Source organism: Epinephelus lanceolatus, chromosome 14 (genome assembly GCF_041903045.1).
Source record: "Epinephelus lanceolatus isolate andai-2023 chromosome 14, ASM4190304v1, whole genome shotgun sequence".
In the NCBI taxonomy this organism is placed as follows: domain Eukaryota; kingdom Metazoa; phylum Chordata; class Actinopteri; order Perciformes; family Serranidae; genus Epinephelus; species Epinephelus lanceolatus.
Window position 1 is genome coordinate 22,614,711 of NC_135747.1, and position 71,321 is coordinate 22,686,031.

Genomic DNA, 71,321 nt, shown 5'->3' on the forward strand with positions numbered 1-71,321 from the left:
CTGGCTGGATGGAAATATGTTTCCACTGTACATGGTAAACTATAAAGATGCGTTAATAGGTGTCAATTTGCACCAAATGTGTTGTCGGGTTATATAGTTTCTATTAGCCTACACATAAACAAAAATAGGAGAAGTTGTTGACATCAACTTTCAATGTATTTCTGAGGAGGTTAAACACTGTAGCTCTGGTAAACAAGCCCTGTGGTCACATAATCCAAACTCACTGAGTGTAACCCAAGCCACTGAGCTCCCTGAAACAATTTCCATATATTCAAAGTAGATTTAACCTGCTTTGACATGCAATATTTTTTTCTGCATGTTGCTTCAAGTTGTTTGACTTTCTATTTTGTGTTACATGGCTCATGGTAAAATCCAACAATTAGTTCATATAAAGGCGATAAACACTCCTACACTTCCTACCACCATCCGAATTATCATTATCATTGGTACATTATTATTAGTAGTAATGGTGGTGGTGGTAGTAGTAGTAGTAGTAGTAGTAGTAGTTGTAGTACTGTAGCAGCTGGTGGTAGTAGTAATTTTAATAGTATCTCATTTTATAAAGGGATGAGTACGCCACCTAGAGATACAATGGCGACACTAGCGCGTCTATATTATAGAGATGGCGGTTTTTGTGTTTTATATTCCCTAAATTTCGTCTTTCAGGCTCGCCACCAGGCTAAGAGACTGACACTTTTCACAAACCATTGCCCAAACGAACCTTACCAAGTAAATATTAAAGGATACAGAAACAAACTAACGAATAATCATTAAGAAAGATATCAATTATATGTCAATATACTAAACGAGGCAGGGTGTACAATCAGATAGCGAGGAAGCGGTGCCTGACAGGAAAATCTCAGGGTTTAAGAACACTCTGTGACGTAGGGGTTACTAAGTTACCGGGCAACGCTTAGGGACTCGATGCAAGATGGCGAAAACACAACGAAAACTGCTATAATATCGTTGTTATGCTAAAGTACAATGCAAAGGGAGTTGATGGTCATTTATTATAACGCCATTTAACTTACCGTTTAACCACAAAGCGTCTCAGCCAAGATGGAGGATGAAGAGACAACGCTGGTAAGCTAACGTGTTCTAGTAATTTAACTTAGCAACTGAAGGCTCCAGATAAAACGCTAAAGCAGTCCGGGTTGTGGCAAAATGATACAGAGAAGTAACCTAGTTAGCTATAAATAAGAGAGGAACTTTCGTCAGACCTTTCGAAATGATTAAAAATCATAATAGCTATGGTAGTGCCGAAGAAATGATAGCGGCTAACGTTAACATCGATGACGTTAAGTTAGCTAACCTACTGAAGCTAAACGCAGGGTTCCTGTTTTAACTTTGACGTTACATTACTTTGTTCTGTACTGACACAACATTGATTGCAGCAGCGTATTTATCAAACCTTTTTTGTTGCTGTTAGCTATCACTACCTCTAAACTACAAATGCTGTGTCTTCTTTCTGTTTTCCCACAGGCTCTGATCAGGTATTACTGCTATGACAAGTATTTCAACCACGCTGCAAACGCTGCAGAAGCTGCACAGAGAAAATTCGGCAATGATCCCATCTACAGTTTTTTCCATGCATATGGCACCCTTATGCAAAGTAAGCTTGAGTGAATGAAATAGAAATAATGATATATGCCATTTCTGGTTAGACTACTGTCTCTTTGCCATCTGTCATACATACACTCGTTTTATTTCTTACTTCAGATCAAATTCAAGAAGCCACAGCAGAGTTGGACACAATAAGAGATAGCCGAGATGTGTCTCTCTGCACATTAATGGCACTTGTCTATGCTGAGAGAAAAAAGGCACACCCAGGTAAATCAGCATAGATAATCCTATTTATTCATGTCTCATATATTTGCACAGCGTCTTTTACAGGATTGGACACACCTGTTGGTAATACAGTAATAATTGTCTTTGTATTTACAGACCGAGAAGTCATACAAGAACTAGATGCCAAGGTCAAAGAAGATCGTAAAAGTGCATCTCCCAAGAGTCTGTACTATGCTGGGATGTTTCTCTGGCTATTGGGGCGTAATGATAAAGCAAGGGAGTACATTGAGAGAATGATCAAACTCTCCAACAACTCTAGAGAGGTAAGAATGACATTTTTGTTATACATTTGAGAGATGCATCAGTATTACTTGCATCAGTCTTGAAGTGTATTAATTATAACAGGGGCATTCTGGCTTCTCAACTATTTTCACTCTACATTTGGGCTGATATTTGTTGTCCAGGGGATAATCCTAAAAGCCTGGATAGATGTGACATCTGGTAAAGACGCCTACGCCAGAAAGGCTGGAAAGTACTTCGATGAGGGACTGAAGGAGAGAGCAGATGTTTTTGCCCTGATGGGAAAGGTGAGATGGGGATTAGAAACCCATATTGAATAGTCTTCCTCAGTCACAGCTGAATATGTTAAGATGCTATCTTTTCTTATTTTTCCTATGCCTCTTTTAGTACTTGCTGCATTTCTAATTTTTTTCTTTTATTTGATGTGTCCCTTGCCAACACTGTGATTGGTGTATTTTTACAGTGTAGTTCAGCTATTCCATTCAGCATATGAAATATGTTCTTTTCAACTCTTTTGGACACAACGGTTTGGATTATGCCTCCGTAACTTTTGAAATACTGCTTCAATTGATGTTCTTGTTAGGTTTATTACCTTAAGACTTGGTACTGGTTTTTAAAGTAACAGTGATATTTTGTACTAGCATGGATGTATTATACACCCTAAGTAACATTTTTTCTGTTCTAGGCACAATACTATGAATATCGTCAGAACTATTCCGGAGCGCTGGAGATGGTTAACCAGGTCATCGTTAGTTTCCCTGGGTTCTTGCCTGCTCTCATCAAGAAGATGAACCTGCTGCTCAGCCTTCAAGACTGGGAGCAAACCATAGATGCAGCACACAGGTAACTGATAAGGTGGTTAGGAGGTTTCTCCCAAATCATACACAGGCCATGTCTTTCTCAGTGCAAGCTAACACGAGGGTTACAGTGTCTCTGCTGAGATCACAAAGCGCAAAAAAACATTTGTAATCTCTGCCAGGGATGTATAAGAAACACAGTCTGCCTTTACAAACAGCTCAGCATTCAAGTGCAAATGAAACACTAGCATGATGCCTCAAACCAGTGCATACTGATTAAGCCATTGTTTGTGCTTGCCCCTTTGGACCTTGGCCAGTGTCAGACAGCATAAAAAGGCCTTTGAGCCAAAGTGCAGAAGTCTAACACAATTCCAAGGATTTCACTGCTGCAAGTTTGTTGAGCAGGAAGAAAGGTGATTACTCAAGTTGCGCCAAGCTTAGGGTCGCTGTGGTGCCCTGACTGGGATGTTGTGAAGTGGGAGGGGTGCAGGCAGCATACAGTATACATCCTTCACAGTTCCTTTTAGTTTTAATGTTATTTGTCAAGGTGCTCAACACAGTACTGCAGCAGTATCATATATTCTATTACTATTAATCAAGGAAATCCAAGTGTGTTAAGTGTAGGAGATGGACTCATTCACGGCACCTTGTGTCATATTTCAGGCTTTTACAGAAGGATAAAAATAACCTGGAGGCACTGCGGATGCTAGCTCTACATTCTTTATGTAGAGATGGAGATATTCCTGAGGTAAAGCTCACTATTTCACATGTTCATACTTTGAATGCAAATCAGTAGGCATTAAAATAACATACTGGCATTCATGATGGAGCTGATCAGTTTACAGAAGCTGTTTTTTTTTTTTACCCTCCTTGGCAGTCGGTAAAGCAGCTTTCAAACCTCACCAGCAGCTTGGAGATTCTGGAACCACGCAACCCAGAGCTTTTCTATAGGATGTCTCTAGCCTTCACCCGTGTTGTAAGACAATTTTCAGTGTTCTTTTTTTCTTAATGCAACAGTTTTGATTATCTTTACTTTTGTAGAGTTGTTTGATTTGCATGGAATTTCAGCATTTAGAGTTTTCTTTTTGTTACAGTGTGGGCGAAATGAGAAATTGATCGAGCAGACGTTTAGGATGGTGGAACGAGCCTTTTCTGTGGCATCAGGGGATTCGGATTTAGCCACAGAGTTAGGCTACCAGATGGTGCTTCAGGGCAGAACCAAGGAGGCTATGAAGTGGTACAAGACAGCCATGAGTTTGGACGAGACAAGTGTTTCTGCTTTGACTGGTAACGTGTTACAAATATTAATCTACTGTCTACATGATGTTCAAGGACCATACGTGCATTTTTCAGTTGTGAAGATATATCTATGTTTTCATTTTCATTACGCAGGTATAATTCGTTGCCAGCTGATGGAGGGCCACCTTGAAGACGCAGAGCAACAGTTGGAATTTCTCACAGAGATCCAACAATCTATTGGAAAGTCAGGGGTAATGTCTCTTTATAAAAGCTAACTCTATGACATGTCTTTCCCCCTAGAAAGAGTATCCCAGAGAATTACGCTTATCATGTTTTAGACTAATTTATTATGCTTTTTTTTACCCCCAGGAGTTACTATACCTACGTGCCGTTCTGGCAGTGAAAAAGCGTCGGCCTCAGGAAGAGGTGACCAACCTGTTGAATGATGCAGTGGATACACACTTCTCCACCCTGCAGGGTCTGCCTCTGGGAGTGGAGTACTTTGAGAAGCTCAACCCCGACTTCCTGTTGGACATTGTCAAAGAATACCTTGCACTGTGTCCTGCTACGGTACGACTGGGAGACTCATTAGTGACAGGGTGTCTGTTGATCCTTAAAATTTCTATGTAAATGCCTTAAATTTCAGCAGTGCAGGAGAGCCTCAGTCAGTTATGAATTTATTTTGCCACTTATGATCATGTTTTTAACTTAAAAGATTTTGGGAATGTATGTTAGGGATATGTTTTCTGTTGTAGTGAGACTCATCGTAAAAAAGTCTGTGGATCTCTGCAGTTAATAAAACTTTAACGGTTCATGTTTTAGCCTCCAGCCCAAGGCCAGCCTCCAGCTCCTCAGCTCCAGCACTGTGCCACATTGTTGGATACTGTGGTCAAGATTGTACCAGGTCTCCCCCAAGGGGTCTTCCTGCTAGCCAAAGTCAGATACCAGTCTGGTGAGCACTGTATTCAAAATATGTTTTGGGTTCTTTTCTGCAAATGCTGTTTTAAACTACATCACCTCTGTGTTCATTTAGGTGACATTGATGCTGCTCAGAGCAGTCTACAACACTGCCTGGACCAGTGTCCTTCTCATGCTGATGCTCATCTGCTGATGGCACAGATCCATCTATTGCAGGGTAACTTCACGTTGTGTTCCCAGTCTCTTGAACTCTGCCTCAGCCATAACTTTGAGGTAAGATCCCCATCATCATGGGCAGTGTTATTAGCTGCTAAATCTTTACAAGGCAGAATGTGTTCAGGCTCTTATTTGACTCACAGAAAATGTGAAATACACTGCAGCTTGGCCACCATGTTCTGTAACAATTAAGGGCACTGATCCAGTGCCCGTTTAAACATGCCTGTTCAGAATGGGCTGATTTCTTTGGCTCTGGTATTGATGCATTCAGCCTTCTTGAAAATTGATTGTACAAACAAAAGTTTGCCACGTCCAATACCAGCATTCCCAGTTGGAAAAAGGGTGAAAAAGTAAAGCAAGACAGCATTTGCCCGGGGCCTCCAAATCACTAAACAGCCCCTGGAAAACACACCCAAGTTGCAGCTACTCATGGTCAGAAATACAGCTGAAATACACCTAGCAGAGATCATAATTTCCAATTAAGCATATTAATCACTTGCTTTGACATAACCACTGCATTATAGAGTAGAACACGGATTTACTTAGCAGAAGTGTTTTGTGTGTGGTTTAATTTAGTATGTCAAACTTATGCAGTTTGAGTTGCAGTTGCATTGTGGCACTCCGTCTGTATGCTCATGCTTGTTGACTCCAGGGAAGTGAAAAGAGTTTGATTTTAATGTTAGTATCCAGCATTCAGCAGTAAAGTGAACTCAGTCTACAGAGCCCTGAAGCCCCGCCCCATCTCTGCACAGCAGTGTTCACTTGTTTATTGAAAGTTTATTAATATTATATGTGTGGCGTGTCCTAATTGCACCAAATTTGCCAGCAATACACCCGCCAAGTGTGAAGTAGATCAGATTAACGACTCCCACGATATGTGAAGGACACACAAACAGAGATTGCTTGATTTATAGTTAGTTACAGAAGTATAGTAATACAGAAAACGATGTCGGAGTCACATCTGGTAAACAAAAAAACCCTTGGCGTCAACAGAAGGGAATTTTCAGGATATTTTTTTAGCAGTGTGTATTAAATGCCAGCAGTTAAGAATTGTTTACTTAGTCAGGTTTGGCCTCTTAAAAGCTGCAGTAGTTTGAGAGTAAGTCAAATTAATTCAGAATCAATGTCAGTGACAGTTTAAGTGGATAAGGATGATCAAAAAGACTTCTGTGGTCAATGCTGCTACAATCAGGAACTCAACAACAGAATTTTCACACATCCTGATATTAGTTAATAAAATAGGTCATGACTTCTTGTCCATTCCAGATTCGAGAGCATCCGTTGTACCACCTGATCCAGGCTCAGGCTAAGAAGAAGATGGGTGAGCTGACAGAGGCAATTAAGACACTGCAGATGGCCATGAGTCTTCCAGGTGTTCGCAGAGCTGGATCCTCGTCCAAGTCCAAAAGCAAGAAGATTGAGCTGAGTCCTGCTGACTGTCTCTCTGTGTTTTTGGAGTTAGCTGAGGCCCTGTGGCTCAACGGAGAGCAGGTAACATTACGAGTTTTGATGTAAGAAGGCTTGTATATGATACTGTCCTGTTTCATTTAAAGTAGTCTTTATTAAAGCTCAGTGTAGACAATTTAATTTCGGATTCATTGACTTATAAATGGGTTTAATATTTCAGCATGAAGCAACAAAGGTGATGCAGGATGCCATCAATGAGTTCTCAGGAACCCCGGAGGAACTACGTGTCACTATTGCCAATGCGGACCTGGCCCTGCTGCGTGGTGACACGGAGCTGGCACTAAGTATGCTCAGAAACATTACCCCTGAGCAGCCCTACTACATCCAAGCCAAGGAGAAAATGGCAGAAATATATCTGAACCACAGAAAAGAGAAACGTCTGTATGCGAGCTGTTATAGGTGAGCCGTAAATTTGGATCCAAATGACGAAAAAAAAGCATGAACTGAAATCTTGATGTGAGATAGTAGCTGAACATATGAGCGACTATACTCTCTGAAACCTAATGCATTGTAAATGTTTGTCTGAACGGTAATGGCTGAAACTTAATTAAATATGTGACTCTAGTATATCCAGCCGTAGTGCGCCAACATTTCATCCAGCTGCGTCTGTAGTAGGATTTAGACGACCACAAGCATAAAGTAAATTCAATAAAAATTTAACCCAAGCCATTCATCCAGTAAAGGTGAAATGTGCACAGTTGCCTCCAGTCCTCTGCTGGTCTCTGATGCTACATGTATTAACAGCTGAGACCTAGTAAAGCATGACTGAACCTCAGACCAGCAGAGACATACAGTATGCCTGCATAATGAAGCACACCATATGTGATGTGATGTCTCTGTCTTTTCTCCAGAGAAATGGTGGAGAAGCTGCCCAGCCCTCACACATATCTCTTACTAGGTGATGCCTACATGAACATTCAAGAGGTAAGTGGGAGATGTGATGTGATTCATTCATGTGAGATCTTTTGTGTCACATATAACAACTGATTTGTATGGATATTGACTTACTGACTTAAAATGGCTTTGAAGGTGCTACATGATTTGAATAAGCATATTTTTTTGTAATGAGTTGTCGAATCCCAGTTTTATCTCAGCTAAGCCTTTTTATACCTTTTCCAAAAAGTCAGAAGTGTAACGAACAGGGTTCCCACAGATCCTTAAAAGGTCTTAAAGGGCATTGAATTTATTAATATATAATAAGGCTTGATTGGTGTGATAAAATGTCTTAAATCAATCTTTCAAAAGCCTTAAATATGCTTAGAAATGCAAAGTATGATTTTTGAATTTTATTTTTAAGATGTTGCATTTTAAAATCTCAAAATAACTGGTAACATCTGTTTTTCTTAGATAATTTACAGTATGCCTCTCACATTAACATCACACAGATCGGGCAGTGGAACCAACATCACTTATATTTTGTTTACAGTTCCGAGCAGAGGATCCACTGTCTGCTAGCTAGCCGTCACTCTACCCTATGCGTCATGTCAAAGTGCAAATTCAACAAAAATTGGCTATTTTATCAAGATTTTGCGGCATGGCTGAAACCATGGCACAGCAAGGCGGTGCATTTGAGCCTCTGTGTGTTTTGACCAAAAAGTTTTTCAAACTCACGATAGGAAACAAGGCAGTTGAATCCAATATGCAGAGTGAGAAACACAAAATTGCCAAGTTTTACCAACAAATGTCAGGTATCCCCCCCCCCCAAAAAATGTTAAAACAAAAGTGCAAAATTTTCCCTAACCCTACATAATTGATGTCAGTTAATGTGTTGTGTTCAGTTTTGGTTAATGTAAAATTCGCTTAAATATATAAAACCGAGAGGCATTGAAAAGGTCTTAAAAAGTCTTAAATCTCACTTCTCTTAAACCATATGAACCTGAAAAGCTGTCCTTGATAGAGAGATTATAAATAGAGTTATGCACGTGCAGCCCTCATGCAATGTTATCACTACTGTTCCGAGTTTCATTATGCTTCTACATTCCTGTTTTTACCGTACATGTAAGGGAGCCTTCCTGTTTTCTGATCTTTATCATTCTGCTGTAATGAGGCTCATCACCAAGGTCTTACCTTAGATGATGAGAATATAGGAGCACACAACGTCCCGTTTCTAATCCTTGCCTTTTGAGAGCAGTATGATGAAACTCCAAAGTTTTGGGTGAGGCTTTTCTGTAAAATAAAGAAAATGCACAAGGAACGCTCCAGAACGTTACTGCACATATTCCTCAAAGAGGAGCCCATTGGGGCGTCGGTGGCTTAGTGGTAGAGCAGGCGCCCCATGTACAAGGCTGTTGCCGCAGCAGCCCGGGCTCGAATCTGGCTCATGGCCCCCTGCTGCATGTCATCCCCCCTCTCTCTCCCCCCCTCATACTTACCTGTCCTGTGCATTAAAGGCAAAAATGCCCCAAAAAATATTTAAAAAAAAAGAAGAGGAGCCCATTTATGGCAGGTCAGGAATCGACCACAGTGATGGGGGAGTGAGCTATCAAACTTCTGTCATTTGCTACACAGAGTTAAAATGCATTTATCTGAATAGTTGGGCCTTTTGTCAGTTGTCCATGTGTCCTGGAAAACCTGGAAGATTGTACACTAGTTTTCAAGATGACATCTCAAATATCAGAGAAGAAGTTAAATGTTCTGGAAAATAATGTGTTGAGAATAAGAAAGATGAAGAAGTTATGTTTACAGCTATGTTTAGGACTAGATAAGAATCAAGTATTTGAAATACACCCACAGCATGGTAGTTTACAGGGGATCATTGTGACACGGTATTTTATTTACAGTATACAAAGGAGGAAAGAGGTTAAAGGGAAAGAAGCATATACATCAACTAGGTAATACCGCAGAAATAATTGAAGAAAACAGTTTTCTCATTAGTGAGCTAATCCCTATAATCGTAAATAACAACAAAATTCTCCTCAGAAAGTTGAAATAGTGCTTAACAACGAAAAGGGACACATTGTGCCTGCATGTAGGTGAGTAACGTTTGTTTGAATGAATCAGGACGTCAAAGAGCAGGAAGTACGGTCACCTACATGATTATAAGGGAGGTCAGGCATGTTGACACATACTGTGGTTGTGGTGATAGGTAAGATGTTGCCATTCAAGGCTAAAAATAGATTTTACAGCCCCGATTATCAGAAAATGTCCTAACCTTAAGGTGTTTACTGCACGTTCTGAACTATTTGTAATCAATGAAATGTATTAGACTTCCTGAATAATATTTATAAAAACTTCAAACCAACAACAACTTGCGACACCACTTCACCATGTCATGTGTTTATCCTCAGCCTGAGAAAGCCATTGAGGTCTATGAACATGCTCTGAAGAAAAACCCCAAAGATGGTGCTTTAGCAAGCAAGATTGGGAAAGCCCTGGTCAAGACTCATCACTACGTCAAGGTTTGTGTTGCACACTCATGTAAAGACAAACACGATCAACTCACAGCGGAAAAAAACAGTGTTGACTCAAGGTTGCTGTTACACAGGCAATAAATTACTATGAAGCGGCCCTGAAGACGGAGCAACAGAACTTCCTGCGCTATGACCTCGCTGAACTGCTGATGAAGATGAAGCAATATCAGCGCTGTGAGAGAGTCCTGCAAGAAGCTCTGGCCCATGAGCCAGGTACTTACGACATCACTATATTGCACACACAGTAAACTCCTGGCGTCAAAAGTACCACAAGGGAATCTAGTCATGATGATAAATTGTGCACTTGAAAATAATGCGTCAGTAGAAAAAACATGGTGCAAAGACACAAAGATACAAAGAAAATATCAGCAAAGATTGTTTACCGCAATGCCAAAGTGGTCTCTTTTTTCAGAGTTCCCATGGACCCTTAAAGTCTTAAAGGCATTGAATTCATTATTCTAAAAATAAGACCTTAATTGTGTATTAAAATGTATTAAATATATCTTTCGAAAGTCGTAAAGACATTGAAAGTAATATTGTTTTTTTATCTGACGTTGCATTGTAAGATCTCAGTCTAATTGGTTAATAGCCATTAAAAATGCCCAGAGCAGTGGATCCACTGTCTGCTAGCTAGCCGTCACTGTACCCTGGACAACATGCAGAAGTGCAAATTTAACCACAGTTGGCTACTTAAAGTAACACTTACCTTTCTGGAAATTGTACATTTTTCTTTGTTTAGGTTAAAATGCTATTAATAAGCTGATGGCACACTAAAATATAAGTGAATTCCACCAGAAATAAAAACTCATAATTATACCATTCTCATATGGTTCAAAGAAAACTCTGACCAATCATTGCATTCAGGCCGAATGCAATGATTGGTCAGAGTTTTCTCCTGTCCTGTCTGTCTTCCCCAAGTGGAGGCCTCTGACTGACGTAACCGCTCGTGTAGCATTAAAGGACAAATAAAGAAGTTCAGTTCGTTAGTAACGTTATACATGACAACACACCATCCAGTTGCTAATGGCTAACGTTAGCCTACTGTAGCGTAGCCTCTGAAACATTAACATTATCTTCCTAGTAATGTTAACTCAACTATCTAATGTTAGTACTGTAACCTTATTCTAAAACTCATCAGTCATCACTGACTCCGGTTGAGTTTTAAAACCCCGGGGTTGCGTTTGATTGTCTTGGTTGTAACGTTACACTTGCTCTCCTCTTCTGTGTATCTAACGTTACCATGCCAGCGCCTACGTCTATCATAGACGTAATGAGGACGTAATGGAGGAGGGGGGAGTAGGCCGTTGGAGGGTGGTGGAGTTGCAGTAGGAGAGGGATGGGACTTTGGAGGGAGGCGGGAGTTGTGGAAATTTTTTCTAAGTGTTGTGTGAAATGCAAGAAAGGTAAGAGTTCCTTTAACCAAGAAACCAAAGAAACCAGTACAAGGCAATGCACACAAGGCTTGGAATCTGTGCATTTAATGCAAAAGGTTTTTCAATCAAGGCAGTGGAATCCCACATGCAGAGTGAGAAACATGAAGCCGCCAAAAAAACTTGCCAACAAATGCCAGGTATTTCCCAGTTCTGTTCCACCTTCGTCTCCAGCACATGACAAAAAGTAATGTTTTATGCTACAATAAACATTTGGCCAAAACTGTAAAGCTGTTCTTAAATTTCAATCCAATTGGCATTGAAAAGGTCTGAAAAACTTCTTAAATCTAACTTGCTTTAAGCTGTAGGAACCCTGAATTTGTAAAGCAAGTCAAACGATCTCTATGTTTAGCTGATTGTTTTTTGTTTGTTGTTTTGCTGCGTCTTTGACTCCTCTTTTTTTCTGACTTCCTCAGTGAATGAACTGCCTGCACTCTCAGATGATTGCCGTTATCTGGTCCTGTTGGCAAAGATCCAGAATAAGGTTGACAAGAATGAGGAAGCTTTACTTTCCCTACAAAGAGTAAGTGTTTGCAGCTATCTTTACACAGTTTGTATGAAATATCCTCCTGGTCTGCCTAAAAAGACAGTCATAGAGTAACATGATCAAGACAGTGTTATTGTTTTCAAAGTGAGGTTGTGTTTTTGCCATGTATAGGCTCGGGACGTGCAGGCCAAGGTGCTGAAGCGGGTGCAGTTGGAGCAGCCTGACGCCGTCGCCGTGCAGAAGCAGCTTGCTGCCGAGATATGCGCTGAGATCGCTAAACACTACACAAGTCAGAGGGGCTATGAGAGAGCAGTCAAATTCTACAAAGAAGCTCTTGTGTATTGTGAGACTGATCGCAAGGTCAGTGCAGCTGAATCAAAAACCTTCTGTGTACTCACTGCAGCTGTGGTCAACAAGCACTGGCATCTTTTAGAGTCGGGCGCTCGTGTTTGTGAAATTTGGTGATCTTAGTTGTTTATGGTTTGTTTTAAGGCAAAGGTCTGATTTATCTGGAGGACATTATTCTACTAGGAATGTTGTCACATGAATCCCAAGGCATGCACTCCTTTTTCCTAGGTGATGCTGGAGTTGGCACGGTTATTCCTTACTTTAGACGAGGCTGATGCGTGCCAGGAGCAGTGCAGCATCATTTTGAAGAATGACCAGTTTAATGAAGATGCAACTCTGGTTTGTTTCTTCGGTCTTTGACCACACTTTTAACCATAAGCTTTTTTGGAGGTAGTTCATACAAGTTTTTTCTTGCATATTTTTGTCCTTAGATGATGGCTGACATTATGTTTAGGAAGCAGGACTACGAACAGGCAGTTTTCCACTTTCAACAACTCCTGGAGCGTAAACCAGGTGCAACAGAGTCACATTTCAAAAAAACTGCAGTGGATGTAAATGTGAATTGATGATTTGACCTTCTATAAATGGAAAGCATAACAACTTACATCTGTTGCTCTCAGACAACTACCCAACACTGTCACGTCTCATTGACTTGTTGAGGAGGGCCGGGAAATTGGAAGAAGTTCCCAGATTTCTTGATATGGCAGAAAAACATTCTTCCAGGACTAAGTTTGACCCCGGGTTCAACTACTGCAAAGGACTTTATCTTTGGTAAGTTTGGGGGAGTGTTTCCTTGGAATATGGCGACATCTGTTTTAAGATTAGTGACTAAACGTGTTCTTCTTCCTGCTCAGGTACACAGGAGAAGCTAATGATGCTCTGCGGCACTTCAACAAAGCACGGAAAGACAACGATTGGGGTCAAAATGCCGTGTATAACATGATTGAAATCTACCTAAACCCTGACAATGACACCATGGGAGGAGAAGTGTTTGAGAATTTAGATGGTGAAATTGGGTGAGTGGCAGTAGAAGCATGCTAAGACTCAAGACTCAAAGCTAGGGCAGGCAGTTTTCTAGAAAAAGCATACCATAATTTGAAAATACAGCCCTCCTCCTGCAGCTCTTCTCTCTCTGTCTGAAGCCCGCCAGATTAGCAGTGGCACATACACACACTTTATACAGTCACCTGCGCGAGTACCAGTCATTCATTTCCATCTTCCAGAACATAATTGTTGTCCTGTTGCACATACATGGTGGCAGGTCTTTGAGAATTACTGTTGTTTTTCCTTTGCAAACGTGGGTCTGTAAAGCCCCTTGGGGTGACATACTGTGAAGGTACCAGTCCCCAAGATGGCGCCTATTCAGTCCTGGTGCATACGCCAAAAAAAGTTTCTAGCTTTCAGGCTTACTTCCTCAGTATGTGGCCCGCTGAATATGGGCAGAAGTGTTTCTCCCAGTGGCTCTGCCCGTGAGTTCCCGCTGGGCACATAGACTTTACATTGCGTTGACGTCACAGATTTTTAAATCGCTTTTTTCAGCTCAAGAAATATAACCACCACGGATTAAAAGTTCTTAATAGAAAGAGTCATATTGGTCTAGTTTGCGGTTCGAGATGTCCTGTCAGCAGTTTAAGATGTCTCATTTATACTCATTTATACTGGGGAAAATACTTCAGGAATTTTCAGGGAATTTTTTGTTGCTATACTGCGAGTGGCCACTGGGAAAAATTGGAAGCAAGGCTGAGCAGCGTTCCTGGAGGCCTGCTATGAACTTGAGTAAGCCACAACTGTGAGCCTTTGACTCTCAGAAGGCTAAATTATAAGAATCATTTTCTCTCCATCTCTAAAACAAGTGGCAATATTGGCATTTTATTTTGTTTATTGTCAGACCTTCATTTAGACTTTCTTTTTAAAAATCTGTCTTTTTGGGTTGCTTTGCAGTGTAGCCAGTTGTTACCAATGCTTCAATAGCAATTTTGTGTGCAGAATTTTCTGTAATGGAGTCAGGTTTCACCATCAAAAGGAACGTGCACGCACATCTGCATTTGTAGAACAGCCAATAAGAATGCCCTGTTCATGGTACGGCCTGTGATTGGTCAAAGTCTCCCGTCACAAGCTTGTTTTTCTAGAGCCTGAAAACAGAGCCAAAAGGAGGTGCAGAAATCTAGCGTTCTCTTAGTCCACTTGAATTACAATATGCTCTAAGGTTACCAAAAATTTTTTTCCCAATGAGGGTTTAAAAAAACTGCCTACCCTACCTTAATACAGCTTATATTATTTTGTTGGACTTCATAGCCTGGTAAGATCATCCTGATGACATGAGCTCATTCTGTTTCGCTCTTGCAATCAGTCTGGACTCGGTGTTGACCCTAACACTTCCAGTGGATGGGAATACTTGCCTTGACAGACAAACTCCTTCGGCCAATTAGCGTAACAAAACACTGGGGAACATCATCATCACCAGCGGATAAATCAAGATTTTGCCAAATCCAGTCAAAAGAATGGCAAAACCTTTCCTCCAAGAAACTCAGCATGTGCATACTCATGCTTAATTGTTGTTACTGACTCTATTTCTGCAGTAACTTCACCTATTTCTGTGTTCACTTTACTCATGTTAGAGTTAGCGCTTGTTGCATTGGGAGCCACCGTTACTGTTCCGCAAGCTGTGGCCTGCATTTTACATCATCAACTATAATGTGGTCCGTGATTGGCTGCTTACGTTGTGAACTCAGGTGGATCCCTGATTGGCCCCGATTGGATTTTAATTTCTGAATACAAGGCAGGTTGGCACCAATTCCAGACTGATACACGGAGCAAAACAGAATGTTGAGCTCACGTCATCGGGATGGTCTTACCAAGCTACAGACTTCCCTCTAATGCTGACTTTGTCTCTCACCAGGAACTCCACAGAGAAGCAGGAGTCGGAGCAGCTTGCCGTGAGAACAGCCGAGAAGCTGCTGAAGGAGTTAAAGCCTCAGACACCGGGAGGACACATACAGCTCCGCATCCTGGAGAACTACTGCATTCTGGCCACAAAACAGAAGGCCAATATAGAGAAAGCCCTCAGTGTTTTCACAGAGATCGCAAACAATGAGGTAAGTAAACCCCAGATGGTGTAGCAGAGTTACATCACTCTCTCTTGTGTAAATATACTCACACCAGGAGCTGTGCATTTATTCAGGCTCCCCCTTTTAATGTCAGTCATTCCATCTGGTTGTAAACTGAACACTACACTGTATCAGGCCGAATTTTAATGGAGCATGGACAGTATATGGCATCGCTTGTGCAGTTGTAGTTAAGTTATGTGAATTGTATTTGTTAAAGAGACTCTTTATGTACTTAAGTAAAGCTGAGTGTAAACAAATGGAAGTGGGATAGTGGGGGAGGTGCTGTCAGATCCATCCTGTCTAACCAGGATCCTTTGGTTAACTTCAGAAGGACCATGTGCCAGCACTGTTGGCCATGGCGACAGCTTATATGATGCTGAAACAGACTCCAAGAGCCAGGAACCAGCTCAAACGCATAGCTAAGATGAACTGGAGCATTGTTGACGCCGATGAGTTTGAGAAGAGCTGGCTGCTCTTGGCAGACATTTACATCCATTCGGGGAAGTATGACATGGCCGGGGACCTCTTGAAGAGATGCCACAATCATAACAAGGTCAGCCTGGAAGCACTGTCACTGCTCGAATGTTACACACAGTCCAAAACCTTTTCCCGGTATTTTAGTGATTTGCGTTACACTGTTACATAGAGGCTGTCTTCTGTGTACATTTCTTAGTGATAATAATTGCACTTTTTTTCCACAGTCATGCTATAAAGCTTATGAATATCTGGGCTACATTATGGAAAAAGAGCAAGCATTCCGTGATGCAGCACTCAACTATGAACTGGCTTGGAAATATGGCAATCGGACGAACCCAACTATTGGTATGTCAACCAAAATCACATGTCCAGCTCTATTTATAAGGACTAAAAGGATTAAATCAATTAAATTCCTAACATGTCATGTCTGTTTTTATTTCAGGGTACAAGCTTGCTTTCAACTACTTAAAAGCAAAGAGGCATGTTGACGCCATAGATGTGTGTCATAAGGTGAGACACCTGTGGTTGTTTACGGTTTGAGAGATTAGATCAGTATTTATACCGTGAATCATCTTTGCTTCCGTCCACAGGTTCTGGCTGCTCATCCAAATTACCCGAGAATGAGAAAGGACATCCTGGACAAAGCTCGTGCTGCTCTCAGATCTTAGTGTTTGAACTTTGTGTGACAGAGAGAGAGATAAGACGCCAATGTTTCTGTAATAAAATAAATTGCTTTGATTGAAGCTGCTTTTATTGTTTGGCTTTGGGTGACAAGAATGTGCAGTTATGTGTATTATTTCTGTGGGGAAAATCCCCTTGAACACACTGCTATGTAAATTTGAGTATATGAATAGCTGGTTGCTGGCAATCCTGAGGGGAAACAGTGCAGAGGGGTTCAGGCACATACCCAGCTGAAAGCATTTTTCTTTCTTTATTTTGGAACATGAAAACAAGTCAGTCTTTAACATTTACATTTAAGCTTTATTCATCAAAAATCAAAGTGTGGTCACCCTATTTTAAGATTTGATACATGATATATTCATATTGCCTTTGAAATGATGTCAAAAATATGAAATATTGTCATGTTTTATCTTGTGATGAATATTCATGGGATGTTGTTAATGTGGATGTGTTACTGTTAAGCTTTTATATGATAAATATTTAATAAAACAATTTAGATATATGACTGTTGCTTTTTGACCTGTTTTTTTTAATACTAATTATTTAAGTGTTAACAAACATGTGCACCCCTTTCCATCAAACAGTTGCCACATAGACAAACATTTACAATCGTGAGTGGGGAAAAAAGTAGGACACTGAACATTTTAATGGACATAATAAACTGGATGCCTGCCGTGGATAGGAAGTGCTGGGGAACACAGTCACTACAGATGGAGTCACTGTGCGAGTCAAAGGCAGAAAGAAGTCAAACTGGGCACCAGAGCAGGCTCCCTGCGGCTGGAATCCGCGTCCAAGCATCCAGCTCTTTATGAAGACCATCCGCCGTGGGGAACCTGGGAAATTCAAGGATCAGATAAACTAGACTCCGCTGGTGAGTGTCAGCTTTTACAACTTTTTTTTTTTTTTATCAGCAGTAATAGAAGCTCAGATCAGATGTGATTAATAATCTGGGCAGACTCGCCTCCGTGCGAGAAGACGCGTAACTTTTCCAAATGCACGCTTGGACCATGTGCGTTTTTTAGTCTGTGTTAATAAATTTAAGCTGTGTGTGCAAGATGTGGTGTTTCTCAGAGATCCTGATTGGATGCGGTGGGCTGTGTGTGGGGTATAGCGCGTTCCTCCGTTATCTGTAACCCAGCAACTGTCCCAATGAATGACCAGTTGAACAAATCCTATTAATGGCACCATTATTGCATGTGAGGAACTCCGTGGAGATCACAGTCTGCAATATTCCTGAAGTCAAAGTGGCTGCAGACCACTCGGTCGCATTTATGAAGAGGTTCAGTCCCGAGATATGTTTGATCCAGTTGTGATTTTGTCTATAGGCTATATTTTTGCAAAAGTTAAAAGAGGAAATCAGACTGCAGAGCAAACAGTGCCATAGGCAAACTTGTTAAACGGGATCGTCTCATGGTTTCTCATGTACCAGGTATGGACTGTGACACCCAGAAGTTCGCTCTGCGCAAGCGCGCCACCACGTCCCCTCCCTCTACCTGAGAGGAGCTCACCTGGATCCAGCGAGACGGAAGTTTTGTGGAGGAACAGCTCAGAAAATCTTTTTGTCTCCGCGAAAAGTTTCTTTGGAGTTCAAGCAGCACACACTGGATCTCCAGTCGAAGCAGGATGCCATTGGGTGACATTTTAAAGAACAATTTTAAGGACTTTTCTTACCTGAGTCTGCTCAGCGACCTGTGGTAAGTGGTCTTTTTCTTCTCAGGGAATCCAGAGCAGTGTTTGCTGATTTCACAAGACGATTTTAAATATCATTTGTGATGTGTAGATTGCAGAAGACTACTTCTAGCTTTAATAGGAACTGCTACACACTTGATATGTATTATTTCAGAGACAGAAATGGGGGAAATACTTTAAGTGGGCTTCTAAGATGTTAATGGCAAGTAATGTGTCACTGCTTTGTATTTACAATACTGGCTAATCATTATAAAACATTTGAATATATTTATTGATTACAGCTGAATTTCAGTCCAAAGCCAGCTTGCTCTCCATTTAAGAAGAATGACAGCTCTCCGCAGAGTGCTCCGAAGGCGATTGCACCCAGTCAAACTGGTGATAGTGGCCCTTGTTTTTGTCACATTTGTGTTCTTCATACAATGGGAAGTTGGGAGCCAAAGCCAACAGGAGGACCCCTGGCTGAAAGAGATGGCAGTGAAGGGGGATGCCATGCTGGGCATGGTGATGGGAGCTGTCAATAACTTCAGGGACGTGATTCCAAAGATGCAGATCAGGGCCCCTGTACGTCAGCTGGACAAGGCGGGCAGCGCGTCCTGTCTGCCGGGTCACTACACTGCCGCTGAGCTCAGGCCAGCTCTGGAGAGGCCACCTCAGAACCCTATTGCTCCTGGAGCAGCTGGTAAACCTTTTAACACAGACTCACTGAGCCCTGAGGAGCAGAAGGAGAAGGATAGGGGTGAAGAGAAACACTGCTTCAACCTGTATGCCAGTGACCGCATCTCCCTGAGCAGAGACCTGGGTGCAGACACAAGACCGCCAGAGTATGTCAGTTTGTACAATCTTTACACTTTTGATAAAGCTGTGCACAATCCCTCACCTTTATCTCATTTTACCTTATTAAATGTGCAAGAAACCTCAAGAACATCATTGAGTTAGTGAGCATAGCAGACTAAATAATGGTAATTTCCTTTTCTACATGGTTTAGATTTAGAAACAACATATAATTGCACCACCTAGTGGGAGTAAATGCAGCTTTGGTGCTGTACAAGAAGTATTCTTCCTTTTCTCATACTGTTCCATGGACTGATGTATTGGCCCAGACTGTAAGTTAAAGTCACACACTGAAAACCGCCCTAACAGATCAGTGTAACGTAGATGGGGTCTAACCCACACACATTCATCATATTTGCTTTTTGCAACTGGAGGAAAACTCAGGCAGAAACCACAGAAATAATTGTTCTGACTGGGACTTTGTTTCAGCACTCCTGCCCAGTTACTGTGGCCAGTTCTGAGAGAAGCTCAGTTGTGTTTGGCAAATTACAGCACATCCAAGTGTGTCTAGGTCCAAGTACGTGTCAGTAGATAGTCGGTACATGACACAGACATAAAGTCTATCCGTGTACTGGCCATCTTATTAGGGCAAATTACAAAGGTTCTCCCATTCTGATATGGCAGGTATTTCAAAGGCTGCCACACATGCAGTGTCATGGCTGAAATGGACACCCCACTGGGGAGAGTCTGCAGATGTAATAACTAGACTATTGTGCCACTCAGGAACTGTACAGGACAGTCAGATCTTTGTGCTCTTTCTCCTTCTTGCTGCAGATGTATTGAGCAAACCTTCAAGCGGTGCCCCTCCTTGCCGACCACCAGCGTGATAATTGTGTTTCACAATGAGGCTTGGAGCACCCTGCTAAGGACGGTATACAGTGTCCTCCACACCTCCCCTGCCATTCTCCTCAAGGAGATCATCCTGGTGGACGACGCCAGCGTGGACGGTAAAATTCAATAGGGGCCCTTCAGGACCGCCCTGCTCTCTTTTGGGTTCGATTTCATGCAGCATGTTGGGTGGGCAGCTCTTTGGTGTGCCGTGAAACGTGTAGAGAGGAGCTCCCTGCTCCTTCTGTGGCCCATGAACTGGGTTACAACAGGAAGCCAGGGGCTGCTCGTGAATACTTTCCTAAGAGGACTTAACAGTGGTTGTGCTAAAAAAGTGAGTCAGCATTAATTCTTGTAAACAGGTCTGATGTAGGAAGGAAACAAATGCTGGAGAGGAGAAAGGGTTCAGGAAATGCACTCCATCTGAGTATCTAAGCTCAGTTATTTGTCGTGAGCAGGCCACAGATGGAGGCCTGCTGTACAGCAGCTCTCCTGACAGCCAGCCATGTTGAAAACAAAAGGAGGACAGCTTTGTACTTTTTCATTTGTTTGAGTCTTACCTTCCAAGATGGGGACTGTGAATATTATGTCTTTATCACTTAAAGTGACAGTTCACCCCAACATCAAAATACATATTTTCCCTCTTACCTGTAGCGCTATTTATTTTTCTTGATTATTTTGGGGTGAGTAGCCGAGTGTTGGAGATATTGACCACAGAGATGTCTGACTTCTCTTGAATATATTTGAGCTAGATGGCACTCGGCCTGTGGTGCTCCAAGCGCCAAAAATTACATTGGAAAACCTCAACAGCAATGTCTCTTTCAGAAATTAAGACCAGGTTCCTCCAGACAATCCACAGACCTTGTTAGCACTAGAGAGCGACAGAAGGGAGGAAAAATCTGCATCTCTGATTTTGGGGTGAACTGTTAGTTTAAGCAATAAGGCGTTATGATGCTGTTTATATAAGACTGTGCACAAGATTCAAATTTTTCTTTTTGCTACTCTCAGCATACTTTACTCTGTGTCTAATGGACATCCCATATTTTCAGATGCGTTGAAGGACAGGCTGGATGAGTATTTAAAGCAGCTGAACATTGTTCGAGTTGTCCGCCAGCGGGAAAGGAAAGGACTCATCACTGCTCGCCTGCTGGGTGCCTCCGTCGCCACCGGTGACACTCTCACCTTTCTGGATGCCCACTGTTAGTCAACACTGCCGACATTACTCACACATTAAAACCAGTTGCATGCCAGACACACCCTGACACACCCCTGGCTCAACCACCTAATGTTTGCTCGTCTTGAAAGATGTTGTGATGTAATGTCTGATTTGCGTGTGTTAACAGGTGAATGCTTTAATGGATGGCTGGAGCCCCTGCTGGCCAGGATAGCAGAGAATAACACTGTAGTTGTGAGCCCTGATATAACTACCATTGATCTCAATACTTTTGAGTTCATGAAACCGTCCCCGTATGGCCAGAACCACAACCGGGGGAACTTTGACTGGAGCCTTTCCTTCGGCTGGGAGAGTCTACCGGATTATGAGAAACAGAGGAGGAAGGATGAAACATACCCTATCAAGTAAGCAAAACTTGTGCAAGAATATACAGCTTTATATAAACTCTTGTTTCTTGTTAGAAATCATTAAAATGTTAAATTAAATTTTGCTGTAGGACTCCCACATTTGCTGGTGGGCTCTTCTCCATCTCAAAAGAATACTTCTACCGTGTTGGAAGCTATGATGAAGAAATGGAAATCTGGGGTGGGGAGAATATTGAAATGTCCTTTAGGGTAAGACGTCGCTGAGCTGTCATTCTGGATGTGCATGTTGATTTTTATTTGTACAAATCATTACAGTATCCGGCTTTACAGGCGTGTCTACCTGTATGTCGTCAAACATCTCTTTGTTCCGTCACCCATAAAACTGCAGGTGTGGCAGTGTGGCGGACAGCTGGAGATCATCCCTTGCTCCATTGTTGGTCATGTTTTCCGCACCAAGAGCCCCCACACCTTTCCCAAGGGAACACAAGTGATTGCTCGTAACCAGGTTCGACTGGCGGAGGTCTGGATGGACGACTACAAGGAGATCTTTTACCGCCGTAACCAGCAGGCTGCGCAGATGGCAAAAGATGTACGTAGTGCTTCTGACACTAGTGCGCCGTTAAAATCCTGCACACCTTTCCCGTGATCTTTTCAAATGCAGCAAATACTCTGCAGCATTATCTTTCACTTCTGCTTCTTATGGTCATAAGTGTTTTTTAAGACCACTCATTATACACCCCCTTAAGACACGTTTGAGCAAATCCAACTCCTGTCTGTGAATTACAACCTGCATTAAGCCTGATCATGATGTAACATCCTCTGTGGGGAAAAGCATAGAATTACACATGCTAGCATTCACTCTTGTTATACTCAATGCATAAATTATGTTGAATTGAAACACATTCTTTGAAAGATAGATTAGCTATTAGGGCCTGAAAGCTGCTAGCCGACAGAGAAAAAGGGGGCCTGAAGGAAGTCAGCTCTGGTAAATGACACTGGCTCTCAGCGTTTCCCAACATGTGGTCTCGTAGGTGCCATAAACAGTTCCCTCAGGGCTGTACCTCACAGAGCGGGCCAGCCCTCTCCCGCTGGCTTCAAACAGACACGCCGGCCTCAACGGCTTCAAGGAATCCACTGTAGTAGCTATCAGTGCGCACTAGTGTGAGCAGCATCCTCGTCATTATAGTAAGTGCTCTCATTATTCAAGAGCGTGAGGTGCCTGCAAATCCTTTTAAATGTGCTGCTACGCTTCCGTTTAAAAGGAGCAGTGATCTTATACTTGTCTGTTGTTAATTTGTACAACAAAGGAGTTGTTCGAGCACTGGAACACAGTCATTGACTTTAGAAAAGTCAAGTGATGATGACAGAGTAAAATTTTAAAAAAAGAAATCCAACATTGAATATTATTATTTTCTTTTATTAGTTTTTTGTGATGGTATCACATGTCTTATTTTTTAATCTGGTGATATTTCAAAGTATTCTCTATGGATATCAATGTCAGTCGGTCCAACACAGACTATTGGATAGATTGCAGTGAAATCTGGTACAGGTAGCCATCGTGCCCAACGGGTGAGTCCTAATGACTTTGGTGATCCGTTGACACTTTATTTTCACAGTATGACAGTATGACAGTATACCAGGGTATTTAGAAATCTCAAAGTTTTGATATTCAATGCTGGCAAAAACACAGACGCTCCTGTTGTATTAAACTGATATGGAGATGCTGTATTGAGGCGATGTAGTGCACAGACTGCACCACCAGAGGTCAGTCTCTACTGATGGAACAGGCAGCTGAACTGAGAAAGATGGCGACTGCGGATGGTGTGGATAACAGGACTAGTAAAAAGCCGTCTAGCAACAGCAGACACAGCAGGAGAAAACAGTAGTAGAACCAACATATTTTCGTCGGGTGTTCATACAAACCCCATCATATATCATATGCCCTGGTAAAATGTTAGGACGGTGTGAAGTTATTTAAAAAAAAATTGATTCTGTACAAGGCCTATCTCAACACTTATCTGATGAATTGCAACAAAATTTATTACATACATGCACATCACCCTCGGGATGAATTCTAATAACCCTCAACTTTGCTTTAGCACTGCCATCCAATCAGAGTTAATAATACTGCATACGTTGGTTTATGATCAAATACCTGCAAAACAAATGTCATTCCCATCAGCCTCAGCTGTACAGTACTTTGAGTTTAGTGCTAATTAGCAGATGTTAGCATGGTAGAGTGCTCAACTAGATGATAAACATGGTAAACTTTAAACCTCCTATCAGCATTCTGATATTGGCATTTAGTGCAGCTGGGATACTCAGCTTGCTTTGCCTGGGGGACACTTTTGCAAAATGGCTGGCAGCCAGGGGCCAGTTAATAAACAAACATTAATAATATTTATCAGATAAACATGAATAAACATTGAAAGGCTTTTAATTCATCTTTTTTTGAAATTCTTTATTTTTAAATTAATTGACTTGTTAACTTATTAACTACAAAATGGCACAACGACTGACACTAGGTCTTTATCAAAGATAAATCAGATACTTTACCGCATTTAATAGCTGCGACCACATTTTGATAAATGCTTTGGTTACTCTATCTCTATTTTGATACTTTTACTCTGACACCTTATTTTTAAGGTGTCAGTACTGCACAAAAAACCCACTTACACCTGCTAACGTCTGGCGTTTGTATGTTATGGGAAACGTTACAATCGGCATTCACACCTGGGTCAAATGACCCTGCAGTAGACTTGGGTATTTATGCGCTTATTTTAGCCCCTTAACTGGCAAGATGCCAATGACGCACCACTGCTAAATACCTTCCATCTCTGTCCAAGCAGCACTCTGACATCAACAGAGTTTGAAAGAGAGACAGAATAAGTACTCCATGCTGCTTTCTGCTGTTTACTAACCTGTTTCTGGCCTGTCTGTGACATCTAACATGACACACCAGTTAAAATCAAAAAGGCATGCTCATCTGCAGCAGAACCGTGTTCACAGCTCTAGTCTGTAGGCAATGGGAACAGAGTGTACAGCCTATTATTAGCGGGTTTTCCTGTGTTTAAACAACCTGTACACATGCACTAATTGAGGAGGAAAAGGGGTAAAATACAGCTTTACAGGGCCAGTAGCTTAGCTGTGGGCTCTTGTTGGTTTAATAGCAACTCACATGACATTATAGTTCTGAAGGCTTTGTTTTTGTGTGTTTGTGTTGTCTTACTTTGAGCTCTCTTTAATTTTTAGTTTCAGTATGGATTGCAACCTTTAGAGAAATATTTGAGAAAACACTGACCTTCTCAACATGTACACAGCACCTCCAGACTTATCTGGGAAGCAGCTTCACAGCATTTGTTAAGTGATCTTATTCTATACCTGACACTTTTTCAGAGATCTCATAATAGTGGTAAAGAGTAAAAAGACTACATCTGAAGTCTAGACGGAGCATCCGTGCTTTGTAGTTCAGCCTTGCAAGCTGAGCCCTGTTAGTATCCAGCATGCCTGCGGTGTGTTAATGATCAATGTAAAGAAACTGCTTTGCTCTCCTGCCTGCCGTTGTTTGAACAGAGGGCCTTTGGAGACACCTCAAAACGCGTGGACCTCCGTGCGCGGCTTCAGTGCAAGAGCTTCTCGTGGTATTTGAAGAACGTTTATCCAGAAGCCTTCATCCCTGATCTCAACCCACTCCACTTTGGCTCAGTAAGATCACACACCCCACCACCAGCTCTCCCCTTTCCAAACCTCAGAGCTCTGTCTAGCCACTGTGGGTTTCCACTTGGGATCTTCAGAGGGTACTGAGCAGTTCCAATTTGACACCACTGAAAGCACTCCAGAGACTAAAGTTGTTTGAACAGCTTGCACTGGATGTTAGTTTTTCATTTTGTTTCCTCTCACTGCTCTCGCCTTCCCTCCTCTTTCTGTGTAGGTGAAAAATGTCGGCAAAGACTCATGTCTGGATGTTGGAGAGAACAATGAGGGTGGGAAACAGCTGATCATGTACCCTTGTCATGGACTAGGAGGAAACCAGGTCAGTCTGAGAATGTACCTTTTATCTCTGAGGAAAAAAAATCTGATTCTCTTTAATTACAGAGGTTGATTGCATTTTTTTTTTTTCTGTTTCCTTTGCTGTAGTATTTTGAGTACTCCACACATCACGAGATTAGACACAACATTCAGAAGGAGCTGTGTTTGCACGGGGCAGAGGGGACTGTGAAGCTGGAGGACTGCCAGTATAAAGGCGGGAACACGTTTGTGGGAGTGGAGCAAAAATGGGAACTGAAAGATGTGAGTTTGGTTCTTTTGGATTTTCTGTTCACTGAGTTTGCAATTTCAGATACTTGGGTTGTCTTTTAGGGAAGTAATTTTGTTTTCTCTTTGTATAGAGCCAGTTTTTCTACATGCCAGGATTGAACTTGTGTCTGAGTGCCCGTCATGAGCATCCCTCTCTGACCCTCTGCAACCCCTTGGACAGATACCAGCTCTGGTCCTTCGTCTGAGAGTGCAAACTACCACTTTACAAAATAGCCACTATGTATGCAACGGCATACTAGAACATGAGTATACTACACTGCGTGCAGTTAACATGCAGTGTTTTTTTAGATTACTGACATTGAGTTTTAATTTATTTTTATACATAGAAGAACTGAACTGCTGCTGCTGCTGCCGGGAAGTTTGGACTTTGGTAGAAACCAGTGTGCCACTGCTGGAGGGAAGCATTGAAACAATGCTCCCAATCAGACTGTGAACTGAGATTCTTGGAACAGTGACGATGCACTGTGCCGACAAGTGCCTCTTCTGTGCTTGTATTCACTACTCCAAGTCATTACAACCAACACATGCAGTGTTAGGTTTATAAAGCGAAAACACTGAGCATTTTCCAGTCAGACACATGGATCAAAAAATAAATGACAGTAGGGGATTAATATTATAAATAAGGGGTTCAAGCTGGACACACAGAAATCCCAAATGTTATGCACCAAAGAGAAGTGAAAACTTGAAACACACAAACACGATGTGCATTGTCCCCCTTTTTAAAAGAACTTTTTTCTACTGATGCAAAACCGTCCAGTGCCTTAGATGTAATTTTATACTGGGTGGGTGGAGTGGTGGAGGGATGGGTGGTGGTGTGGTGGGGTTGTTACAGTTTTCTGTGGATGCAGATAATGGCTTCTGATCAAAGGGCTCCTCAGATCAGGATTAGAATCAATACACTTTAATTCAGTTGTTTCCTGAGATACTTTTTTTTTTTTTAAGATAAAAAAAAAATGTTGCAAAACAAATATTTTATAATTTCTATCTGCTCAGTTTATTAGGTCCACCTAGTTAACGCAAATACAGTTCAATGCGACAACCCTGCAATAAATCCTTGCCTCACTAAGGTTGTATATGTTACATCATACTGAAGTGTTTCTTATGTAAGGTCAAACCCATTTCTATCAGTGAGGCTAGTGTAAATAATAGAGACACCTCTCAGTACAGTGCATTACAACAAAATGATAATAAAGTTGAATTAAAGCCTCTTAAACAGTTTCAAACACAAACTGAACATTATAACCTTCATGTTGGCAGGATTTACTGCAGAGCTGCTGTATTAGACTGCATTAGTTTTAGCAAGGTGTACCTAATAAACTGACTACTGAGTGCAGAGGTATCAAGAATGAAGAATGATTATTTGAATGCCATTGTAAATGAGTGAGCTGGCCCTAAACATGAATTATATACAGTTAGTTTGCCCCCCAGGTGTTCATTTCAAGTGCTCCCAACAAAAGTTCTATTTATTTTTTTATTTATGATTGAAATGCATTTTTATCTGGACTATAGTCAATGCTTTATTCCCAAAATACATGTCAAATGCCACGACTTATTTTTGAGATTAATCATACTTTTGTAAATTTCAGCAATGTTTACCTTTTTTTATTTCAAATTCAACGCTTGGGTGTTCATCAAAGGGACATGTGAAATGAATGCACCGAAGGGATTCTGTTCACCCTCTACATTGAAACTGGAGTCCACTCATGAATGTCTGGTGCAGGCACTAGTGTTAAGATGGAATATTGTAAATAATTTTGAGTTTGAGACCAGGGTGAGGAACAGAGTCTCAGATGGAAATTGCCTAGTGTTGTCTTGGTATTAGGAGGTCTTATTTTTAGGTCAATAAATTCAGTTGGTTAGTACTGAGAGCTGCTTTGTCTCATTTCTCCCTGCAGAGGGCGCCTCGCGCTAAGAAATTACTGAACTGTACAATGTTGGCTAGCAATTTTAGCAATTTTAATTAAATTATTTCAAAACCATGTTCAAAATGAAACAACTGAAAATGAACTTTGCTCTATCTACAGTTGAAAAAAACAAAAACACATTGGGAAAAAAAACAAACGGTACCATTTTGTGCAAAACGTTTGCATTTCACAGAATAAGAAATAGAATTAAATAAATCAGGCACATGAAAGCTTTACAACTCACAACCAGCATGAAACAAAAAAACAATTTTAAGATAGTGAAGCAATTTACTCAATACAGACTTTTAGTAAACCACAATAAATACACATTTCAATATATCATTCATAATAAATACTGGAAAATAAAAACCCAACACAGGATTCTCAAGTGGATGCAGCGTCATTGTATCTAGCCTCCTCACACTGTATGCTTTGGCACGATTACTCTGCACTATAGGCTGTGTTGATGATTGCCTGAAAGCAGTCTGTACACTTCTTTTGTACCACCGAGGTGGCAGGAGAGGTCCCAGCTACTCAGTCGCACAGAACCACCAAAACTCCAGTCCTGACCCTTGTGATTATAAAGAATGGGCAGATATTTGCAAGCCTGGAAGAGGGACAAATATCTGTATTCATGCAGGAGCAGAGAGCTCAAGGTAAACAATGTTTTACAGTATTCACTCAATTATTGCAGTCCCCCAATTGTTGAGCAGTCACGCCAATTTCCCTTTTTGTCAGTGATTTTATAAAGACGTGTTGAAGGTTATTTACAGATTTATTTATTTTTTTGGTAAACTTATTTTTCTCAGTCATTTTCAATGGCTCGTGGGACTCATTGTGTAGCTGTTAATTACCCATATGAATCATGTTTCATAATAAGCTTTGATTGTCAACCTTGAACATTTGCTTCCCCCGTATACAATTATCAAAACTGTGGCACATTTTTCATTAAACAAATGTCGCTTTAAGTACAATATCAAGTGCCGTGACGGTCAATTAAAAGAAATATCCGTCCCCTTTTACAGAGGATCCTCTCTAAAAGGGAATGCCTATTAAAAACCCTCAAACTATTGCACTTAACACTTCAATAGAGCAAATCAGCATCATTACTGGATCCACATAAATAAACATCTCAGTTATTAGACAGAGGAATGTAGCTTATACAGCGTTCAAGAGCAGAAATCCAATAAGCAGTTAATTTGTGAAATACTGACACATTATCTCGGGTCAATAGTTCGTCTGCAGAACTGTGATGGAGACTGGTTACTGATGCTTTTCAAATGGAGCCTATTATGATAAAGATTCTGTCTGTGATGAATCATAGAGCTTGTCATACTTTTGGAGATATGTCAAAGTGCTGCTTCGTTATTATCCCTGTACTGATGAAATGCTTCAAAGAATAAGTCTCCATTTGTTCAACCGTGCTATTCTAAGAGAACAGAGGAGAGTAAAGAAAACAAGTGAGGGGCCATATTTTGACACCGTTCAAGTATTCATCAGTTAAAACCAACTGCATGCCACTGGACCCCCACACGTAAGTGCAAAAGGCTGGGAAATTTAATTTAATTTCTTGACGTTTTATGCTATTGATATTGTATTCCAAAACATACAAATAAGAATTCAGGCTTTTTCATGCTTTTCAAAAACCATAGAAAAGCATATTAATGGCAACAAAAAGAAGAGGAGAAATGTACATTATGTACACAACACATTTTTATATAAAACAATGGCATTTTTTCCCCTAAATGTCACTGAGTTTTCCCAAAACAGCATGCGTATTGTTATCAAAACATTTACAATATATAAGTTTACACATAATTCAGAAACAATAAATAAACTGACATTATTTTTTTGTTGTTTTGCGCACATTTGACACATACAGTAGACATAGAAAAGTTCCATCTACAGTACAATATCTGCTTAAAACTAGAACTTTACATCTGAAATTACAAGATACATTGCACGGCATGACATAAGTGATGTTTTTAAAATGCTCCTTGATCTGTTCCGTCTTGCAGTAAAGCACGCACTGTAGCGGAGAAACCCTCAGGAGCGAATCATTCCTCAAAAACATTGCCACCACGACCCTATGGCTTTATAGTTACAGATGAAAATGTACTACGGTGCTGGAGATTGCTTTGAAATTTAAGGTCAGATAATGCAAAAAAAAAAAGGCCATGATTATGTTCCCTTAAAATACCACTTGGTCAAGTAAAGATGCAATAATGAAAGAACACTTGGAAAGGTGAGGCCCACTAAATGGCTGTGACCTCAGGGCAATGGTCTGGTAAAGGGAGGTTCTTAGTGTTGGTTCCTAGTAAGGTCAGGTCAGAGTGGCCGTTAACGCCGGACTCTTGCTGCGGCTGCTCAGCTGTCATACATGAGCTGCTGTAAGAGCCCTGGGTGTTATTGTTCAGGTATTTTTGAAATGGCGTCTGGCTCTGGTTGTCAGGCTGCTCCACGAACGCTGCTTTGGACAGCACCTTCTTCTCCTGATCAGGTGTGTAGCAGGTCAAGGGGGCGGCAGGAGCACCGTTGGTCAGGGTGAAATGGTGACTGGCTGTGTATTGTTCCTCGGCCTGATTAGAGTAGTCTGTGTACTGCTCTGCAGACATGTTGAATGGCCCTTGGGCCGCGCTGCCATTGGTAGCGCTGACCGGATCTTGGAATGCTAAGGCTTCCCCGTAGGGTTCACTGGGTCGGCTGGTTTGGCCATTAGAGACAGCACTGGAGCTCCCCAGCTGATAGTACTCAGCTGAAGAGGAGTTCATCAAATAAGTGTTTCCATTCATGTGGTTTTCATGTGCCACTGAGCCGTCGCTGTAACACAGCACAGAGGACAAGGGGACCACCTCGCTGTGAGACACAGACGGGGTCGTCATGTCGCTCTGAAAGTTCTCAGACTTCTCCTCATCCTCATCATCCTCCTCCTCGTCCTCAGAGTCACTGTTGGCTAAGCTCTGGGTGCTGGAGTCAGACAGTCCGCTGCAAACACTGCTGCTGTCCTCCTCGTCCTCATCGTCCTCTTCGTTCTCCTCTTCCTCCTCCTCCTCGTCTTCCTCGTCTTCGTCGTCTTCCTCCTCGTCTTCGTCATCCAGCGGCTCCTCCATCTCGTCGGCAGCCTGCAGGTGCATGCCGGCCGCCTGTGGAACGGCGTCTGACAGGGAGTACTCCAACCTGTGCTGGGACTGAACCAGAGGGTTTCCGCCTCCCAGGTCGTTAGTTTCGCTATGGTAACCGTTGGTGGGGGACGCCTGCTGCTGCTCGCGGCTCTTCTCCAGCTCCAGCTTCATTATGGTGTGCAAGAAATGGGTCCGAACACGAATGGGATTAAATTCCACTCTCCCGGTTGAGTTGCTGCAGCCCTCTTTTGTGCAGCCACATGGAAATGACATACGGTCCACCTACGGGAAACACAACATTTACTGTGTTTTTCATTTTGTTTTAAACAGATGACCTGTGTAATGTGATAATGATTGTGCCAAATAATTCATGGGCTTCCTTCAAGTGCACCCTCTCCCTCAATGACTCTTCCCACTCTGCACATCATTTGTTTGATCTGATGCCCTCAGGCAGGAACTATGGGTCACTGGAAGCCCGCACCTCCAGACTAATGAACAGTTTATTTCCCTGGGCTGTGAGAACACTAAACAAACAATAATCATGTCCACTGTCTTGTATTGTTTTTATTTATTTTACCATTTGCTATTATAGCTCTTATATAGCTGTGTGTATGTCATGTTTTATCTGTTTTTAAAAGCACCAATAGTGGCACCTGTAATCTCATATGTAATATATAATGAAAATAAAGCTTTCTATTTTAGTATGTGCTTCTGTTTACAAGGGCGAAGATAAAACTGGAGAAATGCATGTCATGGGATTTACCTGGCACTTGATCCCTGCGATGCTGCAGGCACAGGTCTCTGGGTCGCAGAAGACTCTGCAATCACAGCCGCAGTCCTCTCTGGACATTCGGATCGCCCGCAGTTCATGTTTCTCTTCCACGTCAATCTTCTTTACCCCCGAGGAGCGCAGCAGTGCCCGGCGCTTTTTAGTGGTGAGAGGCTGCAGGAAGAAGTACTCGTCTACCTCTGTGTTATCCAGATCGATGTCATCGTCAGAGATGTCCTCTGCCGTGAGCGTGTTGGCCTCTTCAGACTCCACTGTGCCATTCTTAGTCAGCTGTAAACAAGAGGGAATCACATTCAAATGAAAGTGAAGCAACAAAAACAAAAGACTACACTCACAGATTTCATACTGATATCTGCTGAATAATTCTTAGAAAGTCCTTTGTGCATAAATCTTCCTGAGACACAGATTACAAAGCATTTACCTTGAGTTTGATTGAATTCAGTTTCTCCTCCTTCAGGTGATCTCTGAGCATGTCTCTGTGGATCCTCTCCTGCTCCACAGCAAATTCGCCCAGGGAGTACTGCCTGATCCAGCTGTGCCTGTTGGACATGCCCAGCGTGCTGCCTCCCTGGCTGGGCACGCTGGTGAAGCCCTGCCGCCGGCTGAAGTAGTACACTGTCACATTCTCGAAATGCACTCTCCTCGTCCGCAGGCGCTTCTCTCTCTTCAGTATCGAGTCAGCTGCAAGGGAAGACAGGGACGTCAGGAAAGCGGTCCATTGCGTGTCCTTGTCATCTTGGTTGTAAACTGTTCCTGACAATTTATTAATCCAAAGTGGAGAGAATTAAAGCTCCACACTGAAAATCACTGCGTCAAGAACACTTTGAGCACAGTTGATTTTTTTATCACTTCTTTCATGTCAGAGTAGAACAGTTTCATAGCCATGTAAAGCCTGTTAACATAAGTGACATTTTTATGGCAAAATGTGGGACACACATGCTGAGCGTATTGTCCTTAAATGCCTGAAATATGAGGATTTCTTTCTTGCCAGCTTTACAGCAAGCTTCTACGTATCTTAGCGCAGCTTTGCAGGGAAGGATTTCATCACATCTCTGTGCTTCCGCTTGGCATGCGTGTCTTCAGTGTGTCTTTTTAAGGAGAGCTCTACAAGAGGGGAGAGGCAGGGAGGAGGGCAACGGTGGAGCATAAATAATCCCCTGCCTGGCCCAGAGATGAAGAGCGCTGGTTCACAGAAGCAGTGTTCCCAGCGTTCACCCCATATCAGACAGACAGGACAAATAGAAACCATCTGGTTCCAACAGCTCTCCACCCCACGCAAGAGGGACAATGCATTTCATTACAGATGCAGAGCTGTCAGACTGAGAAGAGTCGAGTTTCATTATCTGCATGCAGACAGCTATCGGCTTGTTTTAGGTGTAAAAACCTGAACAGATGTTAAGGTCTTTATAATCAGCTTTTCTGAGGATGTAAAACCTGCAAGAAAAAAACATCTCGCAGGTATTTTTCACAATCTTGCAAGCTGCAATCAGCAAGGGTTCCTTTGCCCTTTAAAGACTTCTCTGTTCTCAGTCTCTCCAAACAAACACACTACAGATGTTTTTTTCCTCCGCTCCCTAACACAACAGCATGGAGATGTAAAACCACTTAGGATATAATTGTCTCATCTCTCTGCCAAGGCAGTCAATCACTGCCCATGCATGTCACTTCACAGGAGTGAAGCCTTCACAGTGCGCAGCTCCCTTGTTGCTGTCAGCTGACCTTCTCCCCAGCTACCAGCAGCTGCAGCTGACACAGAGGCCACGCTCAGCCTCTAGGGACGCAGCACCCTACTTATGTCTTGCTACAGGGAGGGGGCCCTGTCACCCATCTGCATGTCATTCACACAGACAAAAAAAAAAACAGTGCACCATCAAAACACAAATTTAGCATTGACTTTGCCTTCAATTAAAGTAAAAAGTGTCTTTGTTTACTTGGCAAAAATATTTTTATTTTGGAAAATGAAATACTAAGTAGCCAAATTGTGCACAGGCATCCTTTCCAACTGTGACTCCTTTCTTTTGTTCTTCATGAATTGCATTATTAAGCTTTTGGTGAAGTTCTTGGATGCTTTCAAAATCCCCCCGAAAAAGGATGAATAAACTGAAAGTGTGTTATCCATTTTACTCGCATTCTGTCTCATCTCTTAGACATTAAGATTCATACATGCACTGTGTTACGATGTGTTCGGTGTCCTTTTGAACCTGCCGAGGAGACATGTCTTTTGTGGTCGGTTTATCTTCGATTAAGAGTGCATTCTTTAATACAAAGCCAGTTCAAGCCAGGAATAAGTGTGAAATCTCTCAGCAGCAGACCTCTATTAGCACTGGTGAGCCTCACAGAATTTAGCTGTGACATTATCTGCGCAAACCAAAACAAGCTTTGCAGATCTGCAGCTGTTTTATTGCAAACTGAATATTTTGGGGGCTTGGCATGTTGGTCGGCCAAAACAAGACATTTGAAGTTGTCACATTAGGCTTGAAGAAAAAGTCACCACTGCATTTTATAGACCAAACAGGTATTGGATTAATCACAAGTAATTGGCTGATCAATCCATAATGAAAATAATAAAGACCTAAGCTTTACCCATCATGCATCATGTCTAGTTATCATATATCTACTTGCTGGTCTTTCTGTTTGTGCAAAAATGAAAACATACTCCCCGCATCTTAAAAAAGGGCTATTGCATCCAAAATATGATTTACATAAGCGGGAAATTAAGACAATAATTTACTGTTCTTAGAAAGTGGTACATTTACATGTACGGTAACAGTGTTGCACACACACACAGCTTGAGACTGCATCACCTCATTTATCTGGCTGGGCCTGTACACTGATGCTGTTCCTAATGAGGGAGGCTGTCTGTGCATCCTTTCCCTTTATTACAGCATCAGACTCTTAGCATCACTCAGTCTCCTCTCCTCTCCTCTCCTCTCCTCTCTTCTCCTCTCCTCTCCACATGGAGATTTCTTCTCTGACCTGCATCCTGCATCGATTGCGAGCCACAAAATCAGGTTGTATCTGAGTGTTATTCGCTTCTTGATTAAAAATCCCTTTCAGTGCTTTGGCTTCTCTTTTTTTCCTTGAGATGAAATTATGACATTAATCTTACTGTCAACAGCGCATGTTAGCCACCCTGAGCTCAATGCATGAATTTAAAAGACACAGTCACTCACGGGTGAAAGGGCCCGAGGCAGAGGGGTTGACACTGTCACTGCTATCCCCACTCTCACTGCAGGAGACCTCATCATCAGACTCCCGCAAGGAAGAGCACGGGGAGGAGGAGGCTTCCACCTCCTCAAATTTCCTCTTCAGTATTCCACTCATGGCCCGCCGCATCTGCACCTGAAACCGAAAGACAGCAGAGGGGCCACGCATTATTTAATATCCAGTTTAGGGCCTTCATAATCCTCAACACACTCAATTAGCAATGAGACCCAGACTCCCCCCCCCCCCCCCCCCCCCCCCCCCCACTTCCCTTCACACACACACGCACACAAAATCTCTCCTGCCGCTATCCCAGCTCCCAGGCGTTCCCTGGGCGATTGATCACCTTGGCACAAAGGAGCTGAGATGGAAGGAGAAAGCTGCTAATTACATACTACGTCTGCCTTACAGGAAGTTCATTCCACTGTCTTTGATTGAGAGGCTGGAGAAAAAAAGAGACTGGACCAACTTGTCTTGCTGCTACCAGCCACTGTGGAATTATGCACTAAATACATGTATTATGTACAGTATTATGTGGATTTAATTGTTGATGCTATAATATAACTGGCTTAACATGTATTACACTGCATCTCATAGCAAATCATATAACAAATAATGCAACAAATTCAAACATGCATTCACAGTACTGGTGAGATGGCTATTTATGCAGGTGCACACACATGCTGATGTGCACTTCCGTGTAGCTATTGAGTATGGCAACACAAAGTGATATGTACATATATCACGCATCAGGCAGCACTTAAGGAGGAAAAGGTGAAGCTGTTGCTGACAGGATAATGAGTGACATCCTGTACGTCTGTAATGAGCTTCTGTTAAATCAGATGCTTCCTCCAGAAAAAAGGAAAGGCCTCAGGTGGATGCAGCTATAGTCACTGCAGAGACGAGTGAAAAAAGCAGTACGGTGACAGGCCTTAAAATCTGCAACAAAGTCAATAATGGCAAAGTGATAACAGCAAAAATAGACCACTATTATCCCTGCTACAGACCTTTAAGTGATAACTAGCATTAAAGAGCGCCATGATAATATCTATAACAGTGCTGTTAAATCAGGCACAGCAGTGTTATGCACAGTTTTTAAACCTATCTTTGTATGGCTGTGGAGGTGCAGCTAAATGTTTGTGGTTACTGCACTTACAGACGCTGTTGTAACAGAAGTGTTACAGACCACTTCAATGCCAATAGAGAGGGGCCATTAACTCCCTCTGACTGATGATGCAATTAGACAAATAAACAAGAACAAGCTCATCAGTCAACTGCACTAAAACCAATCACCATTACAGTGGACCTACTGCATTGTAACTGACAAACAATACGTTATCATAATAACTTCTTTTCCCCTTTGAATAACATTCAGCCATTATTCCTCGATGTGTAATGTCTGTAATGTTGCAGGACTTATTTAAACACTATTCATGAGACAAGATGTAGTCCTGTAATGTATTTAGCCCTCTGTCCCTTGTTTAAACAGCAGCAGCTGGAACGTCATGTCACAGTTTAAAATAAACCCAACAACACAACAGTGCTGCTGTAGCACAGCGAGGCTTGCTATGACTGGCAGCTTTTCCCTCACTGCTTTCTCTCTTGGAAACTGGAATCAGTAAAGACAGCATGCATCTTCACCCAGTCCCACTTTGTCTGTCTGCCAGAGCAGCTTGTGGGGGAGTTCCATTCACAGGCAGCCACAGTGTTTCATCTGGGCTCTGCTATCGAGTCATTACAGATGCAAATGCTGCCTGAGAGAAAGAGGTGCAACCCAGCGAGGATTAGCACTGCCAGCAAGAGGGGTCATTGTTCCCAGGAGGCTGTGCTTGTTCAGCGCGGTGACATGGCACCGCCAGCATTTGGAGAACCTCCAGAGTCAACAACTCTACCTACAACTAAGGAATGTGAGGCATCCTCCATCTGGGAGAACATGGAGGACAAAGGAGTCTGTCAGGGTAACCTCACTGAGAAGATTTCTTTTCAGAGAGAACTGATATTAATTTGGAAGCAAAATCTGTAAGAGCAGGAGCATCTTTTAGATTCTACAAAACCAACAACTGAGCCGGCTGACAAGAAACCACCAATCTACTTTGTCTTCTGAATGATCATGACAGGACAAAATGACAATAATTAACACGCTGATCCTGAAATATATTAAATTGTGAGATTTAAAAGGTTAGAGCTGTTGATCTCACATCAAAACAAAACAAGAAACACATCTTTTTTCCACAGTCCATTTCATTTGTTGGCCAACAGGAGTGGAAATTTCCACCAGAAATGACCTGTGCAATTTTAGTCCATTTCCTAGCAAGGGTCCTAATTAGATACCATTGTTGGAAACCCATTCGTATGCTTAGCCCTCAGCTGATGCTGCACTAGGCTTTGATACCAAAAGTGGTTTCCATGGAGATTCTAATGTACTCTCACAACTAGTGCTTTCCCATAAGACAGTGTTTCCAGTATACTGTGGATAAAGGTTCCTCTTACTAAAGCACCAGTGTTAGTTCATATCTAAGCAAATGATGCAGCTACTTTCTCACATTAATTCATTATTAGTTCATTTACATTCAGCATGAAATGAGAGTGAAAATCTTGACACAGGATGGGCATGACATCATAAGCCACAGCTCTGTGGGTAATCTAGGGTGAACCCCTTTCATCATAGCTAAATAAAAACCAGAGATTGTTGCTCCTCTCCAACAGCTCTTTCTTTGTCTTCACTGTTGCCTTACCACTAATCATGGCTGGGCAGCATACACTATGATACAAGAGAGAAAATCCCAGAGAAAATAATGCAGCAAAAGCCAGCTTGGAAAGCCCCTCCCTGTGTTTGCCTCTCTGTGCACACACATCAACTGTGGAAACCAACTCCTGTCCTTAATCAACAGCGCTCCCGGCGCTGTAGCACACTTGCATTCTGAATGCAATTATTTTTTCCCCCCTCGTCATTCACAAGGTTCCCACAGTCAAAATAGAACCGATGTGACAACACAAGGCTCAAAACACTCATCCCAAGTGATGCCAACAAGCCTATGGCATCTGGTGCAAGTCATGACACATCAGTCCTAGGATGACCAGATTACACTTCTCTGTGCGCGCTGGCCCTCACAGGAACAACTGACCTGTATCCACTGGCAGACTGTGACTCCTTTCACCTCTTCTCACAGCAGCACAGCCACACAACCATAAATGTGGCTATTCAAAAAAGGTGAAACATGATGAGTGAAGAGGTTCCCATTTTGTTTCAGTCCACTGACTTGCACCGACCCCTGAGCTCCACGGGCATGAGAAAAAAGGGTGCAGGAGTGGGAGAGAGACTTGTAATTTTCCAGCTCTGACTGCACTGTCGGTACCATATGCTTTATTGTTGCAAGACGGCAGTCTTTCTCACTTTAACTCGCTGTCTGTCACTGTGTTCCTCTCTTTCTCTCCCTCTCTCTCTCTCTTTGGCCACACAAAGGCTCATTAGCTGCAGCCGGCTGAAAGGCAGGAGCCTGACTGGAGCAGAGTGGAGCAAAGCAGAGGCAGCCTGTGAGATCACATGGGTGGGATGTCTGAGAGAGAGAGAGAGAGAGTCAGGCGTGCCTCTGCTCCTGCTGTCTGCAGATATTTTTACCAACATGAGCTGGGGAAGGGGAGGGGAGCGAGTAGGGGGGTGAGGAGGAGGAGGCAGAGGTATGGGGGGGTCAGCAAGAGAGAGAGACAGAATGTTGGAGAAATGGATAAGGGGTGGGGTGAGGTAGGGGGGTTTGGGAGATGCAGGGCGATGGGAAACGAGCCAGCAGGGGAGGTGGGGGGGTATAACAGAGATGCAGAGAGGAGGGGATTCAGAGGGGAATAGTAAAGGGGAGGGGGAGAATGAGGAAGAGGTGGAGTGAGATAGAGTAGGCAGGTGAAAAGGATACAGAACGAGGCAAAGAAATGGAAAAAGGGAAACATCTGATGCCAAGAACAACACAATGGGACCGGCAAGAGAGCACACAACAACAAATAATAACTTAAATGACTTTTAAAGAAAAAAGAAATCCAGGATAAATTGAGTAGAACAGCAGAACATTACACAATGTTTATATAAAAGTGTTGGCATATTATTGCATCCAGCTGCAATAACCAGCATATGAAATCTGAACATCTAACTGGAAGAGGTTGACAAGAATATATCAACACCTCACCCGTGAAAAAAAAAAGAAGATTTTTCAGCACTGTGGTGGATGTGATCCCAACACTTCCTATGCCAGGAAGTTCTGCAGAAGAGTTAGCGGGGCCTCGGCTTGTGCAGTCAGAGAGCCATTATATCATTCTTGCACTCAGTTGGACCGTATGTCAACATAAAAGATCCTGCACTTCCCCATACAGGATGGCTTGAAGCCTAGAGGCTTTTTTATACAGCCAGTGCAGCATTACAGTCTTTACAAACAAACGATCAGTTCTGAGCACAAACAGCATACAATGCAGAAGGTAATAATAGCATAGTTGCTGTTATGCATTCACTCAAAACCTCCTATTAGCGTGATTTACATCCATTGTGGGTTTATACAATGTCTATGAAAGTCAACATTTATTGACGATGTCATGTGAAAGGATTTCTGTTGTTTCCTTGATGCAACTTTGAGGAAACAATTGTCATTCGACTCTGCGATGTTCTGCATCCTCACCAGTGTCCTCCCTTGAACCTCGCCTCGACAAAACTGCACTCCTCCTCCATCCCTGTTGTCTCTTCCTTACACTGCACATACCGCCTCTCTTGTATACTATATAACATCAACCAGCCACAGTCACAGACACATTAGCTGGCAGCAATATGTTCATTTGGACTTGTACCTTCAGAGTCAAGATCATCATGATCTAAATTACAGCTTTAAATTACAGCTGAAATTGTCCTATACTGTGTAGTATTTATTATGGAAAATGTAAGTAATGCCACTACTATAAAGCAATCTGAACTGTATTTCTACATGACATGCTACACTGATAAATGTATTCGTAGCAGTGGTCAAGGTGGTAGTAGTGGAGACATTATACTGTATTATTTAAGGGTTTGTATCCCCTCTAAGAGCAACGGTAGCGATTGAAATAGCTCCTTTCAAACATGCGGTTTGCACACAGGAAGCCAGTGGAAGTGTACTGACGGTACTTTGACAGACTGCTGAGCACTCAGAGATTACAGTTGGCTATTATGGCTAAATCAGAAGGACCAAAGAACAAACAAGCAGCGTCAAAATACAACTGCAGCAGCAACAAGATACACAAACTATACCTAGAAGGGGGTGGATGCAATAAAAGGGACAGAAAGTTAGTTCTCCAATTACAAAATGCAATATTTCTGATTTATGCTGTCCCACTGCCGTTGTTATTGTGTCCACCCTCTTCAGATAAATGCTACTCTGATCTAACTGATCACACTAATGAGAGGGCTGATGTCCCTATCACCATATTTTTAATCTAAAAATGATGGATCTGTTCATGTAACAGATGATATGTGTGTCTCTCTCGCACTACTAACAGACCCTGTAACAGATTGGAACATGAGTTATAGTGATTTGTGCATCATTGGGGTCTAGCTCTAGGCTACCTGGCAAGATTGTAAAGCAGAGCTACTATCTCTATCTTAATTTGAATAACATCTCTGTTAACAATTCTATAGTAAAAATAGCTAGGCATAAACCAATGCCTGCTTTTCTGTCTTTTAAACTGTTAGCTATTTTTATACTTAAAGGTCCAGAGTGTAGGAATTAGTGACATCTAGTGGTGAAGTTGTGGAACTGAAATTTCATTTGTTTGCCAATTGTGAAGGAGAACTAGGGTGGCTGACATGAAAATGGCCCTATCTTGAGCCAGTGTTTGATTTGTCCATTCTGGGCTACTGTAGAAACAACATGGCAGACTCCATGGAAGAGGACCCGCTCCATATGTAGATACAAATGGCTCATTCTAAGGTAATGTAAGCACAATGATTCTCAGTTTGAGGTGATTATGTTACATTTCTGCCAATGTATCCTCCTAAATCCTGCACACTGGGCCTTTAATGTGAATTTTAATGACACATCTATTAATACATCCTGATTTTATCTTTTTTTTGCGTGCTTCTACATTAAGTGTCTATTAGGTGTCAAATCTGGATGTCTTATTAGCTGTTAAGTTAAAACAGGAGCAAGAACAACTTGACAAAACTCTGCCCTACTGTCCTTTTCTCTGCAAATGCCACAGTTCTTCTGACTGTTGTTAATTAATCTGATTTCAGTCATTACAGTACAAGTTAAAATTTCACTGTGAAAATAACTATGAGAAGATTGAACGATGATAAAGCATACCAAATATATTCCCTTTTTTCTGTCTGGTTGTTCTTATCATTTTGGTGAAATGTGTTCTTGGATGACCTCATCTGCATTTCTTTAATGATTCATCCATAAGCATCACACATATATGCTGCCCTATTACATGAAAATGCAAAACATAAGCTGGTGAGATGGCATTTGTTACACCATCGCACCAGTGATGGTGACCTATATTTGCTCTGACTTTCAAGAGGCTTTCTTATTTCAGTGGAGGGACTTGAAGACAGCAGGCAAAAACCAACAAAGAACAGGTTTAGAATGAATCATTTGTGTACCCTTACAGTGATTGAGGTCATGAGCAAGTTCTCCCAGCACAGTCAGAGATGAATGGTAAATTCCAAAATATATTTTTAATGATATCTCTGAACAGAGTCCTGTTGTTAAGCAAAGAGAGGAGTGCTTGTTATTTCTCACAGCAAATGCTGTATACATTATTCTGAAAAGAACATGAAGTATAGGTTAATTTACCTTCTTTGTTTTCTGTTTTACAGAACATAAACAACGTTGAAGTGGGAGAAGCAGGGAGCTTGTCTTTTGTCTGTGCTCTGACACATGAACTGCCTCGTCAAAAGTGTTCCTGCAAAAGCTATTTCCAGGGTCCTTTGCTCAAGATCAGTGACACAGAACCTTTGGAGGTTGTGCATGTGCTGAGTTAAAATGCAAATTGTAAAAGCAATCATTATATAAACCCTTCAGTGATCCTGCCAAAACATTTGACTCTGAACTGTCTGGCTTCATGACAACATATCAGCAACTGTTTAGCAGGAGTGGCCACAAATCAGAACCTTTAATGGAGGAAACCGGGGTGAACCAAGGATGAATCACCGCACCCACTCTGCTTATCACCTTCATCACAGCCATTATCCATCTCAACACTTAACACAGCTATCTCACACAACAGATGGCAGGTTCTTCAGCCTATACAGATTCAAGTCCAAGGTCAAGGGTCTCCATCGGGTCGCCATCAGCTGCATACTGCAGCTCCAATATGAGGCTGCTACAGATCATAATGCCATCTGCCATCATTCAGAGCATGATGTGCAGTGCACCCATGGTGCATTTCCAGAGGCATAAAAGATACTTGGACTGGCCATAAACAGTAAGTACACAGAAGTTCATCTGGACTTTGCCACATTCCCACGTGTACCATAGATTATTCTGCCTGCTTTTGCAGTTTGTCTTTCCTCAGACACAGAAATTCACGATCACGTCAGTTACACAAGCAGGCTTTTGCCAAACTCTGTTGCCTACTCTGCTGTGTGGTGCAGGAGCCTGGAACACTAACAGTGCAGTACAGTATCTCAGAACTCCGAAAAATTCATACTAGAGCTATGTCCTGAAAATCATGGACATCGACTGGGAAACAGATCCACAAATGTTAGTATGTAAGAGAAAACAACTATTTTTCAGATTTCTATGACAATCATAAAATACCAGCTCTGACAGATTGTCAATGTAGTTACAATGTCTGACTTGTGTTAAAGCAGACACTCCACTCTCATCTACATACTGGCAAGCTGGCACCTAGATATTAAAGAGAGAGGTACAAGGACAACGTCAGGACCAACCACAAAATGTGAATGGGCACTGCAGAGGCAGACCTTTGCTGAATAGGAAAGTTCATGGAGCAGCCACACTCCATGAAATATAGTTCCAACAGGTCACACGAGCCAAAGGAGAGGCTTACAACAAAGACAGCAGATCCATGTTCGATTACTGTCGCTGTACGCTCACTGCAGTAAAATCTGTTGTGCAAGAAACAGTAAGGACCGTTGTAGTAAGGTCATGTGAAACTACAGTATTTCATGTGAGCAAGCTACATTTGGTAGAACATATTTCTACTACCTTGCGGCATGTCATGCAGCAAGTCACAGCTAACAGAAATCCTCCCTGTTTTCCGCAAATATCAGTCTAAAGGAAATAAAGAGAAGTTGATCATTTTATCGCAGGGCTACCCAGAGCTTTTCTGTCCCACAGACAATATTTTAGGCCTAATACACACTTAAAAACCAATGCCCAGAAAATGATCAGCTCTGAAATCAGGGTTTCTGGTAAGTTGGCTATGATACGGTGCTGATTATGGTCGCTTAGCAACGTCAGGCACAAACTGCCTCTACGTCCTTGAAAGTTAGCACAGAGTAGGCACAAAAGTAGCATCCAGCACCTGACCTTGCCTTTTCCAGGCAAGAAGACACGACATGGGTCCCAGCCCTTAAGCTCCTTATTTAGGTTCACAGTCTGAGCTCAGACTGTATGGTTGAGTCTCAGGGTTCTCATGATCTCACACCTATACGACTTCAGGCAGCGATCTCTAGCTAACAAGCTCAGATTATGTATGTATTTGGTAAAACTGGATACCACATCCCAAATTTACACTCCATTCAGGCCAATGAAAGCTGTTCACTGGGAGAATATGGCAGGCTTCCATGTTTTTGGCTATACACCGCACACTACTCCATGCCACAAAAGTTTAATAGAGACAATGTTTTGATCCTACTTGGATCTTCATCAGGGTAAAATGACAGAATGCCCAAATGTTTTTGGGTCCACAGAGCATGGGCGCTAGGGCACTTTTCAAACCGAGCCAGTCAAGAGCTTACTTGTTGAAGACTTCCTCTACCTGAGCCAACCAAGTCCCAACAAATTGCTAATGAAGAAAGTCAGGCATTTAGCAAGCTAAAGGTCCACCAGTTGACGGAGCACATTAGAATTATATTGGTCAGGCTATCAGAAACATGACTTTAGATACCAGGGTAGATCTGTGTTTGTAGGTTATGTAATTAAGTGTTTGATAGCACATTACCTACATAAAATCAACTAGCCGATAGTATTGATGGTTGTGTTTCGGCTGAGTTTTGTTTGAGTTTGCTGAATATTTCTGCCCCCTGGTGGTCGATTATTGTAGCTTTAAATGTTTTTAATAGCAATACTGACATTCAGTCGGTGCCAAATTCAACCCCCCTCCACACTTTCATCTTCCATGCATACATAAACATCCCATCTGTATTGGTATAAAATGTTGCAGATAAATCTACGTAAATCGCTAATTAGTCAGTTACATATGTATACACTAATTATTTGCATATAAATATATTTTTAAAGAGAAGCAGTTCCTCAAGGAGGACCATCAGACTCCTCTTTGATTGACTGCCAAATGTATATGTGTGGGGGGGACAGGAGTGGGGTTGTGTGGGTATAGATTGATATAGATTGCAAATTTGCTTCCTTGCTCTGTATCTGCGTCTGCCAAATGCCTATGCCATTCAATATGGCTGGTCGCATCGCAGACTACTAGTGTTTCCACAGTGATGAAGCACACATTCATACAGCCCAGATGGCTTGGCAGATCTTTTTTTATTCTTCTTCTTTTTTTTTATGTGAGAAACATTTTTTTTCATAGCAGGAGACCCTGTCTGAGTGACTGAGGGTGCACTCCAGTAGAACCAACTGATGGGATCACGGAGCAAAGACAAACCCTGAAACCATGAAAGATCCTGGGCCACGCAGCCAGTCTGAGGTTTTGTTCGAACTCATCCATCACCGGTGTCACACTCAGGCGTACACGGCAACCTTGACAGAGAGGGAGAGAAAGCTAGGCAGAGGGCGATAACTAGATAGAAATAAAGAGAGAGAGAGAGGGGAGGCTAGGTCTCAGCTGGACTCCCCTGAGGAGAGGCTGTGGCCTGGATGATTATACAGCTACAGATGATGTCAGTGGAGGATCCCTGTCTCAGAGAGAACACAAACACACTGCTCATATATTCATTGACACTGTTTTGCAGAAGGGGTTTGATAGATTCCTAAATTATACATGAAAAAGGCCACAGTTGAATGTGTTTTGCGATAGGTCAGGGGGCAGCTGCTTCTGTCTGTATGTGCTAGCATCTTTTTCCAGGAATAAAACAATAAACATTCATTTGCATCCTGTCCCTGGAGAACACAGGGACCACACACCAAAAATAAATGTATGCAAAGGATGTATAAAATCAAAGGGTAACAGCTTGTGTATAAAATTTTGCAGAAAACTCTTATAGCTCATTCAGTTATTTTCAAAAACAATCAATGTGCAAATGCTGCAGTTAAGCTACACTATCTACAAATCTTTTATCCATACACAGTCCCTTCCTGTATTCTAAACAGGCCTGCCATTACTCCTGTTAGGTACCCAGCACTGGAAAACACCTGCCAGTTTGCTCAGCGACAGTGACAATAAACATTTGCTTGGGCTGTTTTTTCCCATTGTACCACAATAAAGGTCAGATGGACAAATTATGCAAATAAATAACAATAATTGTCAAACACAGTCATCCTCAGTCTCCATCAGCCTTTAAAGAATCCCTCACGAGCAAGGAAAGAAAAAAAAACATTCAGCAATTAAACACAAAGGAATCCATTTAAGGAAATGTAGCGACATCTACAGATTTATGCAAATGAGACTTCACATGCGCTCTGTACATTTGTTAACTTGCACTTGCCTGAGGCTGCAGACAGATCTGCTCCACACACATGAAAGGAGGGAAGGGGGGGTAGCAGGAGAGAGAGAGGGGAAGGGAGGAGAGAGTGCAGCCCACTGCTCAGCACTCAGCACACGGAGGAGCCTGGTGATGCCTGCTGCAGCCTCCCTCCTGCAGCTACAGTACAGCCGAGTGCTGGGAATCATTGATCTGTTCTTCCTCCTCATAGAACAATAGAGGAAGCACGGCTCCTTATTAACCACATGGGTCCAGAGCAAAGGGTGACTCCATATTTAATCCTACATATCTGGCTGCACCAGTTTGATATCAACATTGTGTTATAGCATAAAGAGTTGGGAATAACTAGATGTGTTATGAGTGGCCAGTGTACAAATGACTTGAATGAGAATATTCTGGCAAGAACTTGTTGAGAGCTCCTCAACTCATTTAACTCCTGGCGTAATGTGTGGTTTCTTTTTCAGTCTTCCACACCGAACAGCATTAGGCAGTGTTTTAATGAAACAGAGCTCCATGCCTAAATTGAAGTGTAATCTCTGAGACGACATTTCATCCACCATCTCAACCGTCTTTGTTTTTACAAGCAGTGATCAAAATACGCCGAAGCAGACAAGCGCGAACGAACGAGCCCCACATTCAAACTAATGTTTTGATTTGCTGTAATTCAAGTCACACAGTGCGGAGGCATAATCAGGTACCCTCACCCTCATGTCAATCACAATGCTCGCCTAAATTATTCATGGCTCTATATTTTATTTATGACTATATTTTCCCATGCCACCTGAAAGTTCGCAAAAGCCGGTTTTGCTGGCAGAAACAGAGCTGCCAAAGCATTTCATAGAGACAGGGCTGCTTTCATCTCTCACACAGGCTGGGAAAGCTGTGGGATGTGGAGTTCATATTCTGCAGACAAGCCTTATCATTTATATATAGCCAGTATCATGTTGAGATCTTGAATCATTTTTTATATGCAAAACATTTGCACTGTTATCTGAGAAAATTCGCGAAGTAGGCCAGCTCTGCATGTGATTACAGTATATGGTGAATTAGAGTGATAGGGAAAAAAGGAAGTGGCACAAAACACTTCCTGAGAAAAATCAATGTGAATTGTTCTACAGGATACACACTTAATTTAAAGGGTGTTACTGGATGTGTTGCTGGTTCGGCTCTTAATTGAGACTGTAGGTGTGTGAAATAGGTTATATCATCAGGTTAATGTTCTCCTGCAGATCATGGATATATGCTTGAAGAGTAGGTACATTTCTGCTTTACTCATTTCTATATCACATTTTGTAACAGTAATTCAAATATACACAATAAAACACTACGAGTACCAGTTATTTCCTTTTTATTTCTACTTCTTATTCAGAATTCTGAAAAATGATGTTCTTTTAATTACAGCGCTGGTGCTTTTTTCTTTGTGATTACTTTTTGAAAAACTATCACGGCTTTCTTTCTACAAGGCTTTTTGATGATTAGATGAGCCTATGAGATATTAAATAATCAGACATTTGGTTAAGCTGTGCTAAAATGAAAAACAAATAAAAACATCTGCACACTTCTCTCCATTCTGCAAAATGTAATACCTAAGCTTTGGTCACTAAGACATTTATGAGACATCACAAACTGTGTCAATGTCTGCTTAACGTTTTTGTACCTGTAAAACACTGGAAAAATGAACTTATTATGATTAATTAACATGCAATGGTCATGACTAAACTAAGACTAAGCATCAGTCAAATTTAAAGCTAGCTTACTAAGGACTGTGTGGGTGTGGTTTGATCAGATTTAACTGACAGTGATCACACTAACCCACTGAGTGTCATCAGATTCTGACTCAAATCCTGATTGGTGCATGAAAGTATAGGGCATCCAACTAAGCCCCACCCACATTAAAAAAACATAAACCAATGAAGAAGAACAGAGAGCAAACTAGAGATACAACAATCTAATAATATGTTTATGTAGGACCCATCACTCATAGGAAGATGATTCAAAAAAAAAAAGGTTTTCAACGCATAAAAAAAGCATCTAATCCAATTTTAAAAGCTTAAATCAGACCTTATATATAAATACACTGAATGTACTTCATCTATTTTGCTTATACAACCAGGAAGTCTCTTGACATACATTACCTCAAACAAGACCTGGTCAAAATGGTGTCAAAATGGCAGCACTGACACAGATAACACCATGTAAAATTAATTTACATTTACAGCAACAAAACAGAACACGAGAAGCACTGAAGAGCTGTTACAAAAATTTCTCATCAAACATGTTATCAGTGTGTTTTTTGAATGCCTGATATGAAGACAAATGAAGTTAATATTGTATATTATCACAGGCCCAGGGTGCATACTGCAATATACATGCAAATGAGACTAAATAAATGGACATAACCTCATCTTATCTAAAATTATTTGATCTTAAATTCATAATGTTACTTCACCAGAGGTTTCCTGAGTTTGAACCTACTCCAGTGATGTGTGTGTCAATGCTGTAGCCAGAGAAGTATCACTGAATGAGAATATGAATTGTCAATAATAAAACTGAAACACATAATCTTTACTAATTGTAGAATATTTGCAAAAAACCCAGAATAATTACATCATCACTTCAGATGTTGATGTCTGTATATATACACACACACACATTTATGTGGCTGCGCTCTGTGCGCTGACAAATAAAACTCATTAAAGGCAGAGAAATATGTATTTTTTTTCTTTAATTAGCTGGCAACAGACGAAAGATTCCAAATAGGTGTCATGGCAACATCTCAAGAGAGCACAGTCCTGAACCGTGAAAGCTCAGAGCTCAGCCAGGAAGGAGCCAGAGACACAAAAAGAGTCACATCAAAAGCTACTAAATTGGAACCATGAACCCTGCTGAGACACACAAAGCTGCTCTGTAATCTAAAAGGTTGATATTAGTTCACACCGCAATCCTATACCTCGCTGATGCCGTGATTTTAATTAGGTGTTTGGGACGAGGAATAAAACATGCACAGTGACAATTAATGAAAAACAGATAGGGCCAATTGTTTTGAAAGAACATAAATTGTGTGTATCACACCACATCTCAAATGATCAAAAGGACATATAGCCTATCCACATAAAATCAGAGAATGTTTTATACAGTGTTTCTGCATTAACCTGCCCGTTAGCTTGTTGTCTTATCCTAATTAAGTGGATAAGTCTCTTTGAAGATGTTTCTTTTAAAGGTCCAGTGTGTAGGAGTTAGGGCGATCTATTGGCAGTTATGGTATATAATGATAATAACTATGTTTTTATAAGTTTGCAATGACCTGAAAATAAGACCTGTGTTTGAGTTACCTTAGAATGAGCCATTTCTATTAACATATGGAGCAGATTCTTTTCCACATATTCCGACATCTTGTTTCTACAGTAGCGCAGAACAGTCAGACCAGACACTGGCTCTGGATAGGGTCATTCATTTTTTTTGCTAAGTGCTAGCTAAGTGCTTAATTTTTATCATTCTGTGGATGATTTTTTTAAATTATAAGCAGACACCCTCACAACAAAATTATTCCATCATTCTCGTAAAGCATATATTCAACACTGTATTCATGAGTTAATGTTGTCTTGTCACAATTTAATGAACCTGCTGCTTCAGAAATGTTTAGTATAGCAGCCAAAATTTAGCCTGAACACTTAATATAGAAGCAAGCAAAAAATTACTAAAGAAAACCAGGATGTATTAATAGATATTTCATTTAAATTCATATTACAGGCCCAGTGTGAAGGATTTAGGGGATCCATTGGCAGAAATGGAATATAATCACCTTAAACTCTGAGTCATCATGCCAACATTACCTTAAAATGAGCCATTTCTATCTACACATGGAGCGGGTCCTCTTCCATGGAGTCAGCCATGTTGTTTCTACAGTAGCCCAGAATGGACAAATCAAACACTGGCTCAAGATAGGGCCATTTGGGTTTACATGTCAGCCACCCTAGTTCTCTTTCACGCTTGGCACACAAAAGAAGCTCCAGTTGTGTAGCCTCACCACTAGGTGCCACTAAATCCTACACACTGGACCTTTAAAACTACAGAAAATTAAACTTACCATGAGCATCACTGGGTAAAAATAGAGTTGACTGAAGTGTGGTGTGTGAGCAGAGATATGAGAACTATGAGGGAGCTGTATCAACATATTATTCATATGTGCAATGAGTAATTCCTCTTGTTTTATATTGTAATTTCCATGGATTATTGTTTTACATTTCATTTCAACGTTTACTATGCTATTTACAGAGATAACACTGGAAATCTGAACCGGTCAGTGGTGAAAAAAAGCACTTTTAATGCGCAAACTTAAATGGGACGCATTTGCCCCCGTTACCGTTTTAGCTCCGTTTCGCGGCTCCCGGCTGCATCCGCCTCCCTCAATACTGAACCAATTTTATAACGAGTTGTACCTATGAATCATACGCACACATACACATGGGGAAATAGGGCCCAGGTTGAAAAATGCCGAAGTTATCCTTTAAGTCAGGATACAATATTATTGAGATACTACATATGTTGCAATATGCTGAGTATTGATAAAATATGTTGTGATTTATTACTTTTTTTCAACTGTTAATTAAGTTGCCAAAGGAAAGCTTTGTCAACACCTGTTTTTCCTAGTAAGATAAAGTTTTCAGTCTGTTCATCTCACTTGAGACATTTTTCTTGCAGCAGCAAAATATTTCTAGTGGACTTGTCTTACTCAGGTGGTGAGATGTAAAGCGAGGTGTTAAACAACCCACTGGACTTACACCTCCAGAACACAGATTCTTTTAATCCAATCTTTCCCACATCAATTAACAACCTGACCTTTAATCTCACCCAGTAAATCTGCCTGAACCTCCAGGTGGAGCTTAAAGCCACCACTTCTTGTTGTTCCCACGTAAAAGGAAACAAATTGATTTAGCTGTGCATGGGAACCTTTGTGTGCAGACAATTCACCCACACCAGCCTCCCGCAGAGAGACTCTCCTTAGTGCTGCTAAGCCATAACACCTTTCCTGTGAATCTTTAATGGACCACATTCACTGTTATCAAGCTTGAGCCATCTGTGCTACAGTATGTAATAGCAGCATGGCTGAATCACTTATTCAAATAAGCCAGCTTAATGATGCGGCTTTTCACAAGTAAATACATCTACTTAATGTTTCAATGTCCTTTTACTCAGTGCCACATGTACTAATTAAATTCTGCTCCTCTGAGGACTGGGTGCTGATGGATTGGGGAGACAGATGGATTGAAGAAGGGGAAATACACAGTCACAAGAAGAGAGGCCCCACACACACACATCGGCCCGCCCCCTCCCCTCCCCTCCCTCACCTTTCAGATCTCAATCACAAAGACGGAAATGGTTGTGTGATTGTGTGTGCACGGTCACATGTTTGAGGGCATGGTTTCGCACAGGGATGAACTGTTAGTGCTGCCTTTTCCTTCTGACAAAAGAGGCTGGCGGAGGAATAATTATAAAGAAGGCATGGAAAGATAATGAAGCTGCCATATTGAAGACTAATATGTAAAAAAACAGTTCATACGATTATATCTTTTGATTATATTAAAGTAAATGTATTAGTACCACATGGCTTCACAGGCAACAGTGAAAGAAATATTAATCTATCAGTAATAGTGCCTTGGATATATGTCAACGCCTGTGATTTTCACATTTTCTGTAGCACTGACGGTTGATTTGCTGAAAAAAAAAAATAAATAAATAAATATCAAGCATATAATACAACACACTCTAGAAAGAATATGTCCTCTTTTCATCATTTTGATATCAGAGGCATCTCTCTAGTATAATCCAGTGAGAATAGCGCAGCTGTCTGTATTGACTAAACACTGTTGTCTGCATCAACATCACATCATATCTTGTTATCAGAGGGTCTTTTGTGGCAGCGTAGCAACAGTTGTGCGAGCTTTGAACGGAATCTATCTCGCAGGCATGAATTCAATATGTTAATGTGTTGTGAAGGCTGGCAGTATGATATTTCAGACAGCGAGAGGGAGATGTGTTCTTACCTTTAGCGAAATATATTAGACTGCAGCCGCGATACGCCTCTGTTCTGTGAAGGACAGAGAAGAGAAATATAAATATTTAGACTGCAGCTAATGTAATAAGTAGTGTCTGCTCTATTATTTCTGGAGTTACAAGAGATTTTGTGCAAAAAGGTGACTTTAAATCATGTTTTATGCTGTTTGGTCCACCAGCTGACACAAGGTGCCACAACATGATGAACACAAAACAAGTATTTTGTAATGCACATGTTGTAGTGCACATTCTATGTCAAGGAAACTTTGCACTGATGTATAGATGACTGACAGCGCTTTATCTCCTTGTGAGCCACTTATAGCTGGGGGGGGGCATCCCCGTGGGAGGGGAACAGACTTTCTGCCTCCTCAGCCTGTTCTGCAGGAGGCTCTGCGGGGAACCAGACTCTCTTCTCCCTGCGGTCTGCATGAGAGGCTCTCAGCCAGTTGGCCATATATACTAGTCAGCTGGCTCCTAGTAAAGCAGCCTGTATGACACACATGTGCGACCTCAAAAATGATACACAAAGACACAGGAGCTCTTACATGCAGGATCCCTTTGGGCTCTGGGTCTATTCTGTGCAGCAGTGAAGCTTTTGTGCTCAAAGTGTTTGAGCAATAAAATGGTCAATGGCTTGGATGGAACAAAGAAAATCTGGTTTTGAAGTATTGGTATCATTCTCAAATTTGCTATGTATGTGTAGCACAGACAGACTGATGCTCAGAAGAGTTTGACAATTGGACCATTTAGGGATGGGTCCCAACATACTGAAGCAACCAAACAGCAGGCAATCATATAACATGTCTAATTACTTTACGCACCAGTAAAAAGACGCATGAAACAAATACAACAAGCTCATATTTCCCCCATCTGATCATGGATGTATTCAAATACACGGCCTATTACCTGAGATTGCTCATACTCACCATTCATTTCGTTACTATGATCAGTACCCAGCCAGTCAATGACGCCCCTCTCTCAATGGACTTCACAATTTCTCCCTAAACCAGTTTTCCTCTTCGGAAATCCTCCACCGCTGTGACATCAGTCAAAACCGGTACCGGATTTCCCCGAGTACTGTTGGACTGACCGGCACAACTGTCGCATATAACAGTGCTTTAACAAGCACTCCTTCCGGCTGCTCGGGGAACAATGGTGCAGCATCGGACTGACAGCTCCACGGACAACGTGACTCCGTCTGTCCAATCATGGTTTTACAAACCAGGAATCAGCCGCAGAGCGCTGCCTCCTGCCCACTGTGGGCTTCAGCGCACATCCCACTGTATCATCATGTGCGCCGACTGTTGCCAAAGAAGGTGGGCTCAACCATGACTTTCAATGTATTGATTTATGCTGCTTTAAAGGCAGCAAATAAGAATGAATGTTTGTCTATGAAGATTTTTTGTCACTCGGGTGAAAGGCATGGTCGGATTATGAGACAATGTGTCTCCTGGGCACAGATATATGTATCCTATAGATATGTGAGTGTGATCATTTTGTGGTTGTTTTGTGTCTCTTGTGGGTCACATCGTGTTTTGTGTTTTTTCGATGTCATTTTGGGTATCTGTGGTTGTTTGGAGTCGCTTTGTGGCTGTGTTGTGTTTCTTTCAGATCATTTTGTGTCTCTTTGGGGTTGCTTGTGTCTTTGTGGGGTCATTTTATGTCTTTATTGGTTGTTTCAAGTTTCTTCCAGGTCATTTTGTGTGTTTTTTTTGTGGTTTTGTGTCTCTTTAAGGTAATTTTATCTCTCTTTGTGGTTGTTTTGCCTCCATTTGTAGATATATTGTGTCTCTTTAGGCTCATTTTGTGTCTTTTGTGGTTGTTTTGTGGCTCTCTGAGGTGATTTTGTGTCTCTCTGTGGCTGCTTTGTGTCTCTTTGAGGTAATTTTGTCTCTCATTGTGGTTGTTTTGCCCCCATTTGTAGATATATTGTGTCTCTTTGGGGCCATTTTGTGTCTTTTGTGGTTGTTTTGTGGCTCTCTGAGGTGATTTTGTGTCTCTTTATGGTTGTTTAACCCCCCTTTGTAGATATAGTGTGTGTCTCTGGGGTCATTTGTGTCTTTGTTTGGTTCTTTTGAGTTTCTTCTAAGTGATTTTGTGCCTTTTTGATGTCATTTTGTGTCTCTCCTAGTTGCTTTGTGTCTCTGGAGTCATTTTGTGTCTTTATTGGTTGTTTTGTGTCTCTTTAAGGTAATTTTGTGTCTTTTTTAGTTGTTTTGAGTTTCTTCAAGGTGATTTTGTGCCCCTTTGATGTCCTTTTGTGTCTCTCTGTGGTTGCTTTGTGTCTCTTTGGGGAAATTTTGTCTGTGTTTGTGGTTGTTTTACCCCCACTTGCACTTACATTGTGTCTACTTGGGATCATTTTGTGTCTCTGTGTGGTTGTGTTGTGGCTCTCTGAGGTCATTTTGTGTCCTTTATGGTTGTTTTGTGTCTATTAGGGGTCATTTGTGTCTTTTGTGGTTGTTTTGAGTTTCATCTGGGTGATTTTGTGCCTCTTTGATGTCATTTTGTGTCTCTCCGTGGTTGCTTTGTATCTCTTTGGGGTCATTTTGTGTCTTTTTGTGGTTGTTTTGTGTCCACTTGGGATTATTTTGTGTCTATTTGGTTGCTTTGTGGTTCTCTGAGGTGTTTTGTGTCTCTTTGTGGTTGTTTTGCCCCCACTGGTAGTTATTTTGTGATTTCTTTTTTTATTTTGTGTTTTTCTGGGTTAATTTTGTGTCCTTTATGGTTGCTTTGTGTCTCTTAGGGGGTCATTTGTGTCCTTAGTGGTGTTGTTTTGAGTTTCTCCTAGCTGCATTTGTGCCTTTTTGATGTCATTTTGTGTCTCTCCTAGTAGCTTTGTGTGTCTTTGGGGTCATTTTGCATCTTTTGTGGTTGTTTTGTGGCTCTCTGAGGTGTTTTTGTGTCTCTTTGTGGTTGTTTTACCCCCATTTGTAGTTACTTTGTGTCTCTTTGCAGTTCCTTTGCATCTCTTTGTGATCAGTTTGAATCTCTTTTGGATGGTACATGTTTATTTCAGTGACATTTTGCAAGTGAAGGCCAGGGGGGCCTCTGACACTTTGCGCTCTGAGCCTGTTCCAAGTAGGTCCATTCAGTAATCCATCCATGGGGAAACGGTATCTAAAACTAAGTCACTGACCATTTTTCTAGACTGAAAAGGAGAAAATCCAGCCGACCTGACTTCTACACAGGCCTGTCTTTTCTTATGTTGTAATATTTTTGTCTCTACTAGGCAATAAGTTATTTTTGAAGCTGAACTTTGCACCACTGCTGCAACATTAGTAGCCTATAACATCCATCTTTAATGTATAGTATTACCGTGGTCTCTGCTATAGTTATGGTTTTCAAACAAGCCGCACATGGTAATGAAGCTGATGAAGAGGCTTATAAAAAGAAACAGCTGCCTTGGCAAACACCCATAGCACCACTATATCAAATTTAATTAGTCCCCACTGGGTTATGTGAGTTAGATCAGCCAAATGTAAAGGGTATGTGCTAGGTTAGAGCACAATGCAACAGGACTGCTTTGTTGTTTTTTTGTGGTGGAAATAAAAAATGCAACATCAAGTCCTCAGCACATGACTTCTGAGGGTCGAGGGTTATAATAAATCAGTGAAGCACACCGCCATCTTGTGGCCACAGGTTTAAACTACAGGTGTTCTGCAGGCCCAAAATGATTTTAAAAAAAATCTCGTCATGTTCATTTCCAAACAGAGCCAAAAGTGTGGGTGGGTACATGGCTGGTTCTGAGTCTGCCGAGATTAAGAGGAGAGGGAATTATACTCATCCCTCATGTTAAATGTGATTTATTTTAGTGTGCTTGTTAATTACTGGGCATGAAGGGGGGAAAGTCAATGTTGCATTTGGAAAATGTCAGAATTCCAGTGCCTTTATTTAGCCTGAGGACGTAAGGCAGCACACATTTTCATTCCCAAAATCCCAGGTGTTATTAATAACAGCAACAATATCTCTGTTATATTCAAATGTCCCAGTGAGCCGTGACAGTGTGACTGTGAGCCAGCATGAGATATCAGGAGTCTGAAAGTGAAGCAGCTAACTTTTTTTTTTTCTTTTTTTTTTTTTGTAAACCTGTGCTTTCGCTACTGTTGCATGTTTAAATGTCTCTATACCACACTGACTGATGTGGTTGAACAGGCGTCAGGCTGCCTGTGCTCCTCACAAAGAACAGTAGATGATGCTAAAGAGCATATTCTGGGAAACATTTATGCATACAGATAATATAAACATAGCACTGTGTGAAAAGAAAGGAACCATCAGAACATCAGATATCTGGTTATGACTTTAAAGTCTAGTAAATGGACACAGTTCAATTTGTTTGGGAGCATTGCTGCACTGTGTACTGAGTGTTCAATCAGTGCATGTGATTGGCTGTTTCTTCTCTTTCCTTGTCTAGTGTCTGTTCACTTCGCATGTCAAATGAAAGAATTGTTCTAATAACCATAAATAATTGAAGAGGGGCCTAGAAAATAAAGCGAGCTCAGAGGGACTACATACTTAAGAAGCTATTACAGAGCTGCACCCAAACAGCACAATTATTTCTGAAGCATTAGTCTCAATCGCAGTACAGGGCAAAAAAATAAGTAAACAGTGTCAGTAAATTGCACTCTGAGATTTGACAGTGCACCAACTGTTGTGACATTAAGTGTCTTCATTTCAAGATCCAGATGCATTTTAATGCTTTTATACTCCCAAGTGCTACTTAATTTCAGCACGACATGTTTTGGCGTCCTCATTAGTGCTAATGAGAATTTGGTGTCCCCATGTGGCCTGTTAAGGTTGCACCTAGCACATGAGGAAAAAAAATCTACTAATGAAAAATGTGTTTAAACATCTCTCATGGCAATTGCAGGAAAGTTGTGTCATTCTGTGTTTCCAGTGCCGGAAATGGCACATTTGGCACTCTTGGCAAGCTTCCCCTGGCAAGAATCCCACCCCCACCCCCCAAAATACTTTTATTTATTTATTGTATTATTATAAACAGAAGCCAATGAGAACCAATACAAATAAACAACTTAGCTAACAAACAATGACATAAATAGCAAACAGCAGAGGATGAAGTGTGACACTTTCTGGTCATTTATTTTCTGCGTCACTTTTAATTATGATCCAAATGTTTTAACCCTTCTTAAGATACTATTCTAAATAGCTTCAGAGCTCTATCATACTCATTCATTCGTTCATTCATTTTCCGTAACCATTTAACCTGTTAGGGGTCACAGTGGTGCTGGAGCTTATCCCAGCTGCCCATTACCCTGGACAGGTCACCAGACTATCAAAGGGCTGACACATCGAGACAGACAACCATTCACACTCACATTCACACCTATGGTCAGTTTAGTGTCACCAACTAACCTGCATGTCTTTGACTGTTGGAGGAAGCCGGAGTACCTGAAGAAAACCCACACTGACGGGAGAACATGTAAACTCCACACAGAAGGCCTCCTTCTATTAATTTATTTATTTATTAAAAACAAGAGTCAGTGAGAACCAACACAGATAAACAATTTTGCTAACTAACAATGACATAAATAGTAAATAGCAAATAGCGGAGGAATATGGTGAGGTGAATACTGATAAAGTGTGACACTTTCTGACAGTTTATCTTCTGCATCATTTTTAATTATGATCCAAATGTTTTTGAAAAAAACAAACAAAAAAAAGACAGAAAGAAAGAAAGATTAAAGACAGGATGGATGACTCTTCCACAGATGCACAGTGACCCATAACCACATGTTACCCAGAGCTACTGTTAAAGTGGGTCACCTTTAACAGCAACCTGGCACACTTTAAACATATTGTTATTTAAGTATAGGCCTGATTAATCACAGTATTAATATAAACAATAAATGAATGTCACTTTTTTTAAGGAAGGGCTGCAGGTACAGCAGACTTACCCTCTTACCACCCCTCCCTCCCTCCCTCCCTCCCTTGCCTCCTCACAATATTTTGTAATAGATTTCATTTATTTCAAATAATTTTTAATTTAAAAAAAACAACCTTCTAGAACATCTCTTTTTAAAATGAATTCACCAACTAAATTTGACTTTTGCTTGTCGTACGGTAGGTTAGTCTACACTTCAGTACAAGTAGTGCTGACGAATGCCTCCCCGTCTTCGATGAGGTCAGTCTCCTCAACACGTATCTCATGGAACAAACAATGCACATGATCTTTGGTCTTCTTGGGATCATTCTCATTAGCATCTGGCTTTGCAAAAATTGCAAATGTCCCGGCCGTCAAAACTTTACCCTCCGTCTCCCTTGTTTTTTCATTCTTTTTTCTGTCTTTCCCAGAAGTGACATCACAGCACAGAATCTATACTTGATAATGACGTGCTCAGTGTTGCTTTTCAGTAATGCGAGTATATACACATGAAGATAAAAATGTTAATGACTTCTTTTCCCTCCACACAAACTCCACTCCAACATTTTCCTTATGTTAGATTTTTTTTAATGTCAAATGTCAAAAAGAAAAAGAGGAGGGGGACAATTTGGCGCCACCTATGTTTCCTATAGCAAGATCTGCCACTGAATGTTTCCCTCTTATTGTGTTATTGAAAAGTCAGGGTTTGCTGTGGAGCAAAGTGGTCAGTCTTCCCCTGTCACTGTCAGTGTAACCTGATGGCTTTGACTGCATAAAGGCCCAGGATACACGTGACACCCTCTTCTGGCCTTTCTAAATTATGCATTCCTCTCAGGTTAACAGCGGCTATCCGGTGTCCGCTCAGCACATCTCAGTGGACAGATCTAACATTAATATTTTCCTTGTGTTTGTTTTTTCCAGCTGCCACAAGAACCATTTTGAACCATTATCAGAAAAGGGTGAGCTTCAATGTGTCATATCAGGGAAATTATTTACTTAACGTCCTTGTTATGTTGTGTGAGCACATGTGTGTTTGCTGGGGTGTTAATCTGTGAGTGAAAGGCCTCTGCCGCACATGGTACCAGAATCACTGAGCATGTCTCTCTTTAGGGAGCTGTAGAGAGCTTTTGTGCACAGCTTGTCAATTCTTTGCCGCTGATAGAGGCCCCTCAGGCTGCAAAGAAAGTGGAACCCTGTCGAGTGTAGTGACCTGTGTCCCCTCCCTCCTGTAGTCAGAGTACCGGGTGATACAGTTGCACCACAATGGAAATTCAATCAAGAGATGGACCGCAGTGAGCAGCAACCACTCTCCTGTCCCGCTCCCGCTGGCCTGCTAATCGATCAATTAATCAAAAGAGGAGCTTTAAACACATCTTCAGTATTCGAGGGTGCTCTGGGGGAGAAGATCATCAACTTCACTTTCACCGACTGTAAGTACGGTTATTGTCATTGTATGTCAGGTCATTTTATGGGAAGTGTGTAATGGTTGTCACCTGCAGTCAAAGCTTTAGATAGTGACACATAACCAATACCATGCACTTTATCAGGGATGTCTGTGTCAAGTGAAGAGTACCATGTTGTTATTATTGAGGAGTAAGGTATGTTGGCCACTTTGACAGACTATGCTTTGTTACAGTGTGTGGTCCTACGCTGTAGACATGGGACAATATAAGATTTTATGTACTGATCATGATAAAAACACCCACAATAAATTGATCGTGGTGAATTTCATTATTGGATTAATCATGAATATCATGTCCAGCAGTGCTCATTAAGACTGCTGGGCAACAAACAATAAAAGAGTCTCTGCAGAAGCAGGCTGCATATGCACCAACCTCAAAAAATGCAAAAGATCTTAATGAGTCATTGGCACATTTCATATGGAAAGATATGATGCCATTTTTAGCAACTGAAAACGGCTGGCTTTTTAAGATTGTTAGTAAGACGTGTGTCCTATCTGTCATGCAAAAGAAAAATTTGTTTTTTAACAGCATATGTGTAGATTTCAGGGGGAACGCAGGGTCTAATTCCCCTCAATATTTAAAACACATGCATTTGTCACCCCCCAATAAAAATGTGACAGTAGCAGAGGACTTTTATTTTGACATAATTATTGACATTTACACCATAAATCAATGCAGAATAGTTCACCAAAATGCAGGAAACTAAGTGTTTTCTGGTGGAGGATCAGAGTTTTAAGAATATTTTGATGACCATCTGGATAATATCGTAAATCACAGTTACTAGTCCATACCCATTGAGTGCACAGTTGCCCACGTACAGTTTCACATGGTGTGTGTTTAGGATACAGGTCATAGGAAATTGCAGATTAAATAGTCAAGTGAACCCATTAAGAATAGCAATGTATTCAGACAGAGTTTTTGTGAATTTGATAGTACGATTGCTTTATTGAAAGTACAGTAGTACCATTGCCAACAGTGGGATAGTTAGTGGGCTAAAACTGTACATTAATAGTTGAGGTAGCATGTTGAAAGGCAGATAGTTAAAGTGTTTATATGTTGTATTGACTTAAAAGTGGGCCGCACTGGTAGTTCACATGGGAAAGGTGCGGCTAGCCCTTGTTGCAGTGGTGGGGGTTGGAATCCGGCTTTCGTTCTTTGCTGCATGTCTTCCTTGCTCTCTCTCCCATCCTTCCTGTCATGCTCCACTGTCCTTTCAAATATAGGCAAAAAATATTCATTGCCTTATAGAAGCTCAGTTTTAGTAAGCTTTCCAACTTTTACCAAGGGGAAACTTTAGATATTGGTCCCTAGATTATGTTCACCGAGTTTCATGCAGACCAGCCAACTTTTATGTGATTTTATGTGTTTTTAAAAAAAATTAAAAATGGCGGAAAATCTATATAACTGGAAGTTATGGGTTCTTGAGGCAAATTTGTTTCTCATGAGGAGAGGCATCTCTATGCAAAGTTTCATGTCTCTATGACATACGGGGCATGAGATATGCCCATTCAAAGTTTGCAATTTCAATCGGTTGCTATAGCGCCCCCTTTGGCCAATTGGTGTAATATTGCTTTATTTGCATCCTCCCATGACCCTCTACCACTGTGCCAAATTTCACATGGATTGACCAAGTCAGTGAGGAGAAAAACGTGGAACAGACACACCCACACACAGAGACACACACACAGAGACAGACAGAGTTTCCGTCATTATATAGTAAGATTAGGGGGCATGGCTAACTGTGACATGAAATTTTCACATCATCTCATGCCTATTACACTGTATCAACTTCAGATAAATCCACCTGTGGCTGCTGAAAATAAGCCGTCCAAATGGTGTTTTAGTGACAGATGGATGTGGGAAGCCATAAGGCAACAAAATGCATTATCATCTCAAAGGAATCAGCTAAACGGCAACACAGAGAGTAACGTGTTCAGCTTTAATCTGCTGGTCTGTTACTGGAAGACACGTTGATGTTTCGACTGTATATATGCAAAGGCCTTCGCTTGTCATCTCCTCATGAATATTTACCTCCCATGTTTTTGCTGCCACAAGCACTTCGCTGCAGAGTCAGTCATTATGAAGTCACATAGCTGTGTAGACTACTCCACATTAATGGGAGAGTATAAATAAAAAGGTAAACTACGAGACTCGCTCGCTACTCTCAGCCATCCGGAGGAAGCATCCGTCACCATGGATACTGATGGATGGCTTGCTTAATCATCAGTTGATCTGTGTTATGTACAGTTTGCCAGCGAATGTCTTACAAACAAGCATGTGTAACACAATCATGTGCTGCAAAATAAATGGTGCATTCACCTTTTATAGCTGCTTTTACTTTAATGTTTGTTCAAATCACTATGGGTAATGTGAGGTGTGCTCATAGTGATGAACCCACAGTAAAGTTTCACTGTTTACCCCCTCTTAGCGCCGCAGAATGTCCTAGCACCTTTAAGCTCCTTGTTTTGATTCTAAGGCCCACCGTTCACTTCCTCTCTCCACTTTCATGAATTCTGTTTCCAGCCGAGCTTTGATAAACCCTCTTGACACTGCCTGCCAGGTATCAAACTGCAGACAGGCAAAGTTAGTGTCTTGCTGGTGAATGCAGTGCAGAATTTGGTAGCTTAGGAGCCAAATATTGTCCTCAGGTGTTGGTGGGGAACAAAATAGATCTATAAGGGAAGTGAATATTGGACTTAAATTTGTCAGATGGCGAGAGACACACTTTCAAATGAAGGCTGGTGTTTCATCTGTGTTCGCGGGATATGTAAATACGCCAGGGGTGACAAACTCATTTTATGTCATGGACGGCAAAGATCCCAAGTTGATATTAAGTGGGACGGACCAGCAAAACCATGCATATTTTATAGTGTGTGTATTACTGAGTTGTATGTTGTGAGTTGTATTTTCTATCAATGTGTATGGCCAAGCCTCTTACAAGCTTTTGTACTTCCACTTTTAAGTTGCCTGTATGTTTTTATGTATGTCATTATGGCATGTGTTATGGTGAAACCAAAGGAAAATTTCCACATTGTGGGCAATAAAGTTTTTGTATTTTTGTAAGTACAATAATCTTTAAATAATAACGCCTCCCTTTTTTTTAGTGTGAAGATGTACATGTCTGAAAATGGTCAGGCATTTACCAAACAGATGATGAACAGTCTGAGATGTCTTAAGAAAAATAGGTGCAATTTGAACAATATGTCTCATTTTTGTCCACATTCAGTCAGTCTACTACTCACCGTCATTACATGCGCATTTTCCCCATATATTTCCACTCCTGTGTAGTAATGCTGGTATCATCATACCAAACTAAAGTGGAAGCTATTGAGGAAGAAGGTTTAGTTTTCCGCTGCCTCACAAACCATTTATATACCTAAAGTTTTGGCAGTGCATTAACAATAGGGTCCCAGCAAAGCTGTTTGAAGAAAGAAGTTCTTTTGTACTGAAGCTGCTCATTGACAATATTTTGTACAACGTTCACTATCTTTAAACATGACCACAATCATTATTTGTTTTTTTCAGAGAACTGTGATCTGGTCAGAGTGGAAGCCACTGCTAGCATTTTACACAGAGTGGGCTTCTTACTAACCCTTTTTAAATAGGAATTGTGCAAATTTGCGGGAAAGGCCAATCAGTCTTCTTTCAGCATTGGCAGTATAAAAACAAAATCGGGGAGTGCAGCAAAATGCCGCCTACCTACTTTTGTTTATTCTGAATGTGCCTTTTTCAGGGCAATGGGGGGCATGAGCAAGTAACAAAATGTGTTGGTCAGTGTGTGACGTAAACAGTGACGTGGGAGGGAAGCTGCGGCTGGTCAGTCCATCGGTGATTCTCTCATAAGTCGGCCCGTCCTTCACCGTCCCCGTCATTTGACAGTTAATGGCCTCTTCATTTGCGAGGACAAAGAGGGCGTGCAATTCCTTGTCTCCCCAGTTGCTCATCTTTACAGTGTCTTTCAGGTTTGCATTTCCCTCTTGCTCCTAGCTGCTCATTGCTACTATCAACTGTTTCCTGTTTGTCCACCGCCAGTGGCTCGCATGTGCGGTGTCATCAACAGCTCCTCCCGCAAGTCATCAACAGCCCCCTCCCGTGGCAGAAGGGCGCCTCGTTCATTTTAAACCAAAAAGGTTCCACCAATATGTCTACCCCTACGTGGCAGAAAATTGGGCACCTCGGATCAACTCGCCAATCCGGCTCTGTGTGTCTAAACGCTTGCAGCTTGCTGGCAAAACGGCTGAAAATCTGGCAGTGTAAAAGGGGCTACAGTTTAATGTGCTTCTAAAATCTGGCACTACTTAGCCTATATACAGTACAGGCCAAAAGTTTGGACACACCTTCTCATTCAATGCGTTTTCTTTATTTTCATGACTATTTACATTGTAGATTCTCACTGAAGGCATCAAAACTATGAATGAACACATGTGGAGTTCTGTACTTAACAAAATAAGGTGAAATAATTGAAAACATGTTTAATATACTAGTTTCTTCAAAATAGCCACCCTTTGCTCTGATTACTGCTTTGCACACTCTTGGCATTCTCTCGATGAGCTTCAAGAGGTAGTCACCTGAAATGGTTTTCCAACAGTCTAGAAGGAGTTCCCAGAGGTGTTTAGCACTTGTTGGCCCCTTTGCCTTCACTCTGCGGTCCAGCTCACCCCAAACCATCTCGGTTGGGTTCAGGTCTGCTGCTAGAACTCTGTGTGGCATTCATCTGGTCTCTGATCTGAGCTGCTGTTAACTTGCGATTTCTGAGGCTGGTGACTTGGATGAACTTATCCTCAGAAGCAGAGGTGACTCTTGGTCTTCCTTTCCTGGGTCGGTCCTCATGTGTGCCAGTTTCGTTGTAGCGCTTGATGGTTTTTGCGACTCCACTTGGGGACACATTTAAAGTTTTTGCAATTTTCCGGACTGACTGACCTTCATTTCTTAAAGTAATGATGGCCACTCGTTTTTCTTTAGTTAGCTGATTGGTTCTTGCCATAATATGAATTTTAACAGTTGTCCAATAGGGCTGTCGGCTGTGTATTAACCTGACTTCTGCACAACACAACTGATGGTCCCAACCCCATTGATAAAGCAAGAAATTCCACTAATTAACCCTGATAAGGCACACCTGTGAAGTGGAAACCATTTCAGGTGACTAACTCTTGAAGCTCATCGAGAGAATGCCAAGAGTGTGCAAAGCAGTAATCAGAGCAAAGGGTGGCTATTTTGAAGAAACTAGAATATAAAACATGTTTTCAGTTATTTCACCTTTTTTTGTTAAGTACATGACTCCACATGTGTTCATTCATAGTTTTGATGCCTTCAGTGAGAATCTATAATGTAAATAGTCATGAAAATAAAGAAAACGCATTGAATGAGAAGGTGTGTCCAAACTTTTGGCCTGTACTGTAAGTGCATCAATATTTGGTGTGCAAAGTCATCCAGTGGGCTGGATTGGACCCTTAGGTGGGCAGGTTCTGGCCCCAGGCCGTATGTTTGACACCCCTGAAATAGGCAGTGGTTTACTAACAGGTTTGCCATATTAACTTTTATGGCTGCTTTAACTGTTCTGATTTTGTCTAAATTCACCATGAAAGTAATGACAGTAGCCAGCTGTTACAACTGTTTTTGTGAAGTTTCTTTATTTGCCAGCATTTAATGATTAGTGTTCAGGGCAGTTAGAGTGTGTTAAGTCAGTGCTGATTCAGAATCCACTTCCGATGAATGTGCTACTTCTAGCATGATTTTGTAAAGAATTAGTAACCTCTCATTGGGTGCTTTTGTTCTCAGTAATTTCACAATGTGAGAAGAACAATGGGCAGAATCAGTCCGACACGGACAAGTTTAATAGAGTAAGACAATCTGTCAGAAGGCATGATTAGCAGTGTGTGTGTGTGTGTGTGTGTGTGTGTGTGTGTGTGTGTGTGTGTGTGTGTGTGTGTGTGCGCAAGCCAATCATGTCATATTTCAGCACTGTGAACTGCTGATGTATTTGAATGACAGGGTATCCATGACAACTGTAATAAACGAGTGTGTGCACAGTAGTAAATCCTCATTTAGTTTGAAAGACATCAGCATGTATGTCAAATGGACCATGCAGCGTATTAGCTTCCTGGATTGACATTTTTCAGATCTCTCCATCTCGGAGTACACCGCCAGAATTTTTTCTTTTTTTTACATAAATAATGAAATCAGAAGTACTGGATGAACATTACACTCTGTGGGGCTCAGGAGCAGTGAATTACTGTTTCAGCAGGCTGGCTGGCTTTATGCATATGGCTCATTTGCATTCGATTGTAGGAGCAACAGGCTTGAGAAATTACAATTGATATATGTGCAGACTCTCCAGTCCTGCATAGAAAACATTTTCTAGTTTGCCCTAAAACCTGCAACTTAATGAGCGGTCGATGTTGTGTTGTGCAGTCAATATTAACCAAAGGGTGTTTATGTTCACGGCAATAGAATAACAGGCTCAGTGATTATCACTTCACAGCAGGAATACTTCCTACCTCTCTATTGTTACATACTTACAAAGCCATTGTGTCTTTCTCCTCAGTAGAAGTTATGTAGGAGGATACAACCTCCCATCACCCTGAAAAGAATTAACCTGGCAGAGGAAATTAATGAATCTCTTGTGTTTTATTGTCTACCATGTACACTTAACTAATGTTGTAGTAACTCTATTTGACCACAAGATGGCTGGAAGGTACATACAGAAATCATGAGGGGACTCTGCCTTGGTTTGACCAGGATATTTTGTTGACTGGAATCTTACAGTTTCTCCAAGCAAAACAGAACGTATTATACATATACTACTACTGTACTGCACTGGGATATTAAAAGCTGCCTGTTAATACTTGAAATTCTACTCAAATCTTTACTAATATGTTTTTTTAATATATGAATAGCCTTTATTTAACCAGGTCTGTCCCATTGAATTTAAAGATCTCTTTTACAAGGGAGACCTGGCCTTGAAAAGCAGCAACACAGGTTCAGCAATTAACATAAAAGCACATAAATTTGAGTAACAGTTAAAATTATCAGTTTAAACATTTGCACACAGACAGCCTGGGCTCTGTAGATTTCACCACAGTTTTAACCCATTCAGGGTTACTTTGTTCTGAAGTTTAAAGGTTCAGTGTGTAGGATTTACAGCCAAAATACATGGGGTATGGACCATAGACAGCTGTTACTAATGTTGAAACTAGCTATACTGACCAAAACCTTTTTTGTATGGGGCTGTAAACATGTTTATTTCTGCTGTAAAGCTGGGCAATTTACTCTTTTGAGCCAGCCTCTAGTGGCCAGTCAATGAACTGCAGTTTTTGGCACTTCCGCACTGGCTTTATTTTTCAGCCTCAGAGGTTGCCGTTTGGTATCAACGTGATGTGTCATGTAAGCAGAGTGGAGCAGGGCTTTTAACCTGCTACACAGACTCTGTTTTTGTAGCATGTGGTTGCTTTGCTGCCAGCTTACAGTGCGCATATTAAGTTTGAGTGATAGTGCAGTTGGTTACACAGGGTTTGGAAGCTCATTTTTCATTTATTTTTTACCGTAACCGCTTATCCTGTTAGGGGTCACAAGGGGGCTGGAGCCTATCTCAGCTGACACTGGGTGAGAGACAAGGTACACCCTTGACAGGTTGTCAGACTATTTCAGAGACAGACAACTACGGGCAATTTAGAGTCATCAATTAACCTAACCTACATGTCTTTGCACTGTGTCAGGAAGCCGGAGAAAACCCACAATGGCATGGGGAGAACATGCAAACTCTGCACAGAAGGGCTTCCTCACCACAAGGTTCTCTTGCTGTGAAGCGCCAATGTTAACCACTGCCCCACTGTGCCGCAGGGTTTGGAAGTGCACAGGCTATATTAACTGGTACTGAATTAATTAACTGGATCATTTTAACAACAGGATGCATTGATTTGATGTGAAATGTAAAAACACCCACAAGTCTCCTCTGCTATGTTGGCCTCTGGTACAGTGGGGTATTCATTTTAATCCTTTTTTAACAAATTGCGTTATGTCAATTTTACCTTTTTGAAGGGCGATGAAGTCGTGCATAGAAAAAATGGACCAGCTGCGTAAAAATAGAAAGGAGTCGCACAATGCCCATGAGGGTGCCCGTGGCATTAGTGGTCAGTGTAGCAAATTCCTGTGATTAAAGGTAAAATTGAAATTGTGATTAAAGGTAAAATTGACATAACATATGTTGTTTCTACAGTAGCACAGAACACACAAATCAAACACTGGCTCAAGATAGGGCCGTTTTTACATTGGCCACCATAGTTCTCCTACACGCTTGGCACACAGGGGAAGTTTCAGTTGGCTGCAGTCTGCAACCTCACCACTAGATGTCACTAAATCCTACACACCAGGGGCTGTATTCACAAAGCTTCCCAGTACTAAGAGTTGCTCCTAGTGATGAAATTTGTAGAAAATTCTTAGAATTGTGACTTTTCCCTTACAGATAAGACTAGGACCTTGTACAGATAAAAGTTATTCACAGAGCATCTTGGACCTTAAAAGAGCTCCTAAGGTGAAAAACTGTTGGGAGCAGGTAAGAGGACTTTTAAGAGGCTCAAGAGTTTCTTAAGCAGAGGAAAATGGTGGAAACACAAAGAGGTCTGAGAAATATTCTCCAAACGCTGGATGACAGTGAGTAAATGAAATGCTACAGATTAGGTCTTGCAGGAATAATATGAGTGGTTGATGTCATTAGGGATACACACATATTTCCCACCTAATACTATAACGCCAGAAATAAAATGATCACAACACTAAGATAAAATGCAACAGTACAACAGATGATGACTTGGGTCTGTGTCAACCTTCCATCAGCAGAGTGATCACATCAACAATGACAACACTTTCACAGTCAGCAGTTCAGTATAGAAGAGTGTATCTGTAACAACCAATCGCATCCGTTAAAAGAATGTGTCATACCTAGCAATGGGGTCAACCACACCTCCTCACCAAGGTAAAAGTTTCTGTCCCATCCTTGCTCGAAGTTGCCCTGAGAACTTTACCAAATCACTCCTAAGCGAGGACTCCTTACTAAAAAAATTTAGGAGCTCTCTGAGAGTGTTCTCAGGATGTTTGTGAATACGGCCCCTGACCTTTAAGATCAGTCTGTAGATTGCTCCGTGCAGTAAATTCAGAAAACCCTAAAAGCTTTCTTTTGAAGTCCAGTTCTGATTTTAAAAACAACAAAACCCCAAAAGTCCCACGAACAGAAATTATAATTTCCATAATTCAATTTTAAAAGAGGAGATAAGTAGGTAGTAATTTGTCAAATTCTAATGAGATACCTTTGGTCGTCTTACTAAATGGTAATGGTTTGATCACTTTTTAAGTATCATTTAGCAACGTGCCTGCTGCAGGGGCTCCTCTTACGCTGTGTGGCCCTACTGCGCACCACAGACGAATGAAAAAATTAATGACTGAAATGTATCAAATCCAAATAAACATGTTGTGCCTCTAAAAACACATGAATAAAATATTCATTATGTTTCCCTTGCCCTCTGTTATTAATCTCTCATGAGTCAAGACCATTGCAGTGGCGATAGGTTTCATCTCAAGCTGATGTGACTTGTGATTTAATATGCTTACACCGCAAGACACTCTCACTGCAGCAAAGATTAATTAAGCATGATACATTTTGCATAATGGGCACTTGTGTTTAGTAAACAGTTTCAGTTAACATAAATCACTATGGGCAGTCTGATGAAAATCTGTCTTGTGGGTATCTTTGAGTTTGCCCCAACCACTGCAGAGCAGAACCGAAGCCTCTCCACAGTCTACTGTGTGCAACTACTCCACCTTCACGCCATTATGTCTCTGTTGTAGGAGTTTACTGCCACATTAAATTAGAGCGTCTCATGGCTGCCCTATTAATTAATGTGACCCAAAGTGTTGTATATCAGTTGTAATGATTTTCATGATGAAATTCTGCCTTATACCTATGGACCTCAAGTTTACCACAGTTTAATAAAGTGTGCATAGTCTCATGATGATGGCCTATTTAATTTAATGCTGTACTTAATTAAGCGCTCAGAGCTGGAGTTTGGTTCTTTTGAATGCTTTTTGTTTTTTATGCACATTCCATTGAGCTTCATGAGCTTTGTAGCATGACCACAAGACAATGTCTACATAATGCAGGTAATGTCTTGTCATTTATTTTATACATTTTATAGCTTATGTAGAAAAAACATAATTTTGTTTTAGATAGCTACTGATTTTAAAAACAATAAAAATAAAAAAGTAAACCATGATGTAGATGGCTTTGCCTTTTTGAGGACATATATAGCAAATGACACCATTTTAAAATTAGGATCATTCTTTATTATTATTCCTTTTTGAATACAGGAATATGTTCAAGGTGGCAATCTGAATCACTTGCAAGGGCCCACTCTCTCTACGGGCCCCCCCAGCCCATGGGCCCTGGTGCAACCACATTGCCTGCACTGTCTATATTTAAGCCCCTGCTTGAGATGACATCAGCTTTTTTGTCACCACATTACAACACTGCTGAGTTACTTAGAGGTCTAGTGTGTAGGATTCAGTGGCATCTATTGGTGAGGTTGCAGATTGCAACCAGCTGAAGCTCCTACATGCTTTGCATTGACATGTTGGCCAACAGGACAGCTATGGTGGCCAACATGAAAATGCAGATGGCCCTATCGAGAGCCAGTGTTTGGTTTTGTCCATTCTTGGCTACTGTAGAAACATGGCAGACTCCATGGAAGAGGCCCCGCTCCATATGTAGATATGAACAGCTCATTCTACTGCAACGAAAACACAGCAATTCTTGGTTTCAGGGGCGACCTCTAGCTCACCTGATAGAGTGTTCACTGAGTCCTTGCAGCCGCCTTTGCTGCATGTCATCCAACTTCTCTGTGCACCCATTCTTGTCATTCTTGAGCTGTCCCACAATAAAGGAAAAAATCCCCCCTGAAAGAAAACAATTCTTGCTTTTAGGTGATTATAAAAAACATAGTTATGAATGTTTTATTCCATTTCTGTAGATATATGTTACTCTAAATCCTGCATACTGGACCTTTAACAGGACGATCTAGACTTGTTTGTTTCATTCCCAATTCTTAAAGTCCCCTGCTTCCTGACGACTATGAATTACAGATATAGTCCCCTATTAATGTCCATCAATACACAGAAATTGCCACTAGAGAGTTATTTTGTAACTGTTGATGTTTAATGTTGTCGAATTAAATTCAATTTATATACCAGGCATGGTTTTTTTTTGTAATTTTCTGTATTGAAAGTTAATCCGATTTTGACAGGAAAGAACTCATTTTGTGAATCATAGTTATTTGCTAAAGGAATGTACCATTTATCTGGAAATTTTATTATTTCTCTTACATTTGTCGGCTAAGTATAGTTAAGAGTTGAACAACTGAGATTTACAGATTTTCGATACAGAGCTTGTAAAACTTGTGTTGGTTTAAACATATAATGGGCAATTAGGTTGTAGAAAACTTTCGGTGGAGGAGAAAAAATTAAACTCCTGTTTGTATCTCTATATGTCATAAATTATCAAGGTTCTGTACATGACATTCAGAACATTTATTTAGAAGTTAAATATTTGCTATGTAAAGATATGGTGTCCAGAGCCTCTCTGTGTTTTTTGTTATGGTAGACTGTCAAACAGTGTGTGCATGTTAGCATGTGTGTACCCCACTGGCTAGTTAATTGCCACTGCTCTTCATGTGCCCATGCAATGATTGCCGGCATCATTGTGGAAGCTTGCAGAGCACTAACCCCTCAATTCTCCTCCAGTTAACATTGTTAGCTGTGTCAGCTACCTCCATGTTGAGAACTGTGTGCACACAATTCTGAATCATAGATAGCTCCATTAATTTGAAGTTACAAAGCAGTCCTATGAACCGTAACACTATGGTTAACACATCTTAATCACACAGCCACTTTTGAAGAGGCATAGGGAAGTCTTGGGGAGAGCTTGTGGAAATCTCATCACAGGGATAGATACTCAGATAACAGCATCACCACTCTCTGTAGCCATTTTACTGCCCACTATAAAGCCACTTGGAGACATACTGCTGGGAAAATCAGTACTCATAGGTTTGTGGTGTCCAAGGCTTTTGTGTCTTCAGTAGACCAATGGCTCAGCATACTAAGCCAGAGCACGACTAACAAAGTAAACTTCAGCTGAATATACAGCCTAAGCAAACGAGGTCGAGCTGTTTGGCCTTGCA

General features: G+C 41.4%; 3 protein-coding genes across 5 annotated transcripts; 2 read left to right on the plus strand and 1 right to left on the minus strand.

The window, feature by feature from the left end:
- The first annotated feature begins 887 nt into the window (after positions 1 to 887).
- ttc21b (tetratricopeptide repeat domain 21B) lies at positions 888 to 17,167 on the plus strand. Its single transcript, XM_033612769.2, has 29 exons — positions 888 to 1,083; positions 1,483 to 1,612; positions 1,720 to 1,830; positions 1,945 to 2,111; positions 2,253 to 2,375; positions 2,774 to 2,931; positions 3,549 to 3,633; positions 3,763 to 3,861; positions 3,980 to 4,172; positions 4,278 to 4,375; positions 4,494 to 4,694; positions 4,947 to 5,076; positions 5,158 to 5,315; positions 6,525 to 6,749; positions 6,886 to 7,124; positions 7,577 to 7,649; positions 10,013 to 10,123; positions 10,210 to 10,348; positions 11,982 to 12,088; positions 12,224 to 12,412; positions 12,629 to 12,739; positions 12,832 to 12,913; positions 13,021 to 13,171; positions 13,255 to 13,416; positions 15,300 to 15,495; positions 15,836 to 16,060; positions 16,209 to 16,329; positions 16,427 to 16,494; positions 16,575 to 17,167. The coding sequence occupies exons 1-29, from the start codon at positions 1,060 to 1,062 to the stop codon at positions 16,650 to 16,652; spliced, it is 3,954 nt and encodes a 1,317-aa protein (XP_033468660.2). The 5' UTR covers positions 888 to 1,059; the 3' UTR covers positions 16,653 to 17,167.
- A 217-nt stretch (positions 17,168 to 17,384) lies between these two features.
- On the plus strand, positions 17,385 to 27,731 carry galnt3 (UDP-N-acetyl-alpha-D-galactosamine:polypeptide N-acetylgalactosaminyltransferase 3 (GalNAc-T3)). 2 transcript variants are annotated; one of them, XM_033617643.2, is made up of 12 exons: positions 17,385 to 17,536; positions 18,095 to 18,359; positions 18,636 to 19,175; positions 19,960 to 20,132; positions 21,063 to 21,212; positions 21,357 to 21,591; positions 21,684 to 21,801; positions 21,941 to 22,141; positions 25,126 to 25,257; positions 25,484 to 25,585; positions 25,690 to 25,842; positions 25,941 to 27,731. In XM_033617643.2, the coding sequence occupies exons 3-12, from the start codon at positions 18,679 to 18,681 to the stop codon at positions 26,052 to 26,054; spliced, it is 1,875 nt and encodes a 624-aa protein (XP_033473534.1). In that variant the 5' UTR covers positions 17,385 to 17,536; positions 18,095 to 18,359; positions 18,636 to 18,678; the 3' UTR covers positions 26,055 to 27,731. The 2 variants fall into 2 exon arrangements, with proteins under 2 accessions (XP_033473534.1, XP_033473535.1); XM_033617644.2 differs by lacking the exon at positions 17,385 to 17,536 and having other exon boundaries at positions 17,879 to 18,359.
- An 816-nt stretch (positions 27,732 to 28,547) lies between these two features.
- Positions 28,548 to 52,926, minus strand: csrnp3 (cysteine-serine-rich nuclear protein 3). 2 transcript variants are annotated; one of them, XM_078174493.1, is made up of 7 exons: positions 52,680 to 52,926; positions 51,744 to 51,787; positions 38,015 to 38,446; positions 34,859 to 35,027; positions 32,107 to 32,366; positions 31,659 to 31,955; positions 28,548 to 31,177 (listed from the first exon to the last, which is right to left on the minus strand). In XM_078174493.1, the coding sequence occupies exons 4-7, from the start codon at positions 35,019 to 35,021 to the stop codon at positions 30,029 to 30,031; spliced, it is 1,869 nt and encodes a 622-aa protein (XP_078030619.1). In that variant the 5' UTR covers positions 35,022 to 35,027; positions 38,015 to 38,446; positions 51,744 to 51,787; positions 52,680 to 52,926; the 3' UTR covers positions 28,548 to 30,028. The 2 variants fall into 2 exon arrangements, with proteins under 2 accessions (XP_078030619.1, XP_033473531.1); XM_033617640.2 differs by lacking the exon at positions 38,015 to 38,446.
- Positions 52,927 to 71,321: the final 18,395 nt, after the last annotated feature.

Excerpts from the sequence above, each read along its gene's own strand:
- csrnp3 (XM_033617640.2), bottom strand. The coding sequence starts at position 35,021 with ATGCGGCGGGCCATGAGTGGAATACTGAAGAGGAAATTTGAGGAGGTG. Across the intron at positions 31,956-32,106 it reads TGAATTCAATCAAACTCAAG|CTGACTAAGAATGGCACAGT; the intron begins GTAAATGCTTTG and ends TCTTGTTTACAG. Across the intron at positions 31,178-31,658 it reads TCGCAGGGATCAAGTGCCAG|GTGGACCGTATGTCATTTCC; the intron begins GTAAATCCCATG and ends TGTTTCCCGTAG.
- galnt3 (XM_033617643.2), top strand. The coding sequence starts at position 18,679 with ATGACAGCTCTCCGCAGAGTGCTCCGAAGGCGATTGCACCCAGTCAAA. Across the intron at positions 21,213-21,356 it reads CACCTTTCTGGATGCCCACT|GTGAATGCTTTAATGGATGG; the intron begins GTTAGTCAACAC and ends GTGTGTTAACAG. Across the intron at positions 22,142-25,125 it reads CTGCGCAGATGGCAAAAGAT|AGGGCCTTTGGAGACACCTC; the intron begins GTACGTAGTGCT and ends TTGTTTGAACAG.
- ttc21b (XM_033612769.2), top strand. The coding sequence starts at position 1,060 with ATGGAGGATGAAGAGACAACGCTG. Across the intron at positions 1,613-1,719 it reads ATATGGCACCCTTATGCAAA|ATCAAATTCAAGAAGCCACA; the intron begins GTAAGCTTGAGT and ends TTCTTACTTCAG. Across the intron at positions 12,089-12,223 it reads CTTTACTTTCCCTACAAAGA|GCTCGGGACGTGCAGGCCAA; the intron begins GTAAGTGTTTGC and ends TGCCATGTATAG.